Source organism: Siphateles boraxobius, unplaced genomic scaffold (genome assembly GCF_051911475.1).
Source record: "Siphateles boraxobius isolate OS27281-9 unplaced genomic scaffold, OSU_SipBor_1 285, whole genome shotgun sequence".
NCBI classification, from domain to species: Eukaryota; Metazoa; Chordata; class Actinopteri; order Cypriniformes; family Leuciscidae; genus Siphateles; species Siphateles boraxobius.
In genome coordinates this window covers 14,504-86,592 of record NW_027508903.1, presented here as the reverse complement: position 1 = coordinate 86,592, position 72,089 = coordinate 14,504, and the positions used below count along the sequence as shown (strand labels likewise).

Sequence of the window (72,089 nt, the reverse complement as noted above, 5' to 3'; positions counted from 1 at the left end):
GTATGTACTTACACCAGAACATCATCATCATCACAGTATCTACTTACACTAGAACATCAGATTCACAGTATGTACTTACACTAGAACATCGTCATCATCACAGTATGTACTTACACTAGAACATCATCACAGTATCTACTTACACTAGAACATCATCATCATCACAGTATCTACTTACACTAGAACATCGTCATCATCACAGTATCTACTTACACTAGAACATCATCATCATCACAGTATCTACTTATACTTGAACATCGTCATCATCACATTATCTACTTGCACTAGAACATCATCATCATCACAGTATCTACTTACACTAGAACATCATCATCATCACAGTATCTACTTACACTAGAACATCATCATCATCACAGTATGTACTTACACTAGAACATCATCATCATCACAGTATCTACTTACACTAGAACATCATCATCATCACAGTATCTACTTACACTAGAACATCATCATCATCACATTATCTACTTGCACTAGAACATCATCATCATCACAGTATCTACTTACACTAGAACATCATCATCATCACAGTATCTACTTACACTAGAACATCGTCATCATCACAGTATGTACTTAGACTAGAACATCGTCATCATCACAGTATCTACTTACACTAGAACATCATCATCATCATCACAGTATCTACTTACACTAGAACATCATCATCATCATCATCACAGTATCTACTTACACTAGAACATCATCACAGTATGTACTTACACTAGAACATCATCATCATCCCAGTATCTACTTACACTAGAACATCAGCATCACAGTATGTACTTACACTAGAACATCGTCATCATCACAGTATGTACTTACACTAGAACATCATCACAGTATCTACTTACACTAGAACATCATCATCATCACAGTAACTACTTACACTAGAACATCGTCATCATCACAGTATCTACTTACACTAGAACATCATCATCATCACAGTATCTACTTACACTAGAACATCGTCATCATCACAGTATCTACTTACACTAGAATATCATCATCATCACAGTATCTACTTACACTAGAACATCATCATCATCACAGTATGTACTTACACTAGAACATCATCATCATCACCACAGTATCCACTTACACTAGAATATCATCATCATCACAGTATCTACTTACACTAGAACATCATCATCATCACAGTATCCACTTACACTAGAATATCATCATCATCATCACAGTATGTACTTACACTAGAACATCATCATCATCACAGTATCCACTTACACTAGAATATCATCATCATCACAGTATCTACTTACACTAGAACATCATCATCATCACAGTATCTACTTACACTAGAACATCATCATCATCACAGTATCTACTTACACTAGAACATCATCATCATCACAGTATGACCTTACACTAGAACATCGTCATCATCACAGTATGTACTTACACTAGAACATCATCACAGTATCTACTTACACTAGAACATCGTCATCATCACAGTATGTACTTACACTAGAACATCGTCATCATCACAGTATGTACTTACACTAGAACATCATCACAGTATCTTCTTACACTAGAACATCATCATCATCACAGTATCTACTTACACTAGAACATCGTCATCATCACAGTATGTACTTACACTAGAACATCATCATCATCACAGTATCTACTTACACTAGAACATCATCATCATCACAGTATCTACTTACACCAGAACATCATCATCATCACAGTATGTACTTACACTAGAACATCATCATCATCACAGTATCTACTTACACTATAACATCATCATCATCACAGTATGTACTTACACTAGAACATCATCATCATCACAGTATCTACTTACACTAGAACGTCATCACAGTATCTACTTACACTAGAACATCGTCATCATCATAGTATGTACTTACACTAGAACATCGTCATCATGACAGTATCTACTTACAACAGAACATCATCATCATCACAGTATCTACTTACACCAGAACATCATCATCATCACAGTATCTACTTACACCATAACATCATCATCATCACAGTATGTACTTACACTAGAACATAATCATCCTCACAGTATCTACTTACACTAGAACATCATCATCATCACAGTATCTACTTACACTAGAACATCATCATCACAGTATCTACTTACACTAGAACATCATCATCATCATCACAGTATCTACTTACACTAGAACATCATCATCATCATCACAGTATCTACTTACACTAGAACATCATCACAGTATGTACTTACACTAGAACATCGTCATTGTCATCATCACAGTATGTACTTACACTAGAACATCATCATCATCCAAGTATCTACTTACACTAGAACATCATCATCACAGTATCTACTTACATTAGAACATCGTCATCGTCATCATCACAGTATGTACTTACACTAGAACATCATCATCATCATCCCAGTATCTACTTACACTAGAACATCATCATCACAGTATCTACTTACACTAGAACATCGTCATCGTCATCATCACAGTATGTACTTACACTAGAACATCGTCATCATCACAGTATCTACTTACAACAGAACATCATCATTATCACAGTATCTACTTACACCATAACATCATCATCATCACAGTATGTACTTACACTAGAACATCATCATCATCACAGTATCTACTTACACTAGAACATCATCATCACAGTATGTACTTACACTAGAACATCGTCATCATCACAGTATCTACTTACACTAGAACATCATCATCATCACAGTATCTACTTACACCATAACATCATCATCATCACAGTATGTATTTACACTAGAACATCATCATCATCACAGTATGTACTTACACTAGAACATCATCATCACATATGTATTTACACTAGAACATCATCATCATCACAGTATGTACTTACACTAGAACATCATCATCACAGTATATACTTACACTAGAACATCATCATCATCACAGTATGTACTTACACTAGAACATCATCATCACATATGTATTTACACTAGAACATCATCATCATCACAGTATGTACTTACACTAGAACATCATCATCACAGTATATACTTACACGAGAACATCGTCATCATCACAGTATGTACTTACACTAGAACATCATCATCATCACAGTATGTACTTACACTAGAACATCGTCATCATCACAGTACGTATTTACACTAGAACATCATCATCATCACAGTATGTACTTACACTAGAACATCATCATCACAGTATGTACTTACACTAGAACATCGTAATCATCACAGTATCTACTTACACTAGAACATCATCATCATCACAGTATGTACTTACACTAGAACATCATCATCACAGTATCTACTTACACTAGAACATTGTCATCATCACAGTATCTACTTACACTAGAACATCATCATCATCACAGTATCTACTTACACTAGAACATCATCATCACATATGTATTTACACTAGAACATCAGCATCATCACAGTATGTACTTACACTAGAACATCGTCATCATCACAGTATGTATTTACACTAGAACATCATCATCATCATCACAGTATGTACTTACACTAGAACATCGTCATCATCACAGTATCTACTTACACTAGAACATCATCATCATCACAGTATATATTTACACTAGAACATCATCATCACAGTATGTACTTACACTAGAACATCATCACAGTATCTACTTACACTAGAACATCATCATCACATATGTATTTACACTAGAACATCATCATCATCACAGTATGTACTTACACTAGAACATCATCATCATCACAGTATGTACTTACACTAGAACATCATCATCATCACAGTATGTATTTACACTAGAACATCATCATCATCACAGTATGTACTTACACTAGAACATCATCATCACAGTATCTACTTACACTAGAACATCGTCATCATCACAGTATGTATTTACACTAGAACATCGTCATCATCACAGTATCTACTTACACTAGAACATCATCATCACAGTATCTACTTACACTAGAACATCATTATCATCACAGTATGTACTTACACTAGAACATCGTCATCATCACAGTATCTACTTACACTAGAACATCATCATCACATATGTATTTACACTAGAACATCATCATCACATATGTATTTACACTAGAACATCATCATCATCACAGTATCTACTTACACAAGAACATCATCATCATCACAGTATGTATTTACACTAGAACATCATCATCATCACAGTATCTATTTACACTAGAACATCGTCATCATCACAGTATCTACTTACACTAGAACATCATCAATATCACAGTATGTATTTACACTAGAACATCGTCATCATCACAGTATCTACTTACACTAGAACATCATCATCATCACAGTATGTACTTACACTAGAACATCATCATCACAGTATCTACTTACACTAGAACATCATCATCATCATCATCATAGTATCTACTTACACTAGAACATCATCATCATCATCATCATCACAGTATCTACTTACACTAGAACATCATCACAGTATGTACTTACACTAGAACATCGTCATCATCACAGTATGTACTTACACTAGAACATCGTCATCATCACAGTATGTACTTACACTAGAACATCGTCATCATCACAGTATGTACTTACACTAGAACAATGTCATCATCACAGTATCTACTTACACTAGAACATCATCATCATCACAGTATCTACTTACACCATAACATCATCATCATCACAGTATCTACTTACACTAGAACATCATCACCATCACAGTATCTACTTACACTAGAACAATGTCATCATCACAGTATGTACTTACACTAGAACATCATCATCATCACAGTATGTACTTACACTAGAACATCATCACCATCACAGTATCTACTTACACTAGAACAATGTCATCATCACAGTATGTACTTACACTAGAACATCGTCATCATCACAGTATCTACTTACACTAGAACATCATCATCATCACAGTATCTACTTACACTAGAACATCATCACAGTATGTACTTACACTAGAACATCATCACAGTATGTACTTACACTAGAACATCGTCATCATCACAGTATGTACTTACACTAGAACATCGTCATCATCACAGTATGTACTTACACTAGAATATCATCATCATCACAGTATCTACTTACACTAGAACATCATCATCATCACAGTATGTACTTACACTAGAACATCTTCATCATCACAGTATCTACTTACACTAGAACATCATCACAGTATGTACTTACACTAGAACATCATCACAGTATGTACTTACACTAGAACATCGTCATCATCACAGTATGTACTTACACTAGAACATCGTCATCATCACAGTATGTACTTACACTAGAACATCATCACCATCACAGTATGTACTTACACTAGAACATCATCATCATCACAGTATCTACTTACACTAGAACATCATCATCATCACAGTATGTACTTACACTAGAACATCTTCATCATCACAGTATCTACTTACACTAGAACATCATCACAGTATGTACTTACACTAGAACATCGTCATCATCACAGTATGTACTTACACTAGAACATCGTCATCATCACAGTATGTACTTACACTAGAACATCATCATCATCACAGTATGTACTTACACTAGAACAATGTCATCATCACAGTATCTACTTACACTAGAACATCATCATCATCACAGTATCTACTTACACCATAACATCATCATCCTCACAGTATGTACTTACACTAGAACATCATCACCATCACAGTATCTACTTACACTAGAACAATGTCATCATCACAGTATGTACTTACACTAGAACATCATCATCATCACAGTATGTACTTACACTAGAACATCATCACCATCACAGTATCTACTTACACTAGAACAATGTCATCATCACAGTATGTACTTACACTAGAACATCATCATCATCACAGTATCTACTTACACTAGAACATCATCATCATCACAGTATGTACTTACACTAGAACATCTTCATCATCACAGTATCTACTTACACTAGAACATCATCACAGTATGTACTTACACTAGAACATCGTCATCATCACAGTATGTACTTACACTAGAACATCGTCATCATCACAGTATCTACTTACACTAGAACATCGTCATCATCACAGTATGTACTTACACTAGAACATCATCATCATCACAGTATGTACTTACACTAGAACATCATCACCATCACAGTATCTACTTACACTAGAACAATGTCATCATCACAGTATGTACTTACACTAGAACATCATCATCATCACAGTATGTACTTACACTAGAACATCATCACCATCACAGTATCTACTTACACTAGAACAATGTCATCATCACAGTATGTACTTACACTAGAACATCGTCATCATCACAGTATCTACTTACACTAGAACATCATCATCATCACAGTATCTACTTACACTAGAACATCATCATCATCACAGTATGTATTTACACTAGAACATCTTCATCATCACAGTATCTACTTACACTAGAACATCATCACAGTATGTACTTACACTAGAACATCGTCATCATCACAGTATGTACTTACACTAGAACATCGTCATCATCACAGTATGTACTTACACTAGAACATCGTCATCATCACAGTATGTACTTACACTAGAACATCATCATCATCAAAGTATGTACTTACACTAGAACATCATCACCATCACAGTATCTACTTACACTAGAACAATGTCATCATCACAGTATGTACTTACACTAGAACATCGTCATCATCACAGTATCTACTTACACTAGAACATCATCATCATCACAGTATGTATTTACACTAGAACATCTTCATCATCACAGTATCTACTTACACTAGAACATCATCATTATCACAGTATCTACTTACACTAGAACATCATCATTATCACAGTATCTACTTACACTAGAACATCGTCATCATCACAGTATCTACTTACACTAGAACATCGTCATCATCACAGTATCTACTTACACTAGAACATCGTCATCATCACAGTATCTACTTACACTAGAACATCATCATCACAGTATCTACTTACACTAGAACATCGTCATCATCACAGTATGTACTTACACTAGAACATCGTCATCATCACAGTATGTACTTACACTAGAACATCGTCATCATCACAGTATCTACTTACACTAGAACATCATCATCATCACAGTATCTACTTACACTAGAACATCATCATCACAGTATCTACTTACACTAGAACATCGTCATCATCACAGTATGTACTTACACTAGAACATCGTCATCATCACAGTATGTACTTACACTAGAACATCATCATCACAGTATCTACTTACACTAGAACATCATCATCATCACAGTATGTACTTACACTAGAACATCATCATCATCACAGTATGTACTTACACTAGAACATCATCATCATCACAGTATCTACTTACACTAGAACATCATCATCATCACAGTATCTACTTACACTAGAACATCATCATCATCACAGTATGTACTTACACTAGAACATCATCATCATCACAGTATCTACTTACACTAGAACATCATCATCATCACAGTATGTACTTACACTAGAACATCATCATCATCACAGTATCTACTTACACTAGAACATCATCATCATCACAGTATGTACTTACACTAGAACATCATCATCATCACAGTATCTACTTACACTAGAACATCATCATCATCACAGTATGTACTTACACTAGAACATCATCATCATCACAGTATCTACTTACACTAGAACATCATCATCATCACAGTATGTACTTACACTAGAACATCATCATCATCACAGTATCTACTTACACTAGAACATCATCATCATCACAGTATCTACTTACACTAGAACATCATCATCATCACAGTATGTACTTACACTAGAACATCATCATCACAGTATGTACTTACACTAGAACATCGTCATCATCACAGTATCTACTTACACTAGAACATCATCATCATCACAGTATCTACTTACACTAGAACATCATCATCATCACAGTATGTATTTACACTAGAACATCGTCATCATCACAGTATCTACTTACACTAGAACATCATCATCATCACAGTATCTACTTACACTAGAACATCATCATCATCACAGTATCTACTTACACTAGAACATCGTCATCATCACAGTATCTACTTACACTAGAACATCATCATCATCACAGTATCTACTTACACTAGAACATCATCATCATCACAGTATCTACTTACACTAGAACATCATCATCATCACAGTATCTACTTACACTAGAACATCATCATCACAGTATGTACTTACACTAGAACATCGTCATCATCACAGTATGTACTTACACTAGAACATCGTCATCATCACAGTATGTACTTACACTAGAACATCGTCATCATCACAGTATCTACTTACACTAGAACATCATCATCACAGTATCTACTTACACTATAAATATTAAGAGTGGGGATCATCTGGTGTTCAGCTCTTTACTGGCATCGATGCTTCCATGGAGAACCTTTAACAGGCTGTGTGCGCGTGTGTATGTGTGTTTGTGTCGCAGGTCCCTGGTCCATGGATGGAGGTGTGCCGCTTCTCTGGTCTCTCCGGCTGGACACGATGACCTCTGACACGATGACCTCTGACCGCAGGAAGAGGAACTTCTCGCTGGGACTGGCGGGAATGTGCTGTAATCAGGGCTGCACGAAAAACGACATCGGCCAACTGTGCTGAGATTCACTGACGAAGATGATGAAGGACTTGCACTGAACTCTCAGATCCACCCCAGTGCTTTCATTTGTATTTATTTCCTTTGACCACATCAATAAAAGTCCACGTCTTGATTGAAACGTTCAATGTTGACTGAGACAGTGATTCGCTCATATACAAGAATCACCAAACAAATAAAGAAAACTCCTGAGTGATTTACTCTGCTGCACCGCGGTAAAACCACCTCCGTACAGTTATGATATTAATCAGAATAAACAATTCCTCTGTTCTGAATGAAAGTGACTGTTTCATTGTGAATGTTTATCGGAACTTGTCTGATAAAAAATCTGGTTTATAAGTTAAATTGTGCTTGAATATTAAAGATATAGACATATATTAACAAGAACATGGATCTTTCAAAGATCCTAGAGATTGAATGCCAGAATTAAACAGGAATTAGTCGCGTTTGGTTGTTGGTTTTGTGTTCAGACGATCCACACACTGAAGATGCGCTGGGGGCTGTTCCATAAACCAAGATTAGAGTATAAGCCAGGCTTATTTCGGTTAGTCAGGCTTATTTTTGGTAGATTCGGTTTGATATATCAAACTTAAAAAAGTTCAAACTCAGTTACCCCGGCAACTTATGCTGGCAAATTAACCTGGTCCGGGGCAGGCCAACTGTCAGGCTAAGTCTGAGTTCAGGCTTAACGAGCATACCAGTTATACTCACCTGCTGGTATTGCGATGTCATTTTATTTTACTTAACCACTATTAATACATTTTTTTTAAAATAAATAAATATAGACGGAAATGTACTTTACTAATAAATGTAAGAAATTATGAGGTATAAATACACTAAGAAATATTCAAAACCTGTGTGTTTAATTGGTGAGTTTGGTTAATGAGTTTGGTAATTAATTAATTAAAAGTATATAAATAGGGAGCTGAACTCGTTTCCAAACGTAACCATGGCGTGTCCTTTCATAGATGAGGTGGTGGATGAGGGAGCTATAGTCTTGCGGAGGGCATTTCAAAGAGAGAGAGCTTTCAGAGACGGGTCAGACCCATTGGCTTTTAATGACAGCTACCTGTACGAGCGATACAGGGTCTCAAGAGATGGGATTGCATATATTTGTAGATTACTAAGCCCACACATTGCAAATAACCCACGCCGCAACAGAGCGCTCACAGTCCCACAGACGGTGTGCATTGCACTTCGCTTTTTTGCCAGTGGAACATTTTTGTACACAGTTGGAGATGCAGAGAATATCAGCAAAGCATCAGTTTGCCGCTCTGTACGAACTGTGTACCTTTCTTTAAAAAGACTACTCAATGTGTTCATCACATTCCCTGGCCACACAGCTATTCGTACCATTAAACATGCCTTTTATGGAATAGCTGGTAAGTTCAAATATCTATAAAACATGGAAATATTTCTTGACTGTTGATTTTACATGGGACATATTTAAAACAAACAAATAATTTTCCTAGGTTTCCCAAATGTTACCGGCGCATTGGACTGCACCCGTGTGTGTATTAAGTGTCCGTCTGGTCCACATGAAGCAGACTTTGTGAAGAGGAAATCAGTACACAGCATTAATGTACAGGTACGGTCCCACTGAGATGATATCGAAGGCTATGCTCTAGCACTGAGTGTTCTGTACTAAGCTGGGCAACAGTGTTTAGTTCATTGCAATTAAAATGTAGTGACCTACAGGTTTAATTTATTTTAGATGATTAGTGATGCAAATTGCATCATCACAAATGTAGAGGCCAAATGGCCAGGCTCTGTGCATGACTCCAGAATCTTTAGAGCCTTATCTCTCTACTAGCAACTAGCAAGAGGTATGCTAGTAATCACTTAATCGCAAAAAGTCTTAAAAAAAAAGAAGAAAAACAACTGAATTATATATCTATAAATATAAATTCTGTCTATGCAGGAGACTTCTCAGGAGTTTTGCTGGGAGACGAGTGATACCCATGCCTGCCTTACCTCTTGACTCGCTATCAGGAGCCCCAGACAGAGGCACAGCGCCGCTACAACATTGCCCATGCACACAAGAGCTCGTGTAGAGATGCCATCTGGGCTGATAAAGTCAAGGTTTCAGTGCCTGAAGCACTTCAGAGTTACTCCACCTAGGGCATGTGACATTGTAGTTGCTTGTGTAGTGCTCCATAACATTGCTTGTCTGAGGAGAGAGAGGCAACCAATGATGGTTGAAGAGGAAGACTGGGGAAATGAAGCAGTATTGGAAGAAAACGAAACAGCCAGACTTATACGAGACACATATGCAAATAATCATTTTGCTTAATATGGTCTAAACCATGTGTAGCCTTTAAAATGTTCCACTGGCCCCTCAACTTTCTCCTTAGTTGAACAAACACACAGAAGTCAAAGTATTTAATGTGATTTGTCTTTATTCAGAGTGAATCTGCCTGTTAGGGGTGAAAACACACAAATAAACGTTGTGGGAAGTGATCAAAAAGGTAATATTTTTATTTTCCTTTTTTTAAAATGGTAGTTCTACTTGCATTTTTCTGTAGCTGTTGAATTTCCAGCTCCAACTTCCTCATCTTCAGTTTTTATACTGGATGTCGATATCAATCGCTTCAAACGAGGAAGCGTTTATACACTCTGTAGTGTCTTCACTCTAAATCACTACATGATGACTCCAGCATACTACACACTCCTTTTATGTTTTCTGGGTTCTGTAGAAACATAGATTTAAGTTATTTCATTGAATACTCTTGTCACATTGTTTTCATTTCTTAATACTCACTTTGTCACATGTGGTCCCAGACTGAGAGGGCTCTAGAACAGTGTCAGCATCCTGAAAACACATTATGATCATGTTATCACACAAGTACACTTTTTAATATTCAATACAGTATAGCATGGACCCTGTGAGTACCTCAGGCCTCGTTGAACATACAGACACAGTCTCCTCATCCTCCTCAACTGATGGGCCTTCTCCCTGTGACCACTGATTAAACTCAGTTAAACTCATTAGCTTACATGACTGATTTAAAAGGTCTCATACTCACAGGCAACATGATGTCTGGTGGATCCATAAACCATACAGAATCTTGATAGAGAAAAAATATATATTTTTGTACCAAAATACACCATTACAGTAGCACAAGTACCTCTACGTGACATTACTGCTATGATGTACTTACAATGCCTAAGGAAGGAGGAAATCAGTGAGTCAGGAAGGAATAATGATAAAACACACACACACACACACACACACACACCTTTTATATACTCACTCCTTATACATGTGATATGATTTTAGGTGATGCCCCCCCCCCCCCCCCCTCTATTCCCTCAAGGACGGGCCTCCCTTTATTCATTTCCAAAGCCAGTTCCTCTGCAGGAGTGAAGCTGGCTGGCTGTCGCTCTCCCCCAGTGCCGGCAACCTCAGTCTTCTTTTTGGTCGCTGCAATTAAAAAATAAAAATAAAAAAAATCCTGAATAGTCGTAACTTCAAGCTGGTATTGATTACATATGTACATACCATTAGATTACTGCGTAAAAGCAAATAACGTTACTGTTATTCACACAAACTTTGCAATGTATTGTGACACACATTCAATGTTGATAAAGTATTTTAAGTAGTTTACACCGCTACTTTCACATTGAGACGATCAGCAATTTCCTGCCAACCTTTCTCTCTTGCTTTATTTATTGCCGCTGTATTGCCTTTTTTGGTGATGACATCTTTAAATTCTTCATATGTTTCCAATAGCAAACACTGTACCGTTGCCCTGAACATCGCTGCTCTATCTTTTCCTTTTGTTGCCATGGTAGCCCACAGTAAATCAATTGACCCATGCTCGACTTTTCAGGACTTTTAAACAATGGCGTGCACGCGCAATTATCTAGACTATTTAAACCTGACTCAAATTAGTAAGATCACATGATCCTCAACTTACTGTTATGGAACCAATTTAAGCGCGGATGTTTAGCTCGGCTCATTCAAGTCAGGTTTTGGACTTTAATCCCCGCTTTTCTAAGCGGCTTTTATGGAACAGCCCCCTGGTCTTCTCTCCTCTATTGTTCCGTATATCGAGTAAAACCCTTAAAGAACAAGAAAAAGTGGGCGGGGCTTGACTGATTGGATGGTTGTGGTTTGCAATTGGTGGATCTCATGTGATTGACAGGTTGCCCCGCCCACATCATCAGAGAAGAGATGCTGCTTGAGGAAGTTATTCTGATTTAAGATTAAGAAAACACCCATAAATACTTTAGAATAAACACTGAAATATTACATAAAAGAATAAGAATTGTCCATTTTGAGTCCACTTAAAGTAGATATTTGGTTGCAAGGAGTTTAACTGCATTGATTGTTTTAACATGCTTTTTTTTCCATATTTATTTATAAAATTATTGTAAAGGTCATTTCATCTTTATATGTTGTCGAATGTGGTTAGTGAGTGACTGAGGGGGAAGAAATATTTCAAAAGCAGATCTCGCGTGAGTGACGTGATACGCTAATTCAAATTAAAAATCAACCAACAGAGCAGATGGTGTGTGTGTGTGTGTGTGTTCGTGTGTGTGTGTGTGTGTTCGTGTGTGTGTGTGTGTGTGTGTGTGTGTGTGTGTGTGTGTGTGTGTGTGTGTGTGTCAATCAATAAATCCTGGCTGGAGCTGAATGTGAAAAAGCTTCAACTCTGATTTGATTGCTGTATCGACAGGTAAGACAAGTGTTTTACTGCCGCCGTGCAGACGAACTTTATCGACTTTTAACTCTCAGTGTGCGCGACGTCATCAATATCTAGTTCAAATCTGCTTTCGCGCGGTTTTATCAACCAGATGATATCAATTTGATGTTTCTGGCACTTAAATACACATGGAAAGAATCCAAAACGTAGTTAGTTTGTAAGAATATACACCGATGCCAATTTAATAATCGAAATAACCTTTTAAAATTGAGTGTGTGTTTTATTAACAGCAAAGACACTGTGTGTGTAAAAACGGAGGGAATTTAAAGGGATAACGTTAGTTCACCCAAAAAAGAAAATTAGCCATCCTCTGTGTATCTGACATTATTCTTTCAGACGAATACAATCTCAGTTATATTAAAAAATGTTCTGGCTCTTTCAAGCTTTTTAATGGCAGTGAATGGGTCTATATTTTTGAAGTCCATCAAAGAGCCTCTATCTATCATAAAAGTGCATCTATCCTTAATAAAAGTGCATCTATCATCCTTCCGTCATAAAAGTGCATCTGTCCATCATAAAAGTGCATCTATCCATCATAAAAGTGCATCTATCCATTATAAAAGTGAATCTATCATCCGTCCGTCATAAAAGTGCATCTATCATTCGTCCATCATAAAAGTGCATCTTCATTCGTCCGTCATAAAAGTGCATCCGTCCATCATAAAAGTGCGTCTATCATTCGTCCGTCATAAAAGTGCATCTGTCCATCATAAAAGTGCATCTCTCCATCATAAAAGTGCGTCTATCATTCGTCCGTCATAAAAGTGCATCTGTCCATCATAAAAGTGCATCTGTCCATCATAAAAGTACATCTATCATTCGTCCGTCATAAAAGTGCATCCGTCCGTCATAAAAGTGCATCTGTCCATCATAAAAGTGCATCCGTCCATCATAAAAGTGCATCTCTCCATCATAAAAGTGCATCTGTCCATCATAAAAGTGCATCTGTCCATCATAAAAGTGCATCTATCATTCGTCCGTCATAAAAGTGCATCCGTCCGTCATAAAAGTGCATCTGTCCGTCATAAAAGTGCATCCGTCCATCATAAAAGTGCATCTCTCTATCATAAAAGTGCATCTCTCCATCATAAAAGTGCGTCTATCATTCGTCCATCATAAAAGTCCATCTCTCCATCATAAAAGTGCATCTTTCCATCATAAAAGTGCATCTCTCCATCATAAAAGTGCATCTTTCCATCATAAAAGTGCATCTATCCATCATAAAAGTGCATCTCTCCATCATAAAAGTGCATCTATCATCATAAAAGTGCATCTGTCCATCATAAAAGTGCATCTCTCCATCATAAAAGTGCATCTATCCGTCATAAAAGTGCATCTCTCCATCATAAAAGTGCATCTCTCCATCATAAAAGTGCATCTATCCATCATAAAAGTGCATCTGTCCATCATAAAAGTGCATCTCTCCATCATAAAAGTGCATCTATCCATCATAAAAGTGCGTCTATCCATCATAAAAGTGCGTCTATCCATCATAAAAGTGCATCCGTCCATCATAAAAGTGCATCTCCATCATAAAAGTGCATCTCTCCATCATAAAAGTGTATCTCTCCATCATAAAAGTGCATCTATCATTCGTCCGTCATAAAAGTGCATCCCTCCGTCATAAAAGTGCATCTCGCCATCTCTCCATCATAAAAGTGCATCTCTCCATCATAAAAGTGCATCTCTCCATCATAAAAGTGCGTCTATCATTCGTCTGTCATAAAAGTGCATCCGTCCATCATAAAAGTGCATCTCTCCATCATAAAAGTGCATCTCTCCATCATAAAAGTGCATCTATCCATCATAAAAGTGCATCTCTCCATCATAAAAGTGCATCTCTCCATCATAAAAGTGCATCTATCATTCGTCCGTCATAAAAGTGCATCCCTCCGTCATAAAAGTGCATCTCCCCATCTCTCCATCATAAAAGTGCATCTCTCCATCATAAAAGTGCGTCTATCATTCGTCCGTCATAAAAGTGCATCCGTCCATCATAAAAGTGCATCTCTCCATCATAAAAGTGCATCTCTCCATCATAAAAGTGCATCTGTCCATCATAAAAGTGCGTCTATCATTCGTCGTCATAAAAGTGCATCTGTCCATCATAAAAGTGCATCTCTCCATCATAAAAGTGCATCTATCCATCATAAAAGTGCATCTATCCATCATAAAAGTGCGTCTATCATTCGTCCGTCATAAAAGTGCATCTCTCCATCATAAAAGTGCATCTCTCCATCATAAAAGTGCATCTGTCCATCATAAAAGTGCATCTCTCCATCATAAAAGTGCATCTGTCCATCATAAAAGTGCGTCTATCATTCGTCGTCATAAAAGTGCATCTGTCCATCATAAAAGTGCATCTCTCCATCATAAAAGTGCATCTATCCATCATAAAAGTGCATCTGTCCATCATAAAAGTGCATCTGTCCATCATAAATCTGCATCTCTCCATCATAAAAGTGCGTCTATCATTCGTCCGTCATAAAAGTGCATCCGTCCGTCATAAAAGTGCATCTCTCCATCATAAAAGTGCATCTGTCCATCATAAAAGTGCGTCTATCATTCGTCGTCATAAAAGTGCATCTGTCCATCATAAAAGTGCATCTCTCCATCATAAAAGTGCATCTATCCATCATAAAAGTGCATCTATCCATCATAAAAGTGCGTCTATCATTCGTCCGTCATAAAAGTGCATCTCTCCATCATAAAAGTGCATCTCTCCATCATAAAAGTGCATCTGTCCATCATAAAAGTGCATCTCTCCATCATAAAAGTGCATCTGTCCATCATAAAAGTGCGTCTATCATTCGTCGTCATAAAAGTGCATCTGTCCATCATAAAAGTGCATCTCTCCATCATAAAAGTGCATCTATCCATCATAAAAGTGCATCTGTCCATCATAAAAGTGCATCTGTCCATCATAAATCTGCATCTCTCCATCATAAAAGTGCGTCTATCATTCGTCCGTCATAAAAGTGCATCCGTCCGTCATAAAAGTGCATCTCTCCATCATAAAAGTGCATCTGTCCATCATAAAAGTGCGTCTATCATTCGTCCGTCATAAAAGTGCATCTGTCCATCATAAAAGTGCATCTATCATTCGTCGTCATAAAAGTGCATCTCTGTCCATCATAAAAGTGCATCTATCCATCATAAAAGTGCATCTCTCCATCATAAAAGTGCATCTGTCCATCATAAAAGTGCATCTATCCATCATAAAAGTGCATCTATCCATCATAAAAGTGCATCTCTCCATCATAAAAGTGCATCTGTCCATCATAAAAGTGCATCTCTCCATCATAAAAGTGCATCTCTCCATCATAAAAGTGCATCTGTCCATCATAAAAGTGCGTCTATCATTCGTCGTCATAAAAGTGCATCTGTCCATCATAAAAGTGCATCTCTCCATCATAAAAGTGCATCTATCCATCATAAAAGTGCATCTCTCCATCATAAAAGTGCATCTGTCCATCATAAAAGTGCATCTGTCCATCATAAAAGTGCGTCTATCATTCGTCCGTCATAAAAGTGCATCCGTCCGTCATAAAAGTGCATCTCTCCATCTCTCCATCATAAAAGTGCATCTCTCCATCATAAAAGTGCATCTCTCCATCATAAAAGTGCATCCGTCCGTCATAAGTGCATCTATCCTTAATAAAAGTGCATCTATCCATCATAAAAGTGCATCTATCCATCATAAAAGTGCGTCTATCATTCGTCCGTCATAAAAGTGCATCTGTCCATCATAAAAGTGCATCTGTCCATCATAAAAGTGCATCTCTCCATCATAAAAGTGCATCTGTCCATCATAAAAGTGCGTCTATCATTCGTCCGTCATAAAAGTGCATCTCTCCATCATAAAAGTGCATCTGTCCATCATAAAAGTGCATCTCTCCATCATAAAAGTGCATCTATCCATCATAAAAGTGCATCTGTCCATCATAAAAGTGCATCTGTCCATCATAAAAGTGCGTCTATCATTCGTCCGTCATAAAAGTGCATCTGTCCATCATAAAAGTGCATCTATCATTCGTCGTCATAAAAGTGCATCTCTGTCCATCATAAAAGTGCATCTATCCATCATAAAAGTGCATCTATCCATCATAAAAGTGCATCTCTCCATCATAAAAGTGCATCTCTCCATCATAAAAGTGCATCTGTCCATCATAAAAGTGCATCTATCCATCATAAAAGTGCATCTATCCATCATAAAAGTGCATCTGTCCATCATAAAAGTGCATCTCTCCATCATAAAAGTGCATCTCTCCATCATAAAAGTGCATCTGTCCATCATAAAAGTGCGTCTATCATTCGTCGTCATAAAAGTGCATCTGTCCATCATAAAAGTGCATCTATCCATCATAAAAGTGCATCTCTCCATCATAAAAGTGCATCTCTCCATCATAAAAGTGCATCTCTCCATCATAAAAGTGCATCTGTCCATCATAAAAGTGCGTCTATCATTCGTCGTCATAAAAGTGCATCTGTCCATCATAAAAGTGCATCTGTCCATCATAAAAGTGCATCTCTCCATCATAAAAGTGCATCTGTCCATCATAAAAGTGCGTCTATCATTCGTCGTCATAAAAGTGCATCTGTCCATCATAAAAGTGCATCTGTCCATCATAAAAGTGCATCTATCCATCATAAAAGTGCATCTATCCATCATAAAAGTGCATCTGTCCATCATAAAAGTGCATCTGTCCATCATAAAAGTGCGTCTATCATTCGTCCGTCATAAAAGTGCATCCGTCCGTCATAAAAGTGCATCTCTCAATCTCTCCATCATAAAAGTGCATCTCTCCATCATAAAAGTGCATCCGTCCGTCATAAGTGCATCTATCCTTAATAAAAGTGCATCCGTCCACCATAAAAGTGCATCTGTCCATCATAAAAGTGCATCTATCCTTAATAAAAGTGCATCTATCCTTAATAAAAGTGCATCCGTCCATCATAAAAGTGCAGATGCACTTTTATGATGATAGATGCACTTTTATGATGGACAGATGCACTTTTATGATGATAGATGCACTTTTATGATGGATAGATGCACTTTTATGATGGATAGATGCACTTTTATGATGATAGATGCACTTTTATGATGATAGATGCACTTTTATGATGGATAGATGCACTTTTATGATGATAGATGCACTTTTATGATAGACAGATGCACTTTTATGATGGACGGATGCACTTTTATTAAGGATTGATGCACTTTTATTAAGGATAGATGCACTTTTCTTGGATAGATGCACTTTTATGATGGGTAGATGCACTTTTATGATGGATAGATGCACTAATGATGGACAGATGCCCTTTAATGATGGATAGATGCACTTTTATGATGGACTGATGCACTTTTATTAAGGATAGATGCACTTTTATGATGGACGGATGCACTTTTATGATGGATAGATGCACTAATGATGGACAGATGCACTTTTATGATGATAGATGCACTTTTATGATGGATAGATGCACTTTTATGATGATAGATGCACTTTTATGATGGATAGATGCACTTTTATGATGGATAGATGCACTTTTATGATGATAGATGCACTTTTATGATGATAGATGCACTTTTATGATGATAGATGCACTTTTATGATGGATAGATGCACTTTTATGATGGATAGATGCACTTTTATGATGATAGATGCACTTTTATGATGATAGATGCACTTTTATGATGGATAGATGCACTTTTATGATGATAGATGCACTTTTATGATAATAGATGCACTTTTATGATGGACAGATGCACTTTTATGATGGACGGATGCACTTTTATTAAGGATTGATGCACTTTTATTAAGGATAGATGCACTTTTCTTGGATAGATGCACTTTTATGATGGACGGATGCACTTTTATTAAGGATAGATGCACTTTTATGATGGACAGATGCACTTTTATGATGGATAGATGCACTAATGATGGACAGATGCCCTTTTATGATGGATAGATGCACTTTTATGATGGATGCACTTTTATGATGGACGGATGCACTTTTATGATGGGTAGATGCACTTTTATGATGGATAGATGCACTAATGATGGACAGATGCCCTTTTATGATGGATAGATGCACTTTTATGATGGATGGATGCACTTTTATGATGGACAGATGCCCTTTTATGATGGATAGATGCACTTTTATGATGGATGGATGCACTTTTATGATGGACGGATGCACTTTTATGATGGATAGATGCATTAATGATGGACAGATGCCCTTTTATGATGGATAGATGCACTTTTATGATGGATGGATGCACTTTTATGATGGACGGATGCACTTTTATGATGGACAGATGCCCTTTTATGATGGATAGATGCACTTTTATGATGGATGGATGCACTTTTATGATGGACGGATGCACTTTTATGATAATAGATGCACTTTTATGATGGACGGATGCACTTTTATTAAGGATTGATGCACTTTTATTAAGGATAGATGCACTTTTCTTGGATAGATGCACTTTTATGATGGACGGATGCACTTTTATTAAGGATAGATGCACTTTTATGATGGACAGATGCACTTTTATGATGGATAGATGCACTAATGATGGACAGATGCCCTTTTATGATGGATGGATGCACTTTTATGATGGACGGATGCACTTTTATGATGGACAGATGCACTTTTATGATGGATAGATGCACTAATGATGGACAGATGCACTTTTATGATGGACAGATGCACTTTTATGATGGATAGATGCACTAATGATGGACAGATGCCCTTTTATGATGGATAGATGCACTTTTATGATGGATGGATGCACTTTTATGATGGACGGATGCACTTTTATGATGGACAGATGCACTTTTATGATGGATAGATGCACTAATGATGGACAGATGCCCTTTTATGATGATAGATGCACTTTTATGATGGATGGATGCACTTTTATGATGGACAGATGCCCTTTTATGATGGACAGATGCACTTTTATGATGATAGATGGACTTTTATGATGTATAGATGCACTTTTATGATGGACTGATGCACTTTTATTAAGGATAGATGAACTAATGATGGACAGATGCACTTTTATGATGGACTGATGCACTTTTATGATGGACTGATGCACTAATGATGGATAGATGCACTTTTATGATGATAGATGCACTTTTATGATGGACTGATGGACTTTTATTAAGGATAGATGCACTTTTATGATGGACAGATGCACTAATGATGGATAGATGCACTTTTATGATGGATAGATGCACTTTTATGATGGACTGATGCACTTTTATTAAGGATAGATGCACTTTTATGATGGACGGATGCACTTTTATGATGGACTGATGCATTTTTATGATGGGTAGATGCACTAATGATGGACAGATGCACTTTTATGATGATAGATGCACTTTTATGATGGATAGATGCACTTTTATGATGATAGATGCACTTTTATGATGGATAGATGCACTTTTATGATGATAGATGCACTTTTATGATGGATAGATGCACTTTTATGATGGATAGATGCACTTTTATGATGATAGATGCACTTTTATGATGATAGATGCACTTTTATGATGGATAGATGCACTTTTATGATGATAGATGCACTTTTATGATAATAGATGCACTTTTATGATGGATAGATGCACTTTTATGATGGATAGATGCACTTTTATGATGATAGATGCACTTTTATGATGGATAGATGCACTTTTATGATGATAGATGCACTTTTATGATAATAGATGCACTTTTATGATGGACAGATGCACTTTTATGATGGACGGATGCACTTTTATTAAGGATTGATGCACTTTTATTAAGGATAGATGCACTTTTCTTGGATAGATGCACTTTTATGAAGGACGGATGCACTTTTATTAAGGATAGATGCACTTTTATGATGGACAGATGCACTTTTATGATGGATAGATGCACTAATGATGGACAGATGCCCTTTTATGATGGATAGATGCACTTTTATGATGGATGCACTTTTATGATGGACGGATGCACTTTTATGATGGGTAGATGCACTTTTATGATGGATAGATGCACTAATGATGGACAGATGCCCTTTTATGATGGATAGATGCACTTTTATGATGGATGGATGCACTTTTATGATGGATGGATGCACTTTTATGATGGACGGATGCACTTTTATGATGGATAGATGCACTAATGATGGACAGATGCCCTTTTATGATGGATAGATGCACTTTTATGATGGATGGATGCACTTTTATGATGGACGGATGCACTTTTATGATGGACAGATGCCCTTTTATGATGGATAGATGCACTTTTATGATGGATGGATGCACTTTTATGATGGACGGATGCACTTTTATGATAATAGATGCACTTTTATGATGGACGGATGCACTTTTATTAAGGATTGATGCACTTTTATTAAGGATAGATGCACTTTTCTTGGATAGATGCACTTTTATGATGGACGGATGCACTTTTATTAAGGATAGATGCACTTTTATGATGGACAGATGCACTTTTATGATGGATAGATGCACTAATGATGGACAGATGCCCTTTTATGATGGATGGATGCACTTTTATGATGGACGGATGCACTTTTATGATGGGTAGATGCACTTTTATGATGGATAGATGCACTAATGATGGACAGATGCCCTTTTATGATGGATAGATGCACTTTTATGATGGATGGATGCACTTTTATGATGGACAGATGCCCTTTTATGATGGATAGATGCACTTTTATGATGGATGGATGCACTTTTATGATGGACGGATGCACTTTTATGATGGACAGATGCACTTTTATGATGGATAGATGCACTAATGATGGACAGATGCACTTTTATGATGGACAGATGCACTTTTATGATGGACAGATGTACTTTTATGATGATAGATGCACTTTTATGATGGATAGATGCACTAATGATGGACAGATGCACTTTTATGATGGACGGATGCACTTTTATGATGATAGATGCACTTTTATGATGGATAGATGCACTAATGATGGACAGATGCACTTTTATGATGGACAGATGCACTTTTATGATGGACAGATGCACTTTTATGATGATAGATGCACTTTTATGATGGACAGATGCACTTTTATGATGGACAGATGCACTTATGATGGACAGATGCACTTTTATGATGATAGATGCACTTTTATGATGGACAGATGCACTTTTATGATGGACAGATGCACTTATGATGGACAGATGCACTTTTATGATGGACAGATGCACTTTTATGATGGATGGATGCACTTTTATGATGGACAGATGCCCTTTTATGATGGATAGATGCACTTTTATGATGGGTAGATGCACTTTTATGATGGATAGATGCACTAATGATGGACAGATGCCCTTTTATGATGGATAGATGCACTTTTATGATGGATGGATGCACTTTTATGATGGACAGATGCCCTTTTATGATGGATAGATGCACTTTTATGATGGATGGATGCACTTTTATGATGGACGGATGCACTTTTATGATGGACAGATGCACTTTTATGATGGATAGATGCACTAATGATGGACAGATGCACTTTTATGATGGACAGATGCACTTTTATGATGGACAGATGTACTTTTATGATGATAGATGCACTTTTATGATGGATAGATGCACTAATGATGGACAGATGCACTTTTATGATGGACAGATGCACTTTTATGATGATAGATGCACTTTTATGATGGATAGATGCACTAATGATGGACAGATGCACTTTTATGATGGACAGATGCACTTTTATGATGGACAGATGCACTTTTATGATGGATAGATGCACTAATGATGGACAGATGCACTTTTATGATGGACAGATGCACTTTTATGATGGACGGATGCACTTTTATGATGGACAGATGCACTTTTATGATGGACAGATACACTTATGATGGACAGATGCACTTTTATGATGGACAGATGCACTTTTATGATGGACAGATGCACTTTTATGATGGATAGATGCACTAATGATGGACAGATGCACTTTTATGATGGACAGATGCACTTTTATGATGGACAGATGCACTTTTATGATGGATAGATGCACTAATGATGGACAGATGCACTTTTATGATGGATGGATACACTTTTATGATGGACGGATGCACTTTTATGATGGACAGATGCACTTATGATGGACAGATGCACTTTTATGATGATAGATGCACTTTTATGATGGACAGATGCACTTTTATGATGGACAGATGCACTTATGATGGACAGATGCACTTTTATGATGGACAGATGCACTTTTATGGAATTCCAAAGACATACGGTCATTCACTGGAATTGTAAAGCTTGGAATATCCAGGACATGTTTGATATAACTCTGATTGTATTTGTCTGAGAGAAGAATGTCAGATACACCTAGGATGAGTTGAGTGTGAGTAAATCATGGGCTAATCTTCATTTTTGGGTGAACTATCCCTTTAAGTTCACTAGCCACACACTTCTGATTTTGGGGGTTGTAGATGAATTTATGCTGTAAATCAATAGACTGTTAAAGCGTAAACCAACTTTATTTACTAAAATATTAGTGAGAATCTGAATATCTGTTATTTTACAGTTCATCTAAAATTAGAGTGCTGTATCAAGGCACCTCAGTGGGAAGTCTGTGGGAAGAAACGCTACACAACGAGAAGAGGTGACCGGACCCTGAGGAAGATTGTGGAGAAGGACCGATTCCAGACCTTGGGGGACCTGCGGAAGCAGTGGACTGAGTCTGGAGTAGAAACATCCAGAGCCACCGTGCACAGGCGTGTGCAGGAAATGGGCTACAGGTGCCGCATTCCCCAGGTCAAGCCACTTTTGAACCAGAAACAGCGGCAGAAGCGCCTGACCTGGGCTACAGAGAAGCAGCAGGACACACACACACACACACACACACACACAACAAATACAACACTGTTATTTGCAAAATGGTTTTATTCACTCAATCTTATATTTAAAAAAGTAGACATCACTTTTGATTCTTTTTTTTTTTTTTTTTTTTTTTTACTGTCAACTCCAATACATCAGTGTACCTTACAAAAATATTACAAATAAATGCAATAATAAAAACAATAATTTAGTGTTCACACTGATTCAGTAAAAGCCCATGTAGGAGAAACAAGAAAGGATTCAGCGTGAAGACTGAGATGAAATGATGAAGGTTTCCAGCAGCTAAAATCTGTAACATGCTCACAATTATGAATATGAGACTACACATATAAACTTCTTGTATTTTAAATGTGCAATAAGCAGAATAATTGAAATAAATAAAAAGTTGAGCCCATGTCAGTAAGCCTGAAGCTCACAGCGTCAGAATGCCAGTCGAGTCCGAAGGAAGACTGAAGCCAAACTTGCTAGAGCACACACACTAGAGCACACACACTAGAGCACACACACTAGAGCACACACACTAGAGCACACACACTAGAGCACACACACTAGAGCACACACACTAGAGCACACACACTAGAACACACGTCTGCGTGAGAAGAGCCTGAAATATCAGAAACCATCTTGATGAAATATGATTTGAAGTGTAATTGGATTTAGTTTGGCTTGTGTCTCATTGGATTACATGGAGAGGGAGTTTGAGCTATACTGGGACCAGCCACCAGGGGGCGATCGAGTGTGTGTGTGACACGCTAGAACAGATGTCGTTCACACACACACACTCGATCGACATTCCTAGACATTCTTAATCACGAGTATGGAAAACAAACATGATCAGCAGGTGCTGATGGGATTTGCATATTTTATTGATGAACTCACTCACTGGTCGACTCAGATTTAGACAAACGATCACAGTATTTCACTCTGAAGATCTGAACGACACACACACACACGCGGTACACGCACCAATATTTCAAATGAATACGAGGCTCATATAAACTTCCTCCATTATTATTACTGTACACAAACATGCCGTTCAAAGACATTTCAGTCTAATACTCTATTTCCGATTAACACTAGCGTGTGCGCGTCTGGATCGCCACACAAACTTCTGGAGAAAGTTCAGTTCATCCAGGGGATCAAGCTGGAATTCAGGAAATAATGGACAGAAAACAACAACAACATAAAAATACTGAATTTGAAATTAATTAAAAATGATTCTCTTGTATTCTTACATCAGGCAGAAAAAAATACAGTGTTCATGCAAATCACAGATCACATTTTGATGTTTATCACATCTGGACAATGATGTAAATAAAAAAACAAGAAGGCCATCATCAATTTTGAAAACCCCTGATAGTGAAAGAACATCCCAGAATCCCACACTGAAAGCTGACCCGGATCAGCTGTGGGATGTTCTGACCGGGATCAGCTGTGGGGTGTTCTGACCCGGATCAGCTGTGGGATGTTCTGACCGGGATCAGCTGTGGGAGGTTCTGACCCGGTGGGATGTTCTGACCGGGATCAGCTGTGGGGTGTTCTGACCCGGATCAGCTGTGGGATGTTCTGACCGGGATCAGCTGTGGGAGGTTCTGACCCGGTGGGATGTTCTGACCGGGATCAGCTGTGGGGTGTTCTGACCGGGATCAGCTGTGGGGTGTTCTGACCCGGATCAGCTGTGGGATGTTCTGACCGGGATCAGCTGTGGGAGGTTCTGACCCGGTGGGATGTTCTGACCGGGATCAGCTGTGGGGTGTTCTGACCCGGTGGGATGTTCTGACCGGGATCAGCTGTGGGGTGTTCTGACCCGGATCAGCTGTGGGATGTTCTGACCGGGATCAGCTGTGGGGTGTTCTGACCCGGTGGGATGTTCTGACCTGGTGGGATGTTCTGACCCGGATCAGCTGTGGGGTGTTCTGATCCGGTGGGATGTTCTGACCCGGTGGGATGTTCTGACCCGGATCAGCTGTGGGATGTTCTGACCCGGTGGGATGTTCTGACCGGGATCAGCTGTGGGGTGTTCTGACCCGGTGGGATGTTCTGACCCGGTGGGATGTTCTGACCCGGATCAGCTGTGGGATGTTCTGACCCGGATCAGCTGTGGGGTGTTCTGACCCGGTGGGATGTTCTGACCCGGTGGGGTGTTCTGACCTGGTGGGATGTTCTGACCCGGATATGGTGTGGGATGTTCTGACCCGGATCAGGTGTGGGATGTTCTGACCCGGATCAGGTGTGGGATGTTCTGACCCGGATCAGCTGTGGGGTGTTCTGACCCGGATCAGCTGTGGGATACCCGGTCCTGGATGGCGTGGACTCTCTGAGCGAGAGCTCTGAATGTGGGTCGATCACTTGGCTCTGCGGCCCAACACTCCTTCATCAGCGCCTGGATCTGCAGCAGAACCGCAGGAGAACCGCAGCAGAACCAAACCGCAGGAGAACCACAGCGGAGCCGCAGGAGAACCACAGGAGAGCCGCAGGAGAACCGCAGGAGAACCACAGGAGAACCACAGGAGAACATGATAATCTTGAGATCTGAGTTTGGGAGCTGTGCTTCAGTGCACTTCCTGCAGTGCTGGGCGGTATACCAGTTTATATATACCGGTGTTTATTTTAGTTCTGATATGAATGTTTAATATAGCGGTGTGTGTGCTTTAGCAGCACTGTGAGGGTGTTTCCCGGTTCACTGGTGATGCTCAGGTGTGTGTGTTACTGAGACGGATGGAGAGCTTACACTATCACTGACAGCTGATGATTATATTACAGTGTTTCCCACACACTGGTTCACGATATCTACAGATTCTCCACAAGCCTTTGGCATCGTTGAATAAACATGAGAACTGCACGTTTCAGTCGCAGCGCGGGCGTTTATGAACGTATATTGAGGGAACTGACGGTTTTTAGAAAAGTTTCGATGTTATTTTCATTTGATCTTACTTTGTTTCCTCATAAAGCAGCGTTTATGAGCCGTTACCATGGAAACCTCAGTTTCTGTCACTACAGCGCCTCCTGCTGGAGCTCTTTATAAACACTGCTAGCCTGTATTAATACTAGTGTGGGATTGCTCTACAATATTCAGTCATGACAGTAAAATAGGGCATTCTGAGTCAATCTACCGCAGTATTTCCTCTGTCAATAGAAAATGTGGTAAACACCCAGTTATGCTTAAAGAGAAAATGTATACCGTCATATACCATAATTGTGAAAAATACTGTGATATAAATGTTTGGTCATACCGCCCAGCACTGAGTGTAAGGATTGTGTGTATGAGAAAGGTCAGTGAAGGCTTTACCTCAGCGGGACACCCTTCTGGAGACGGCAGACGGTAGTTCCTCTTCAACAGGTCGATCAGGTGATAAACGATCATCTGACCTTGTTTGTCCTCGCCCATCTGCTCCATAAACACCTGCAACAGGAACAACACGCGTCACCGCTAGCCTGGGGAACCTGGCCCTCACAATACAGCGTTACGACACCACATATATCTCTTGTTTTCTCTTGATCTACTTTTAGAAAAACTGTCAAAGAACACACCACCATACGCATAAAACCTGAGCAAACACTTGATTTTATTTATTCAAAACAGTGGGATCTGCATTTGCATTTATATCACTTATCAGTGTTTTGTTAAATCTGAGTAAAGGGGAAATAGTAAAGCGTGACATCGCGTGATGTAGTTTAGCGCAGAACTCTGTTATAAATCATATCAGATCAAACGCTGACGTGGAAACCAGGAGAAACATTGTTCCTATGTTGAACAAGTTGTAAAAGGCCTTTCAGTCCACAAATGACCAACATTCACCATGGATTTACTGTAGTAACGCTCACTGTAATCATGGTATTGTGGCAGAAATAGTCAAATGTTTTTATTATCCATCTCAGGGTTAAATTCAAGGCCTTCTCAAGAGCGTCACACTTCTCCCAGCACTTCAGGGCTCTAAATAATACCCCATTTTAATGTTGTTTTTATTGTGACTTGTCACACTAAAAGTTTTAAGTTGTAGAAAAACTAACACTTTGTGGCAAACAAACTCTTTTATTAAAAAGACTACCATTATAACCAGTAGATGGCAGATGAGGATCACTTATTGACTAATTAGCCATTTACACTCCCCAACTTCTGGAAAAAAGTACAAAGTCACAAAGTCTCATGAAAAACTAAATCTTTTCCTCAAGTTGTGACTGAATTACACAAAGCGAGTAAAGAGCGGTTCTTTTATAGACACTGAAGCTGTCGGTCAGTTCAGTATGATACTATGGCAGAACAATAACGCATTTAAAGGACTAGTACATTTAAAATTTGCCTATAAAAATTAGGTTTTTGCATGTTACTGTTGTTAAGAAAAGTTATTATTATCTGTATCAATTCACGCTTCACTGTTAAATTTCCAATTAACAAATAATATAACAAACAAGTAATATTGTTTGTAATTGTAACGTCTAATGCTAATGTCAGCAATGGACGCTGCTCCGTGTCACAGTTTACCATCTGAGATAACACTGTGGTCGGGTTTAAATCGAACACAAAGCCACTGACACAAATTAATAAATATTGATAGTGTTTTTGAGAATAGATACTGTAGCGCCAAACATAATATCCCAATATTCTCATCTAGTATCTATATTTTCTTACACCCCTAGTCACTATTAGGCCGCGTGTCACTGTCCACCAAAGCGTTTTTAGCCAGTGATGAGCGCTGCGTTTTACCCATTCTTCCACACTCGGCGACCGGTATAATCACGTGTTTCGAGATGCTCACACACAGATCTGCATCAGCACTGAAGCTCAGGAACACTTACAGCCGGAGGACTGCAGCTTTTGTCACTGTATGTAAAGAGTTCATAGAGAACGACTCCGAAACTCCAGACGTCTGACGCCACGCTGAACTTGCTCTCGGTCAGAGACTCCGGGGCGTACCTTCATCAGACACATCACATCATCATCATCAGACACATCACATCATCATCATCAGACACATCACATCTTCTTCATCATCATCAGACACATCACATCTTCTTCATTATCATCATCATCAGACACATCACATCATCATCATCATCATCATCAGACACATCATCATCATCATCAGACACATCACATCTTCTTCATCATCATCAGACACATCACATCTTCTTCATCATCATCAGACACATCACATCTTCTTCATTATCATCAGACACATCACATCATCATCAGACACATCAGACACATCACATCTTCTTCATTATCATCAGACACATCACATCTTCTTCATTATCATCAGACACATCACATCTTCTTCATTATCATCAGACACATCACATCATCATCACCATCAGACACATCACATCATCATCAGACACATCACATCATCTTCATCATCATCCGACACATCACATCATCATCATCATCATCATCAGACACATCACATCATCATCTTCATCATCATCATCAGACACATCACATCATCATCAGCATCATCAGACGCATCATCATCATCTTCAGACACATCACATCATCTTCATCATCATCAGACACATCACATCATCTTCATCATCATCAGACACATCACATCATCATCAGACGCATCACATCATCATCAGGCACATCACATCATCATCTTCATCATCATCATCAGACACATCACATCATCTTCATCATCATCAGACACATCACATCATCATCATCAGACACATCACATCATCATCATCAGACAAATCACATCATCATCAGACACATCACATCATCATCATCATCAGACACATCACATCACCATCATCAGACACATCACATCATTTTCATCAGACACATCACATCATCATCAGACACATCACATCATCATCAGACACATCACATCTTCATCATCATCAGACACATCACATCATCATCAGATGCATCACATCATCATCAGACGCATCACATCATCATCATCAGACACATCACATCATCATCATCATTATCAGACACATCATCATCAGACACATCACATCATCATCAGACACATCAGACACATCACATCTTCTTCATTATCATCAGACACATCACATCATCATCAGACACATCACATCATCATCACCATCAGACACATCACATCATCATCAGACACATCACATCATCTTCATCATCATCCGACACATCACATCATCATCATCAGACACATCACATCATCATCATCAGACGCATCATCATCATCTTCAGACACATCACATCATCTTCATCATCATCAGACACATCACATCATCTTCATCATCATCAGACACATCACATCATCTTCATCATCATCAGACACATCACATCATCATCAGACGCATCACATCATCATCAGACACATCATCATCATCATCAGGCACATCACATCATCATCTTCATCATCATCAGACACATCACATCATCTTCATCATCATCAGACACATCACATCATCATCATCAGACACATCACATCATCATCAGACACATCACATCATCATCAGACACATCACATCATCATCATCAGACACATCACATCATCATCAGACACATCACATCATCATCAGACACATCACATCATCATCATCATCATCATCAGACACATCACATCACCATCATCAGACACATCACATCATTTTCATCAGACACATCACATCTTCATCATCATCAGACACATCACATCATCATCAGACACATCACATCATCATCAGACACATCACATCTTCATCATCATCAGACACATCACATCATCATCAGATGCATCACATCATCATCAGACGCATCACATCATCATCATCAGACACATCACATCATCATCATCATTATCAGACACATCATCATCAGACACATCACATCATCATCAGACGCATCACATCATCATCAGACGCATCACATCATCATCATCAGACACATCACATCATCATCATCATCAGACACATCATCATCAGACACATCACATCATCATCAGACGCATCACATCATCATCAGACACATCATCATCAGACACATCACATCATCTTCATCATCAGACACATCACATCATCTTCATCATCATCAGACACATCACATCATCTTCATCATCATCAGACACATCACATCATCTTCATCATCATCAGACACATCATCATCAGACACATCATCATCAGACGCATCACATCATCATCAGACACATCATCAGACACATCATCATCATCAGACACATCACATCATCTTCATCATCATCAGACACATCATCATCATCATCAGACACATCACATCATCTTCATCATCATCAGACACATCACATCATCTTCATCATCATCAGACACATCACATCATCTTCATCATCATCAGACACATCATCATCAGACACATCACATCATCATCAGACGCATCACATCATCATCAGACACATCATCAGACACATCATCATCATCATCATCATCATCAGACACATCATCAGACACATCACATCATCTTCATCATCATCAGACACATCACATCATCATCATCATCAGACACATCACATCATCTTCATCATCATCAGACACATCACATCATCTTCATCATCATCAGACACATCATCAGACACATCACATCATCATCATCATCAGACACATCATCAGACACATCATAATCATCAGACACATCACATCATCTTCATCATAATCAGACACATCACATCATCATCATCATCAGACACATCACATCATCTTCATCATCATCAGACACATCACATCATCTTCATCATCATCAGACACATCACATCATCTTCATCATCATCAGACACATCACATCATCTTCATCATCACCAGACACATCACTTCATCATCATCATCAGACACATCACATCATCTTCATCATCATCAGACACATCACATCATCATCATCAGACACATCACATCATCATCATCAGACACATCATCATCATCATCAGACACATCACATCATCATCATCATCATCAGACACATCACATCATCATCAGACGCATCACATCATCATCAGACGCATCACATCATCATCAGACACATCACATCATCATCAGACGCATCACATCATCATCAGACACATCACATCTTCATCATCATCAGACACATCACATCATCATCAGACGCATCACATCATCTTCATCATCATCAGATGCATCACATCATCTTCATCATCATCAAATCATCTTCATCATCATCAGACGGATCACATCATCATCATCATCAGACGCATCACATCCTCTCCATCATCATCAGACGCATCACATCATCATCAGACACATCATCATCATCATCATCAGACACATCATCATCATCAGACACATAATCTTCATCATCATCAGACACATCACATCATCTTCATCATCATCATCATCAGACACATCACATCATCTTCATCATCATCATCATCATCAGACACATCACATCATCTTCATCATCATCATCAGACACATCACATCATCTTCATCAGACACATCATCATCATCATCAGACACATCACATCATCTTCATCATCATCAGACACATCACACACATCATCAGACACATCACATCATCATCATCATCATCAGACACATCACATCATCTTCATCATCATCATCAGACACATCACATCATCATCATCATCAGACACATCACATCATCTTCATCATCATCATCAGACACATCATCTTCATCATCATCATCAGACACATCACATCATCTTCATCATCATCATCAACATCATCAGACACATCACACACATCATCAGACACATCACATCATCTTCATCAGACACATCACATCATCATCATCATCATCATCAGACACATCACATCATCATCATCAACATCATCAGACACATCACACACATCATCAGACACATTACATCATCATCATCACATAAATAATGCTGAATCACACTCATAAAGCAGGATGTGATGAGTAGTGAGCCTCTCACCAGAAGATGGGGCTTTCTCCGGGCTCTCGCACCGTGTAATACTCCTTATCCTGAGGGAGGACTTTAGTCAGGCCGAAGTCTCCGATCTTCACGTGGAACTCACTCTCCACCAGGATGTTCCTCGTGGCCAGATCTCTGTGGACGTAACGCTTCGACGCCAGGTAGTCCATCCCCTACACAGTGTGAGTGAGTGAGTAAGAAAGTGTGTGTGTGTGTGTGTGTGTGTGAGAGAGTGTGTGTGTGAGAGTGTGTGTGTGAGAGTGTGTGTGTGTGTGAGAGTGTGTGTGTGTGTGAGAGTGTGTGTGTGTGCGTCTATTGCGATTATTATATAGATTATTGTAATGCTCTACTGGGTGGTTGCCCTGCACGCTTAATAAACAAACTACAGCTAATTCAAAATGCAGCCGCTAGAGTTCTTACCAGAACCAGGAAGTACGACCATATTAGCCCGGTTCTGTCAACACTGCATTGGCTCCCTATTAAACATCGTATAAATTTTAAAATATTGCTGATTACTTACAAAGCACTAAATGGTTTAGCTCCCCAGTACTTGAGCGAGCTCTTAACGCATTATAGTCCTTCACGTCTATTGCGATCTCAAAACTCCGGCCAGTTGATAATACCTAGAATATATAAATCGACTGCTGGCGGTAGATCCTTTTCCTATTTAGCACCAAAACTTTGGAACAATTTTCCTAACATTGTCCGGGAAGCAGAAACAGACTGTCAGTTCAAAGCTAGACTAAAAACACATCTCTTTGACCTAGCATTCACATAACACTCTATAGACTTCTATAATTCAATATTAGGCTGCTTAGATTAGGTCAGCCGGAACTGGGAACACTTCCCTTAAATCCTGATGTACTCGTTACATCATAAGAAGAATGGCATCTACGCTAATTTTAGTGTCTTTGTTTATCCCGAGGTTTTCCCGCAGCCTGCCGGATCCAGGCCGGATCCAGATCTGACGAAGGACTTTCGCCTGGACCCGATGACAATGCAGTGCTGAAGTGCCAACTAGCCTCTCCCTATGGAGGATCCCTATACCACTCTACAGATAAAGCCTTGTGGAATTTTTCGGTTCGCGTACCTACCCAAAGTGATAAGATAAAATAAAATTCTGCATCAAAATTTATAGACAAGTAGTTTGTTTAGGCATGGTTTGTAAGGAATTACAAACCTGCGCACATATATTCAAACGCACATAACTATAGAATCAATTCTTAATGCGCATGTGAACGCCATCGGCGTCTATCACAGGTTCACGTTTAAAGTCTGTTTAGAGAGAACGGTGTCGTCTTAGCGGCCCCTAATTTAATAAAAAATGATCATTTAGACGGAAGTGAATCAATCAAAACTAACTTTAGCTGGAAAAAACATTTTTCAAGAACCACTATAAAACTAAACCAATCTCTGTTACCTTAAATTATATGTTTATCTCTGTAAAGCTGCTTTGAAACAATCTACATTGTTAAAAGCGCTATATAAATGAGGATGACGCGTAATGGTTTTTATACTGGACAAACTGTATATTCTATCATGATGACTTGACATGAATTGTGTGTGAGAGAGCGTGTGTGTGTGTGTGTGTGTGTGTGTGTGTGTGTGTGTGTGTGTGTGTGTGTGAGTGTGAGTGTGTGTGTGAGTGTGTGAGAGTGTGTGTGTGTGAGAGAGTGTGTGTGAGTTTGTGAGAGAGTGTGTGAGAGAGTGTGAGAGAGAGTGTGAGAGTGAGAGAGGGAGTGTGTATGTGTGTGTGTGTGTGTGTGTGTGTGTGTGTGTGTGTGTGAGAGAGTGTGAGAGAGAGTGTGTGTGAGTGTGTGTGTGTGTGAGTGAGTGTGTGTGTGTGTGTGTGTGAATGAGTGAGAGTGTGTGTGTGTGAGAGAGAGAGAGAGTGTGCGTGTGTGTGAGTGTGAGAGAGAGTGTGAGAGAGGGAGTGTGTGTGAGTGAGTGTGAGAGAGGGAATGAGTGAGAGTGTGTGAGAGAGAGAGTGTGTGAGAGAGAGAGTGTGTGAGAGAGAGAGTGTGTGAGAGAGAGTGTGAGTGGGAGTGTGTGAGTGAGTGAGAGAGAGAGTGTGTGTGTGAGTGAGTGAGAGTGTGAGTGAGTGTGACTGTGAGTGAGTGAGTGAGAGTGTGAGTGTGTGTGTGTGTGAGTGAGTGAGTGTGGAAAGTGTGAGTGTGTGTTTGTGAGTGTGTGTGAGAGTGTGTGTGAGTGTGTGAGAGTGAGTGAGAGTGTGAGTGTGTGTGTGTGTGTTTGAGAGAGTGTGAGTGTGTGTGAGTGAGTGAGAGTGTAAGTGTGTGTGTGAGAGTGTGAGAGACAGAGAGTGTGTGTGTGAGTGAGAGTGTGTGTGTGTGTGAGTGAGAGTGTGAGTGTGTGTGAGTGAGAGTGTGAGTGTGTGTGAGTGAGAGTGTGTGAGAGAGTGTGAGTGTGTGAGAGTGTGTGTGTGAGTGAGAGTGAGTGAGTGTGGAAAGTGTGAGTGTGTGTGTGTGAGAGTGTGACTGTGTGAGAGAGTGTGTGTGTGTGAGAGTGAGTGAGTGTGGAAAGTGTGTGTGTGTGTGTGTGTGTGTGTGTGTGTGTGAAACCTCACCTTACAGATCTGAGCTGCGTACAGCAGGAGCTTCATGTGGTCGAAACGCTCCTTGTTTTTCGAAAGGTAATCTCTCAAACTACCGAACGGCAGAAACTCCATGACCAGCCGCAAATTCTTACGACCTGCAGAGAGAGAGATTTTTAGAAAAAAAAACTTTATTTAACAAAAAGATGAAATGGATGTCCGATGAAAATAGAAAGAAAAGAAAATAGAAATAGATCAATAGAACAGAAAATAGATGAAAAAGAATCATACAAACAACTTCAAATTAATAACATATCAAAACTTAATTCTCCTTCAAGTACAGTACAGATGATATTATTATAACACCACTGCAATTTAAAAGAACCCTAACCCTGTCATTCATTAGTTTATAGTACTTGTATTCAACAGCAAACCTAGCTTTTCTATTTCTCCCTGTGATGTAAATTGCAAGTTTGGCTTGTCCAACAACACAATTAAATAACTGCAATTTTATTCTCTGTTTTTGACCATATCTCAATCCCAAAATAAACGCATTAAATGTGCATTTTTCCTGAAATCTTAAAAACTGATCCTTCAATAAAACAAACTACACTCTTCCACAACATTCCCAACTGCCAAACTACACTCTTCCACAACATTCCCAACCGCCAATCTACACACTTCCACAACATTCCCAACCGCCAATCTACACTCTTCCACAACATTCCCAACTGCCAAACTACACTCTTCCACAACATTCCCAACCGCCAATCTACACACTTCCACAACATTCCAAACCGCCAATCTACACTCTTCCACAACATTCCCAACCGCCAATCTACACACTTCCACAACATTCCCAACCGCCAATCTACACTCTTTCACAACATTCCCAACCACGAAACTACACTTCCACAACATTCCCAACTGCCAAACTACACTCTTCCACAACATTCCCAACTGCCAAACTACACTCTTCCACAACATTCCAAACCGCCAAACTACACACTTCCACAACATTCCCAACCGCCAATCTACACTCTTCCACAACATTCCCAACCGCCAAACTACACTCTTCCACAACATTCCAAACCGCCAAACTACACACTTCCACAACATTCCAAACCGCCAATCTACACTCTTCCACAACATTCCCAACCGCCAATCTACACACTTCCACAACATTCCCAACCGCCAAAGTACACACTTCCACAACATTCCCAACCGCCAAACTACACACTTCCACAACATTCCCAACTGCCAAACTACACACTTCCACAACATTCCCAACTGCCAAACTACACACTTCCACAACATTCCCAACTGCCAAACTACACACTTCCACAACATTCCCAACCGCCAAACTACACTTCCACAACATTCCCAACCACCAAACAACTTCAAATTAATAACATATCAAAACTTAATTCTCCTTCAAGTACAGTACAGATGATATTATTATAACACCACTGCAATTTAAAAGAACCCTAACCCTGTCATTCATTAGTTTATAGTACTTGTATTCAACAGCAAACCTAGCTTTTCTATTTCTCCCTGTGATGTAAATTGCAAGTTTGGCTTGTCCAACAACACAATTAAATAACTGCAATTTTATTCTCTGTTTTTGACCATATCTCAATCCCAAAATAAACGCATTAAATGTGCATTTTTCCTGAAATCTTAAAAACTGATCCTTCAATAAAACAAACTACACTCTTCCACAACATTCCAAACCGCCAAATTACACACTTCCACAACATTCCAAACCGCCAATCTACACTCTTCCACAACATTCCAAACCGCCAAACTACACACTTCCACAACATTCCAAACCGCCAATCTACACTCTTCCACAACATTCCCAACCGCCAATCTACACACTTCCTTAACATTCCCAACCGCCAAACTACACTCTTCCACAACATTCCCAACCGCCAAACTACACTCTTCCACAACATTCCAAACCGCCAAATTACACACTTCCACAACATTCCAAACCGCCAATCTACACTCTTCCACAACATTCCCAACCGCCAATCGACACTCTTCCACAACATTCCCAACCGCCAATCTACACACTTCCACAACATTCCCAACCGCCAAACTACACTCTTCCACAACATTCCCAACCGCCAAACTACACTCTTCCACAACATTCCCAACCACGAAACTACACTTCCACAACATTCCCAACTGCCAAACTACACTCTTCCACAACATTCCCAACCGCCAATCTACACTCTTCCACAACATTCCAAACCGCCAATCTACACACTTCCACAACATTCCCAACTGCCAAACTACACTCTTCCACAACATTCCAAACCGCCAAACTACACACTTCCACAACATTCCCAACCGCCAATCTACACTCTTCCACAACATTCCCAACCGCCAAACTACACTCTTCCACAACATTCCAAACCGCCAAACTACACACTTCCACAACATTCCAAACCGCCAATCTACACTCTTCCACAACATTCCCAACCGCCAATCTACACACTTCCACAACATTCCCAACCGCCAAACTACACTCTTCCACAACATTCCCAACCGCCAAACTACACTCTTCCACAACATTCCCAACCGCCAAAGTACACACTTCCACAACATTCCCAACCGCCAAACTACACACTTCCACAACATTCCCAACTGCCAAACTACACACTTCCACAACATTCCCAACTGCCAAACTACACACTTCCACAACATTCCCAACTGCCAAACTACACACTTCCACAACATTCCCAACCGCCAAACTACACTTCCACAACATTCCCAACCACCAAACTACACTCTTCCACAACATTCCAAACCGCCAAATTACACACTTCCACAACATTCCAAACCGCCAATCTACACTCTTCCACAACATTCCAAACCGCCAAACTACACACTTCCACAACATTCCAAACCGCCAATCTACACTCTTCCACAACATTCCCAACCGCCAATCTACACACTTCCTTAACATTCCCAACCGCCAAACTACACTCTTCCACAACATTCCCAACCGCCAAACTACACTCTTCCACAACATTCCAAACCGCCAAATTACACACTTCCACAACATTCCAAACCGCCAATCTACACTCTTCCACAACATTCCCAACCGCCAATCTACACACTTCCTTAACATTCCCAACCGCCAAACTACACTCTTCCACAACATTCCCAACCGCCAAACTACACTCTTCCACAACATTCCAAACCGCCAAACTACACTCTTCCACAACATTCCAAACCGCCAAACTACACTCTTCCACAACATTCCAAACCGCCAAACTACACTCTTCCACAACATTCCCAACCGCCAAACTACACTCTTCCACAACATTCCAAACCGCCAAACTACACACTTCCACAACATTCCCAACCGCCAAACTACACTCTTCCACAACATTCCCAACCGCCAAACCACACTCTTCCACAACATTCCAAACCGCCAAACTACACACTTCCACAACATTCCAAACCGCCAAACTACACACTTCCACAACATTCCCAACCGCCAATCTACACTCTTCCACAACATTCCCAACCGCCAAACTACACTCTTCCACAACATTCCAAACCGCCAAACTACACACTTCCACAACATTCCAAACCGCCAATCTACACTCTTCCACAACATTCCCAACCGCCAATCTACACACTTCCACAACATTCCCAACCGCCAAACTACACTCTTCCACAACATTCCCAACCGCCAAACTACACTCTTCCACAACATTCCCAACCGCCAAAGTACACACTTCCACAACATTCCCAACCGCCAAACTACACACTTCCACAACATTCCCAACTGCCAAACTACACACTTCCACAACATTCCCAACTGCCAAACTACACACTTCCACAACATTCCCAACTGCCAAACTACACACTTCCACAACATTCCCAACCGCCAAACTACACTTCCACAACATTCCCAACCACCAAACTACACACTTCCAATAACACTCCCAACCGCCAATCTACACTCTTCCACAACATTCCCAACCACCAAACTACACACTTCCACAACATTCCCAACCGCCAATCTACACACTTCCACAACATTCCCAAACGCCAATCTACACTCTTCCACAACATTCCCAACCACCAAACTACACTCTTCCACAACATTCCAAACCGCCAAACTACACTTCCACAACATTCCCAACCGCCAATCTACACACTTCCACAACATTCCCAAACGCCAATCTACACTCTTCCACAACATTCCCAACCGCCAAACTACACTTCCACAACATTCCCAACCGCCAATCTACACACTTCCACAACATTCCCAACCGCCAATCTACACTCTTCCACAACATTCCCAACCACCAAACTACACACTTCCACAACATTCCCAACCGCCAATTAGGGATGCAACGATTACAGATTTTGTAAGTACGATTATTGTCTGAGAAATAATCACGATTTAAAGATTATCACGATTATTATGCATCAATTTATTTCACAACACTACTAATGTCACATGAACACTCAACACTAGATTTTAATGTGTTATTTATTGCTGCCACAACACAGTACAAAATTATAAAATGACAAACAATAATCAATATCTTTCTTTGGAATTAAAGAGAAATGCTTTGTAAACATCCAGTATTTTCCTTTTAAAAATAACAAATTAAGTCAAAGGCTGCAGGGCTCTTTGATTGAAATAGATCAGAAAATTATTAAGCGTTTAGTTTAATCTAAATTTATTTTCAACCTGAGGTAGAAAACTTGAAAACATGAAAACAATATCTTTTTGGTATTTTACTTAAAAACATAAATAATATAAAGGGATAATAAATCCCAATGAAAATAAGAATAAACAAAGTCTTTGGATCTATTGAATTAAATATAAGCTAAATATTAACCATGTATTTATTTTAAAAGAAAACAAATGTAAAAAATTAAAACCACTTTTCCAAAAGTAAAACACAGTCTTCTTTTCAATGAATGATATATGCATTCTTTAGAACTACTTGCAAACATCATTCTTTATTCCTTCAAGCAGACATATTTATTTGTACGAATATAATTAATCCTTATTAAAGCTATTAACAAACAGTGAATGCTTTTCTCTTCTTCTTTTGTTGCTTGACACAGACCGCATTAGGTTTATTATTCACTATCACTTTAAGACGTCGGATCATGTCCAATGACATGCGGATCCAATTGCACTGAAGCACATCCGATTCACTCAAAACTGTTTAAGACATAGCCGACATAGTTTACATGAATACTCTCCAAGACGGACATTTACATAATGTTGTGTGTATTTGTCTATTCAGACACGAAAGAGGGCTCAATTCAGTACTCGGGCGCTATAGGTGTCTATTGTGCATGGCTGCACGCTTCGGGTCGGGTGTGTGCGCACAGAAACCGTACCGAATAGAGCTCTTTTTTGCATCGTAACTCTTATTCAGATCTATATGTCTGCTCTACTCATTCTCCCAGAGGTTTACATTTTTTTTACGTTTTATGGGACTGCTGGGTAGATCAGCACATTACAGTACAAATGTGCGCATTTACCACAAACGCATGCCATCAGTTCTGACTGGATCGCTTCCCAAATCGTCACTATCTAACATTTTCATCTAGTTTTTACTCATTGACGAAAATGTCAATAGGTTTTCTTCATAGTTTTTGTCATTCAAAACAAGGTTTTATTAGTTTATTAGTTTTATTATTTATTTAGTTACAAAATGTCCGTTCCCTGCAGAACACTCGGTGTAGCATAGTCTTTACGATTAATTAACCGTGAAGTTTTAAAGCGCGGTTAATTGTGAAATCCGGTAATCGCTGCATCCCTACCGCCAATCTACACACTTCCACAACATTCGCAACTGCCAAACTACACACTTCCACATTCCCAACCGCCAATCTACACTTACACAACATTCCCAACCACCTATCTACACTTTCACAACATTCCCAACCGCCAATCTACACTTACACAACATTCCCAACCACCTATCTACACTTTCACAACATTCCCAACCGCCAATCTACACGCTTCGACAACATTCCCAACCACCAAACTACCATTCCACAACATTCCCAACCGCCAAACTACACACTTCCACATTCCCAACTGCCAAACTACACACTTCCACATTCCCAACTGCCAATCTACACTTTTACTTCATTCTCAACCGCCAATCTACACACTTCCACAACATTCCCAATAGGGCTGAACGATTATGGAAAATAATCTAATTGCGATTTTTTTAACCAACATTGCGATTGCGATTTAATATGCGATTACTTCAAGTTCTTTACCTTCTGTATTAGTCGACAAAGACAAGCAATAAATCATTGTACAGTAGGGATGGGAATCTTTAGGCAGCTCATGATCCGATCTAATTTTTTTCTTATTAATTAATCTTAATAATACTTAAAATATGTATTTAATTACATGTGTAAATATACATACATTAAAAAAAAATATATATATATATATATATATATATATATAAATATATATATATATATATAGATATATTAATTAAACCAATTACATGTTAAGAATTTTAAATGGGCTATAAACTAATATAGCTTCAACATATAAAAGCTAGTAAATAAAGAGGAACACAAAAAACAAACATTACATGCAATAAACAAAGAGTGCTTCAGTATTTAAAAGTAGGCTGTCTGAACGTTTTCCATTCAAGAGCTGGAGTGATTTTCCCCCTATACGATAAGCTGCATTCACACTAATGCACATATCTCTTTTGAAATTGTAAATGTAGTTTGTCCTATTGGTTTAAGATATAACTGACCGTGTTTACATTAATTTCGCGTCAAAAGCATTTTGAGATGCAAGTACATTTACCCAATGAGTCGCTCACAGCCGCATGCACGAGCACTCTTCACAAAGCGCGCGTAAGTATTTTAAAATGAAAGCAGCTTTCTCAGTGATTTTCATAATTTTAATATATAAGCCAACTGCATTCCAAAAGACATAATGCCTTTGTGGAGCATTTGTAAGGAAAATTCCGGCGGCCAAGACCGCGCACTGCAAGAGTAACATCAAAGCGGCAAAACCTGTGCAATGAAGCCCGCGACTGTCCTTGTAATTCGCTTAAACTCCGAACTTTATGAAAGCTTATTTTTCGGAAGATTCGAGCGGTGTCGTGTGTGTGTGTGTGTGAGAGCGAGAGAGAGAGAGTAATTAGAAGCAAGCAGAATACGGTCGTTTCTAAAGCACGCGCAGCGTCATCACGCATGCGTGTTTAAAAACCAAGCTCAGATTCAATTCTGAAATTCTCTGAATAAATCCAGAATTGTTGGAGAGAGAATAAATAACACAATATCACATACATAAAAAATAAACTGTTCTTTCCTGTATGCCAGACCTATGCGTAGTGTGCCAAGTTGATGCTTGATTTGCAGAGTGCTTTTCTCTCGCGTGTCACATGACCAGTGTAATCGCAGTTTTTGCGGTTACAAAATCGCATTTCATCATATCGCGATATTATCGCAAATGCAATTAATCGTTCAGCCCTAATTCCCAACCACCAAACTACCATTCCACAACATTCCCAACCGCCAAACTACACACTTCCACAACATTCCCAACCGCCAAACTACACACTTCCAGATCATTCCCAACCGCCAATCTACACTTTTCCACAACATTCCCAACCGCCAAACTACACTCTCCATGAATGAGAAGATGAAGAGAGACGTGTGTGTGCCGCCTCAGGACCAGCATGCATCAGTCTCTCACCTGCGCTGTAACACACGCCCTTGTATCTGACGATGTTGTCGTGCTGCAGTGATCGCAGGATCTCGATCTCCCGCTCGAAGTCGCGCAGGTGTTCAGCTGAGCTGTGCTGAAGCTTCTTCACTGCCACCACCTCACCTGTGAGGAAGAGGAAGAAGAGTGAGGAGTGAAGATTGAGGAGTGAAGAGGAGTGAGGAGGAAGAGGAGGAGTGAGTAAGATGACTGAGGAGGAGTGAGGAGGAAGAGGAGTGAATAAGAGGAGTGAAGAGAGAGTGAGGAAGAGAAGTGAGGAGGAGGAAGAGGAGTGAGGAGGAAGAGCAAGAGGAGGAGTGAGTAAGAGGAGTGAGGAGGAGGAAGAGGAGTGAGGAGGAGGAAGAGGATGAGTGAGGAGGAAGAGGAGTGAAGAGGAGGAAGAGTGGAGTGAAGAGGAGGAAGAGTGGAGTGAGGAGGAGTGAGGAGGAAGAGGAGTGAGTAGGAGGAGGAGGCGAGAGGAGGAAGAGTGAGGAGGAGTGAAGAGGAGGAAGAGTGGAGTGAGGAGGAGTGAAGGAAGAAGAGTGAGGAGGAAGCAGAGTGAGTAAGAGGAGGAGTGAGGATGAGTAAGAGGAGTGAGGAGGAAGAGGATGAGTGAGGAGGAAGAGGAGTGAGTAAGAGGAGTGAGGAAGAGTGAGGAGGAGTGAGGAGGAAGAGTGAGGAGGAGGAGTGAGGAGGAAGCAGAGTGAGTAAGAGGAGGAGTGAGGATGAGTAAGAGGAGTGAGGAGGAAGAGGATGAGTGAGGAGGAAGAGGAGTGAGTAAGAGGAGTGAGGAGGAGAGAGGAGGAAGAGTGAGGAGGAGTGAAGAGGAGGAAGAGTGGAGTGAGGAGGAGTGAAGGAAGAAGAGTGAGGAGGAAGCAGAGTGAGTAAGAGGAGGAGTGAGGATGAGTAAGAGGAGTGAGGAGGAAGAGGATGAGTGAGGAGGAAGAGGAGTGAGTAAGAGGAGTGAGGAAGAGTGAGGAGGAGTGAGGAGGAAGAGTGAGGAGGAGGAGTGAGGAGGAAGCAGAGTGAGTAAGAGGAGGAGTGAGGATGAGTAAGAGGAGTGAGGAGGAAGAGGATGAGTGAGGAGGAAGAGGAGTGAGTAAGAGGAGTGAGGAGGAGAGAGGAGGAAGAGTGAGGAGGAGTGAGGAGGAAGAGTGAGGAGGAAGAAGAGTGAGGAGGAAGCGGAGTGAGTAAGAGGAGTGAGGAGGAGAGAGGAGGAAGAGTGAGGAGGAGTGAGGAGGAAGAGTGAGGAGGAAGAAGAGTGAGGAGGAAGCGGAGTGAGTAAGAGGAGTGAGGAGGAAGAGTTACGAGGAGTGAGAAGGAGGAAGAGTGAGGAGGAGTGAGAAGGAAGAAGAGTGAGGAGGAAGCGGAGTAAGAGGAGTGAGGAGGAGGAAGAGGAGGAGTGAGAATGAGTAAGAGGAGTGAGGAGGAAGAGGAGTGAAGAGAGAGTGAGGAAGAGTAGGAGTGAGTAAGAGGAGTGAGGAGGAGGAAGAGGATGAGTGATGAAGAGGAGGAGTGAGGAGTAAGAGGATGACTGAGGAGTAAGAGGATGACTGAGGAGTAAGAGGATGAGTGAGGAGGAAGAGGATGAGTGAGGAGGAAGAGAAGTGAGTAAGAGAAGTGAGTAGGAGGAGGAAGAGTGAGGAGGAGTGAAGAGGAGTGAGGAAGAGGAGGGAGAAGGAGTGAGGAGGAATGAGTAAGAGGAGGAGGAGGAGTGAAGAGGAGGAAGAGTGGAGGAGTGAGGAGGAAGAGTGGAGTGATTAAAAGGAGGAGGAGGAGTGAGGAGTGAAGAGGAGGAAGAGTGGAGGAGTGAGGAGGAAGAGTGGAGTGATTAAAAGGAGGAGGAGGAGTGAGGAGTGAAGAGGAGGTTGAGTGAGGAAGAACCCTCACCTGTGCTGTCCTGCAGCGGGTCGTAGCGGCACTTCTCCACGCTGCCGAAGTTACCCTGCACACACACACACACACACACACACGCACGGGAGTCACAGGGCTGAAGCGGGACCACTGAGAGGGGTGTAGGGTTGGGAATCGAATACTTGTTATAAAATTTCAATTTCGATTCCTCTGTGAGCATTTCAATATGAGTTTAAACCATTGAAGCGTGAGAGAGAGTTTCTGTGTTGGTGTGTATCAGTATACTGGATCTGTGCAGCTCTTAAAGTGACAGCACTAATATTCCTGCTCTGTAATAACACTAATCATACAACAGAAGTCAGAGAGAATTTACTCGTTCTTCACTGAATAACTTTATAAGTATATTTGTAATGTATATTTTATTGATAAACTGCAGTGTTATTCTACATTTGATCAGTTTCTGAACCTGAAAATCTCTAAACACATCAATCATATTTCAACTGTATCTTTCTTCAGTTGTATCCATTTGTTGCAATTGCTAATTTTTTATTTGTTCTTTCTTAATTACTGAGGGTTTACTTGTCTTTAATAATGCTTGATATGTATATTAATTATGCTAGTTGTTCTTCTATGGTGTTTTTAAACCACAGGCAAACGTTTCTTGTGTAAGTGTTCTTTAGCTGTTGATTTCTCTTCATGATATTCAGCTACAATTAAATGTTCTGCAATAAGACTAAATGTGAATATGTAAGGTTTTTTTTTTTACCTTATTGGAATCAAAATTAGGAATCGATAAGAATCGGAATCATTAAAACTCAATCGATACGCAGCCCTAGTCATGATGATGATGATGATGATCACCTTGCCCAGCAGCTGGAGGAAGATCAGGTGTCTGGCCTCAAACTGAGTGGGTTCCTGATTCTCAAAGGCTCCAGCGAAACCCAACGGCCGGTTTCTGCTGGGAAGCGTCTCGCTGTCCACCAGCAGCTCGTAGTCTGAGGAGCACAGGAACGCAGGAGTCAGCGCTGCGCTAGCTAGCGTCTGGCGCGCACTCGTGTGATTAGCTCACCTGGCGTGAAGAGGCTGTTGAGGTCTCGGATCACGGCTCTGAACGAGGGCCGGTGCAGCGGCTCGTAGTCCATGCAGCTGTTGATCACGCTAGCCAGTTCGGTCCACTTCGGCGCTGGGAGCTGGTGCTTATCCTCGTAGAACAGCAGCTTCTGTGGGGCAGAGACCGTTAGCAGGACCAAGACCGTTAGCTTCAGCCAATCACACACAGCACAGAGAGAGACCGTTAGCTGCAGACAATCATGCACAGCACAGGGAGAGATCGTTAGCTGCAGCCAATCACGCGCAGGACAGAGAGAGATCGTTAGCTGCAGCCAATCACGCGCAGCACAGAGAGAGACCGTTAACTGCAGCCAATCACGCGCAGGACAGAGAGAGACTGTTAGCTGCAGCCAATCACGCGCAGGACGGAGAGAGACCGTTAGCTGCAGCCAATCACGCGCAGCATAGAGAGAGACCGTAAGCTGCAGCCAATCACGTGCAGCACAGAGAGAGATCGTTAGCTGCAGCCAATCATGCGCAGGAGAGAGAGAGATCGTTAGCTGCAGCGAATCACGCGCAGCCCAGAGAGAGACCGTTAGCTGCAGCCAATCACGCGCAGCACAGAGAGAGACCGTTAGCTGCAGCCAATCACGCGCAGCACAGAGAGAGACCGTTAGCTGCAGCCAATCACGCGCAGGACAGAGAGAGACTGTTAGCTGCAGCCAATCACGCGCAGGACGGAGAGAGACCGTTAGCTGCAGCGAATCACGCGCAGCCCAGAGAGAGACCGTTAGCTGCAGCCAATCACGCGCAGCCCAAAGAGAGACCGTTAGCTGCAGCCAATCACGCGCAGCCCAGAGAGAGACCGTTAGCTGCAGCCAATCACGCGCAGCCCAGAGAGAGACCGTTAGCTGCAGCCAATCACGCGCAGCCCACAGAGAGACCGTTAGCTGCAGCAAATCACACGCAGGAGAGAGAGAGACCGTTAGCTGCAGCCAATCACGCGCAGGACAGGGAGAGATCGTTATCTGCAGCCAATCACGCGCAGCACAGAGAGAGACCGTTAGCTGCAGCCAATCACACGCAGGACAGAGAAAGATTGTTAGCTGCAGCCAATCATGCGCAGCCCAGAGAAAGACCGTTAGCTGCAGCCAATCACGCGCAGCCCAGAGAGAGACCGTTAGCTGCAGCCAATCACGCGCAGCACAGAGAGAGACCGTTAGCTGCAGCCAATCACGTGCAGGACAGAGAGAAACCATTAGCTGCAGCCAATCACGCGCAGCACAGAGAGAGACCGTTAGCTGCAGCCAATCACGCGCAGCACAGAGAGAGACCGTTAGCTGCAGCCAATCACGCGCAGCACAGAGAGAGACCGTTAGCTGCAGCCAAACACGCGCAGGACAGAGAGAGACAGTTAGCTGCAGCCAAACATGTGCAGGAAAGAGAGAGACCGTTAGCTGCAGCAAAACACGCGCAGGACAGAGAGAGACCGTTAGCTGCAGCCAATCACGCACAGCACAGAGAATGACCGTTAGCTGCAGCCAAACACGCGCAGGACAGAGAGAGACAGTTAGCTGCAGCCAAACATGTGCAGGAAAGAGAGAGACCGTTAGCTGCAGCCAATCACGCACAGCACGAGAATGACCGTTAGCTGCAGCAAAACACGCGCAGGACAGAGAGAGACCGTTAGCTGCAGCCAATCACGCACAGCACGAGAATGACCGTTAGCTGCAGCAAAACACGCGCAGGACAGAGAGAGACCGTTAGCTGCAGCCAAACACGCGCAGGACAGAGAGAGACCGTTAGCTGCAGCCAATCATGTGCAGGACAGAGAGAGACCGTTAGCTGCAGCCAATCATGTGCAGGACAGAGAGAGACCGTTAGCTGCAGCCAATCACGCACAGCACGAGAATGACCGTTAGCTGCAGCAAAACACGCGCAGGACAGAGAGAGACCGTTAGCTGCAGCCAAACATGTGCAGGAAAGAGAGAGACCGTTAGCTGCAGCAAAACACGTGCAGGACAGAGAGAGACCGTTAGCTGCAGCCAAACACGCGCAGGACAGAGAGAGACCGTTAGCTGCAGCCAATCACGCGCAGCACAGAGAGAGACCGTTAGCTGCAGCCAATCATGTGCAGGACAGAGAGAGACCGTTAGCTGCAGCCAATCACGCACAGCACGAGAATGACCGTTAGCTGCAGCAAAACACGCGCAGGACAGAGAGAGACCGTTAGCTGCAGCCAAACATGTGCAGGACAGAGAGAGACCGTTAGCTGCAGCCAAACACGCGCAGGACAGAGAGAGACCGTTAGCTGCAGCCAATCACGCACAGCACAGAGAGAGACCGTTAGCTGCAGCCAATCATGTGCAGGACAGAGAGAGACCGTTAGCTGCAGCCAATCACGCACAGCACGAGAATGACCGTTAGCTGCAGCAAAACACGCGCAGGACAGAGAGAGACCGTTAGCTGCAGCCAAACATGTGCAGGAAAGAGAGAGACCGTTAGCTGCAGCCAAACACGTGCAGGACAGAGAGAGACCGTTAGCTGCAGCCAAACACGCGCAGGACAGAGAGAGACCGTTAGCTGCAGCCAATCATGTGCAGGACAGAGATCGTTTGCTTTCGTCAGAATGCAGCAGATCGTGAGCGTACGGATCGGCTCCCCGCGGTTCGACACGATGTGATTCCCGGATTAACTGCTAAATTTAACCATCACAGAGTAAAAGTTTATCTATATGTTTTCTCTTGCCAATTTACACATTCAAATAATTTTAAACTAAAATCGGGACTTGCACGTTATCAGTGCGCTCAGCCACACACACCCAACGCGCAGAGAGAGAGAGAACACCGAATTGATTCCTCTTTTCTTCAAGTGAGTTTTAAATATTAAATGAAAGCAAAGTTTAACCCCCCCAATATATATAATTTTTATTTATTTTTTCTGATCCGAAAAATGATTGGATCGGTGGCTGAAGAGCCGTGAGGGTGTGTGTGAGGTGTGTGAGGTGTTGCACAGAGAGCTTGCTTCACCTTGCAGGAGTCGAGGGCAGCGAGGGGATGTTCTCCTCCACAGTAAATCTCCCACAGCGTCGTCCCGAAACTCCACTTATCCGCCGCTAGACTCAGACTCCTGCTGTCCTGCACACACTCTGGGGGAACCCACGGGATCCGCTCCAGCAGAACTACACACACACAGACACACACACACACACACACAGTTAGAGGAACCCACGGGATCCGCTCCAGCAGAACTACACACACACAGACACACACACACACACAGTTAGAGGAACCCACGGGATCCGCTCCAGCAGAACTACACACACACAGACACACACACACACAGTTAGAGGAACCCACGGGATCCGCTCCAGCAGAACTACACACACACAGACACACACAGTTAGAGGAACCACGGGATCCGCTCCAGCAGAACTACACACACACAGACACACACACACACACACAGTTAGAGGAACCACGGGATCCGCTCCAGCAGAACTACACACACACACACACACACAGTTAGAGGAACCACGGGATCCGCTCCAGCAGAACTACACACACACACACACACACTGTTAGAGGAACCCACGGGATCCGCTCCAGCAGAACTACACACACACAGACACACAGACACACACACAGTTAGAGGAACCCACGGGATCCGCTCCAGCAGAACTACACACACACAGACGCACACACACACACACAGTTAGAGGAACCCACGGGATCCGCTCCAGCAGAACTACACACACACAGACACACACACACACACAGTTAGAGGAACCACGGGATCCGCTCCAGCAGAACTACACACACACAGATGCACACACACACACACAGTTAGAGGAACCACGGGATCCGCTCCAGCAGAACTACACACACACACACAGAGAGACACACACACACACACAGACACACACACACACACACACACACACACACACACACACAGACACACACACACACAGTTAGAGGAACCACGGGATCCGCTCCAGCAGAACTACACACACACACACACACAGTTAGAGGAACCCACGGGATCCGCTCCAGCAGAACTACACACACACACATACACAGTTAGAGGAACCCACGGGATCCGCTCCAGCAGAACTACACACACACACATACACACACACACAGTTAGAGGAACCACGGGATCCGCTCCAGCAGAACTACACACACACACACAACACAGTTAGAGGAACCCACGGGATCCGCTCCAGCAGAACTACACACACACACATACACACACACACTGATAGAGGAACCCACAGGATCCGCTCCAGCAGAACTACACACACACACACACAGTTAGAGGAACCCACGGGATCCGCTCCAGCGGAACTACACACACACACATACACACACACACTGATAGAGGAACCCACAGGATCCGCTCCAGCAGAGCTACACACACAGTTAGAGGAACCCACGGGATCCGCTCCAGCAGAACTACACACACACACATACACACACAAACTGATAGAGGAACCCACAGGATCCGCTCCAGCAGAACTACACACACACACACATACACAAACACACTCACACTCTCTGGGCTGGACCGTGATGCTGATTCCCGGGTCACTGAGTTTGATGAACGGTGGCGTTCCCGTTTTCCGGTCCTCCTCGCGGGTCACCAGAACATTCCTGGCACACACGTTCCCGTGGATCAGGTTCTTCTCCTCCTGCGGATCAGGTCAGGGTTAGGTGTGTGAGAGTGAGTGTGACTGTGTGAGAGTGAGTGTGACTGTGTGAGAGTGAGTGAGTGACTCTGTGAGAGAGTGAGTGACTTTGTGAGAGAGTGAGTGACTATATGAGAGAGTGAGTGACTGTGAGAGAGAGTGGGTGTGTGAGAGAGTGTGTGAGTGTGAGAGAGTGAGTGTGTGTGTGAGAGAGTGGGTGTGTGAGTGAGTGAGTGAGTGAGAGAGGGTGTGTGTGAGAGTGAGTGGGTGAGAGAGTGAGTGAGTGGGTGAGAGAGTGAGTGAGTGTGTGAGAGTGACTGTGTGAGACCGGTAGTGAGTGTGTGTGAGTGAGTGAGTGTGTGTGAGTGAGTGTGAGAGAGTGTGTGGGTGGGTGTGAGTGTGTGAGAGAGTGACTGTGAGGGAGTGAGTGAGTGTGTGTGTGAGAGAGTGACTGTGTTCGAGAGTGACTGTGTGAGAGAGTGAGTGAGTGTGTGTGTGTGTGTGTGGGTTGGTGTGAGTGTGTGTGTGTGAGAGAGTGACTGTGTTCGAGAGTGACTGTGTGAGAGAGTGAGTGAGTGTGTGTGTGTGTGGGTTGGTGTGAGTGTGTGTGTGTGAGAGAGTGAGTGAGTGTGAGAGAGAGTGTGTGTGAAGCCTTTATACTCGCCGTTGTGCTATTCTGTGAAACGACGGGGCGACTCGGAGTAATTCTCCTCTAAACCACCAGGAATCAGCAGTGAAGAAGTAGTTTTCCGTTTATTAATTGCTGATTCATATAAAAAGAGTAATAAATGCAGTAGGTTTATTGTACTTTCACTGCATGTAAACTAGTTAAACAACTGAAGCCTTATTGAAGAGTGTTTAAACCTTAATTTCCTCAGCAGTGCTTACTTCTGCTATTGTAGGCTTATTTTGTAAATGTAGTTACTTTAGAGAAGTGCAAACTGGGTGCTTAATTTGTAAATGTGTTCCTATTCACACAATGAGAGGCTTTTATGGTTGCCCATCAATGCAAATGTCTCTGTGTGTAGAAGGATCATAAACAGGCTGGAACAGATGTACCAGTTCGGACAAAGTCGCCTCGAAGTCGTTCATCTTCGGATGAGGCGCCGTGCGCGATGTTACCAAAAGTGCCGTGCACACCGCCAGGCGGAATGGGGTCTTGCGCACCCAACGCGGTGTGTGTGTGTGTGTGTGTGAGAGGCAGAGAGTGTGTGTGAGAGTGGGAGTGTGTGTGTGTGTGTGTGTGTGTGAGAGTGAGTGAGAGCGTATGTGTGTGAGAGTGAGTGGGAGTGTGTGAGAGTGTGGGAGTGTGTGTGTGTGTGTGTGTGTGTGTGTGTGAGAGTGAGTGTGTGTGAGTGAGTGAGTGTGTGTGAGTGAGTGTGTCTGAGTGAGTGTGTGTGAGTGAGTGTGTGTGAGTGAGTGAGTGTGTGTGAGTGAGTGTGTGTGAGTGTTTGTGAGTGAGTGTGTGTGAGTGAGAGAGTGTGAGTGGGAGTGTGTGTGTGAGAGTGAGTGAGAGCGTATGTGTGTGAGAGTGAGTGGGAGTGTGTGAGAGTGTGGGAGTGTGTGTGTGAGAGTGAGTGAGAGCGTATGTGTGTGAGAGTGAGTGAGAGTGAGTGAGTGAGTGAGTGAGTGAGTGAGTGAGTGTGTGTGTGTGAGTGAGTGAGTGTGGGTGAGTGTGTGTGAGTGAATGTGTATGAGTGAGTGTGTGTGTGTGAGTGAGTGTGTGTGAGTGAGTTTGTGTGAGTGAGTGAGAGTGAGTGAGTGAGTGAGAGTGTGTGTGTGAGTGTGTGTGTGTGTGAGTGAGTTTGTGTGAGTGAGTGAGTGAGAGTGAGTGAGTGAGTGAGTGTGTGTGAGTGAGTGAGTGTGGGTGAGTGTGTGTGAGTGAGTGTGTATGAGTGAGTGTGTGTGAGTGAGTGTGTGTGAGTGAGTGAGAGTAAGTGAGTGAGTGTGTGTGAGTGAGTGAGTGTGTGTGTGTGAGTGAGTGTGTGTGAGTGAGTTTGTGTGAGTGAGTGAGAGTGAGAGTCACCAGGTGGTGTAGAGCCCAGGCCAGCTGCTTCACTGCCTCCAGCTTCCAGGTGATGTTGATGCTGCTGCGCTTCCGCTTCAGGTACGTGTCCAGAGAGCCAAAGCGCACATACTCCTGCACCATGATGTCTGCAACACAGACACATACACACACACGTTTAGAGACCTCATAACACACGTGTGTGAGAGATACGCACGTCCTCCTGCACCATGATGTCTGCAACACACACTCATAACACGTGTGTGTGTGTGAGATACTCGCACTCTTCTGCACACACAAGCATGCTTGCAGACTTCATAAAACACGTGTCTGTGTGTGTGTGTGAGAGAGAGAGAGAGTGTGTGTGTGTGTCTGTGTGTGTGTGTGTGCAATACTCACGCTCCTCTGCGCACACACACACGCCGTAGTTCAGCAGCAGGTGTTTGTGGGATAGCTGGCTCATCATGCTGGCCGACTCAAAGAATGACTGTCACAGAGAGAGAAACATCAGGTCCCGTTCGCATCACACTCGTCACAACACCCACTTTTCCCACAATACCTCAGTGTAGTTGCGGTGGCTCTTGTCCAGAACCTTCAGCACGACGTCCATCTTGTGTATCTCTCCGTAATCTCCTCGCTCGCGGCGCACGCCCCGGAAGACCTGCGTGAACGTGCCCTGCCCCAGACTCTCCCTCTGCACACACACACACACACACACGTCATCATCGCTCACAGAGAGAGAACAAGTGAGATGTCTGATCGTGCATTAGAGCTGAGCGATTCATCACATTTAGATTTTTAATTAGTATGAAAACAATAATCAATGACACACTGGTTTCTTTACAGTGGTGTGTGTTTTCACGCCTTAAAAGCTCAAACGTAACGTACAAATCAGTATAATCATTCATAACTCAATAAAATGCAGTGATATGCTTCAATTGTGATTTATAATTTTTGTGTGTATAGTGGATGTGTGTGTGTATGAGTGTGTGTTTGTTTTCATGAGTGTGTGTATAGTGTGTGTGTGTGTGTGTGTGTAAGACTGTGTGTGTGTGTGCGTGTGTGTGAGAGAGTATGAGTGAGTGAGTGAGTGAGTGTGTGTGTGTGTGTGTGTCTATGTGTGTAAGACTGTGTGTGTATGTGTGTGAGAGAGAGACTCACAGTCTCCAGATCCTCCTTGTGGATCTTGTGGAAGATCATCTGGTTTGTGAGTGTGTGTGTGTGTGTGTGTGTGTGTGTGTGTGACTCACAGTCTCCAGATCCTCCTTGTGGATCTTGTGGAAGATCATCTGGTTGGTGTGTTTGAGCTCGTTGGGCGAGAGAAGCGCGTCAGAGCTCCGGCTGCTCCTGCACACCAGCAGGTTCGATTTATCTAGAGTTGGACATACACACACACACACATCACTTCTTGCCCAGAACACACACATTACAATGTAATAATATTACTATGAATTCTAAGGGTGCTTTCTACCCTGCAGTTCGGGTCATTTGGTCCAGACTAAGGGCGAAAAATTATACTTTGTATCATGAGTTGATGAAACGAACCAAAATGCAGTCATGTGACAACATCCACATCACTCGTTGGCCAGATGTGTCTTGAACATATTTCCACAACTGCACTTAGATTGGTCAGAATTTATGTGCGGGAAAATTCCAACAGAACTCCCGGAAGTAAACCCTCCTTTACCCTTTATCCTTTATCCTTTACCCTTCACCCTTTAACCTTTATCCTTTATCCTTTACCCTTTACCCTTTATCCTTTATCCTTTACCCTTTACCCTTTACCCTTCACCCTTCATCCTTCAACCTTCACCCTTCACCCTTTACCCTTCACCCTTTATCCTTTATCCGTTACCCTTTATCCTTTACCCTTTACCCTTCACCCTTTAACCTTTATCCTTTATCCTTTACCCTTTACCCTTTATCCTTTATCCTTTACCCTTTACCCTTTACCCTTCACCCTTCATCCTTCAACCTTCACCCTTCACCCTTTACCCTTCACCCTTTATCCTTTATCCGTTACCCTTTATCCTTTACCCTTTACCCTTTATCCTTTACCCTTTACCCTTTATCCTTTACCCTTTACCCTTCACCCTTCATCCTTCCCCCTTTATCCTTTATCCTTTACCCTTTACCCTTCACCCTTCATCCTTCACCCTTCACCCTTCATCCTTTACCCTTTACCCTTCACCCTTCATCCTTCACCCTTCACCCTTCACCCTTCCCCCTTTATCCTTTACCCTTTATCCTTTACCCTTTATCCTTTAGCCTTCATCCTTCACCCTTCATCCTTTACCCTTCACCCTTCCCCCTTTATCCTTTACCCTTTATCCTTCATCCTTCACCCTTCACCCTTCCCCCTTCCCCCTTTATCCTTTACCCTTTATCCTTTACCCTTTATCCTTCATCCTTCACCCTTCACCCTTTATCCTTTACCCTTTATCCTTTACCCTTCACCCTTCATCCTTCATCCTTTACCCTTCACCCTTCATCCTTCCCCCTTTATCCTTTACCCTTTACCCTTTACCCTTCACCCTTCATCCTTCACCCTTCATCCTTCATCCTTCATCCTTTACCCTTTATCCTTTACCCTTTATCCTTTACCCTTCATCCTTCACCCTTCATCCTTCACCCTTCACCCTTCCCCCTTTATCCTTTATCCTTTACCCTTTATCCTTCACCCTTCACCCTTTATCCTTCACCCTTTATCCTTCATCCTTCACCCTTTATCCTTTACCCTTTATCCTTTACCCTTTATCCTTTACCCTTTACCCTTCACCCTTCATCCTTCACCCTTCATCCTTCATCCTTTACCCTTTATCCTTTACCCTTTATCCTTTACCCTTTATCCTTTACCCTTTATCCTTCATCCTTCACCCTTTATCCTTTACCCTTTATCCTTTACCCTTTATCCTTTACCCTTTATCCTTTACCCTTTATCCTTTACCCTTTATCCTTCATCCTTCACCCTTTATCCTTTACCCTTTACCCTTTATCCTTTACCCTTCATCCTTCACCCTTCATCCTTCACCCTTCCCCCTTTATCCTTTACCCTTTATCCTTCATCCTTCACCCTTTATCCTTTACCCTTTATCCTTCACCCTTCACCCTTCATCCTTTACCCTTCCCCCCTTATCCTTTACCCTTCACCCTTCCCCCTTTATCCTTTACCCTTTATCCTTTACCCTTCACCCTTCCCCCTTTATCCTTTATCCTTTACCCTTTATCCTTTATCCTTTACCCTTTATCCTTCACCCTTCCCCCTTTATCCTTTACCCTTTATCCTTTACCCTTCACCCTTCCCCCTTTATCCTTTATCCTTTACCCTTTATCCTTCATCCTTCATCCTTCACCCTTTATCCTTTACCCTTTATCCTTCACCCTTCCCCCTTTATCCTTTACCCTTTACCCTTTATCCTTCATCCTTCACCCTTCCCCCTTTATCCTTTATCCTTTACCCTTTATCCTTCATCCTTCACCCTTTATCCTTTACCCTTTATCCTTCACCCTTCCCCCTTTATCCTTTACCCTTTACCCTTTATCCTTTACCCTTCACCCTTCCCCCTTTATCCTTTATCCTTTACCCTTTATCCTTTACCCTTCACCCTTTATCCTTTACCCTTTACCCTCTATCCTTTACCCTTTACCCTTCATCCTTTACCCTTTACCCTTTATCCTTTACCCTTCAACCTTCACCCTTTATCCTTTACCCTTCACCCTTTATCCTTTATCCTTTACCCTTTATCCTTTAACCTTGATCCTTTACCCTTTATCCTTTACCCTTTATCCTTTACCCTTTATCCTTTACCCTTTATCCTTTACCCTTTACCCTTTATCCTTTACCCTTTACCCTTCATCCTTTACCCTTTACCCTTTATCCTTTACCCTTTTATCCTTTACCCTTTACCCTTTATCCTTTACCCTTTACCCTTTAACCTTTACCCTTTACATTATATCCTTTAACCTTTACCCTTTATCCTTTACCCTTTACCCTTTATCCTTTACCCTTTATCCTTTACCCTTTATCCTTTACCCTTTATCCTTTACCCTTTACCCTTTATCCTTTACCCTTTATCCTTTACCCTTTACCCTTTAACCTTTATCCTTTACCCTTTATCCTTTACCCTTTATCATTTACCCTTTACCCTTTACCCTTTACCCTTTACCCTTTATCCTTTACCCTTTATCCTTTACCCTTTACCCTTTATCCTTTACCCTTTAACCTTTACCCTTTACCCTTTACCCTTTAACCTTTAACCTTTACCCTTTATCCTTTACCCTTTATCCTTTACCCTTTACCCTTTAACCTTTACCCTTTATCCTTTACCCTTTAACCTTTACCCTTTATCCTTTACCCTTTACCCTTTATCCTTTACCCTTTACCCTTTATCCTTCATCCTTTACCCTTTATCCTTTACCCTTTATCCTTTACCCTTTATCCTTTTCCCTTTATCCTTTACCCTTTACCCTTTATCCTTCATCCTTTACCCTTTATCCTTTACCCTTTATCCTTTACCCTTTATCCTTTACCCTTTATCCTTTACCCTTTATCCTTTACCCTTTATCCTTTACCCTTTAACCTTTACCCTTGATCCTTTACCCTTTACCCTTTATCCTTTACCCTTTATCCTTTACCCTTTATCCTTTACCCTTTACCCTTTAACCTTTACCCTTGATCCTTTACCCTTTATCCTTTACCCTTTATCCTTTACCCTTTAACCTTTACCCTTGATCCTTTACCCTTTACCCTTTATCCTTTAACCTTTATCTTTTAACCTTTACCCTTTAACCTTTATCCTTTTCCCTTGATCCTTTACCCTTTAAGCTTTATCCTTTAACCTATATCTTTTAACCTTTACCCTTTATCCTTTACTCTTTAACCTTTATCCTTTACCCTTTATCCTTTACCCTTTAACCTTTACCCTTTATCCTTTACCCTTTATCCTTTACATTATATCCTTTACCCTCTAACCTTTACCCTTTATCCTTTACCCTTTAACCTTTACCCTTTATCCTTTACCCTTTATCCTTTAACCTATATCTTTTAACCTTTATCCTTTACCCTTTACTCTTTACCCTTTATCCTTTAACCTTTATCCTTTACCCTTTATCCTTTAACCTTTACCCTTTATCCTTTACCCTTTATCCTTTTCCCTTTATCCTTTACCCTTTATCCTTTAACCTTTAACTTTTATCTTTTAACCTTTACCCTTTACCTTTACTCTTTAACCTTTATCCTTTACCCTTTACCCTTTATCCTTTACCCTTTAACCTTTACCCTTTATCCTTTACCCTTTAACCTTTACCCTTTACATTATATCCTTTACCCTCTAACCTTTACCCTTTATCCTTTACCCTTTATCCTTTACCCTTTAACCTTTACCCTTTATCCTTTACCCTTTATCCTTTAACCTATATCTTTTAACCTTTATCCTTTACTCTTTACCCTTTATCCTTTAACCTTTATCCTTTACCCTTTATCCTTTAACCTTTACCCTTTATCCTTTACCCTTTAACCTTTATCCTTTTCCCTTTATCCTTTACCCTTTATCCTTTAACCTTTAACTTTTAACCTTTACCCTTTACCTTTACTCTTTAACCTTTATCCTTTACCCTTTATCCTTTATCCTTTCGCTAATCCCCCCATAAACAACAAAGTCTACGCGATATAAATAAGAGATTCACTGTGCAGTGCAGACAACTTCAGTTTTTATGACGAGGTTTTAGTGAGAGTGCAGAATGCGGTAAGTCAGTCATGGCTTAAAGGGAGCGCTACTGACTATCTAAATAATAGTTTTGTTTGACTACGGCGGCTGGTTTAGTCCAAAAATGCGCAGTTCTTTGGCGGTTGGTTCTGTTCGAGGTCGGATCACGTTCTCACCACAAACGACCTGCTCCAGAGTTCGCTTGAAATCCTCTTCGAGGAGGTCTCGGTACGCTTGAACAGTCGCTCGGATTGTTGAGCTGCTGGGTTCATGAATATTAGTTACGTTAGTTTCTGCTTGCTCATAAAGGCTGAATAATTCCAAATGAACTGCATTATTTTTAGACTCTCTCTCTCATTCTCTCTCTCTCTGTCTCTCCCTCTCCCTCTCTCTCTCTCTCTCTTTCTCTCTCATTCTCTGTCTCTCTCTCTCATTCTCTGTCTCTCTCTCTCATTCTCTCTCTCATTCTCTCTCTCTCTGTCTCTCTCTCTCATTCTCTCTCATTCTCTCTCTCTCATTCTCTCTCTCTCTCTGTCTCTCTCTCTCCCTCTCTCTCTCTCTCTGTCTCTCTCTCTCTGTCTCTCTCTCTCTATATATATATATAATTTTCTCTCTCATTCTCTCTCTCTCTCTGTCTCTCTCTCATTCTCTCTCTCTCTCTCTATCATTCTCTCTCTCTCATTCTCTCTCTCTCCTCTCTTTGAGTGTGTGAGAAACTAGAAACTCCAGCGCTCAGTGTTCGGCGAGAGAATATCTGTGTCAGATCCAGATTGTAGAGCGATGAATTTGTTTAGCGATTAACTCCGCCAGTTTTCTCACGCAAGCTGCGAACGAATGAGTCCCAAACAGAAATACATTTTCAACTAGGCTTTATTGTTATTATTGCGGAAAGACTTATTATTATCGTGAGAATTTTTACCAGTATATCGCAAACGATAATATATCTTTCTGTGTGAATGTGTATCTGTGTGTGAATGTGTGTGTGTGTGTGTCTGTGCGCGTGTATGTGTGTGTGTGTATGTGTGAGTATATGTGTTTGTGAATGTGTATCTGTGTGTGTATCTGTGTGTATGTGTGAGTATATGTGTGTGTGAATGTGTATCTGTGTGTGTATGTGTGAGTATATGTGTGTGTGAATGTGTATCTATGTGTGTGTGTGTGTCTGTATCTGTGGGTGTATATGTGTCTGAGTGTGTCACCTTTGCTGCGCGGCGGACAGCAGCGGCTCAGCTGGAACACGTGTGTGTCGGAGCGCAGCGCCTCCTTCTGGTAGCGTTGCAGTAACTCACTGAGACTCGCGAAACTGCTCTTGCCTCCGCTCAACATGAACTCTCCCGAAGCAGAGCGAGTCACCAGACAGTGTTTGAACTCCAGCTGACCCTCGTGCTGCACACACACACACGCAGATATGTTATCTCTTAGTTAGTTACTGCAGTGGGTTAACCATGATATGACCCACAAACACACACACACACACACACACTCTCTCCTCGAGGGTGATATAACACACACACACACACACACACTCACTCTCCTCGAGGGTGAAAAAACACACACACACACACTCTCCTCGAGGGTGATATAACACACACACACACACACACACACTCTCCTCAAGGGTGAAAAAACACACACACACACACACACACACTCTCCTCGAGGGTGATATAAGACACACACACTCACCTCGAGGGTGATATAACACACACACTCACCTCGAGGGTGATTTAAAACACAGACTCACCTCGAGGGTGATATAACACACACACACTCTCACACACACACACTCACCGCGAGGGTTGATATAACACACACACACTCTCTCACACACACACTCACCTCGAGGGTAAAGGACAGGTAGAACTGGTGGTAATGTTTCGGGCTGCTCCTCAGGATATAAAGGCCGCGCTGATTCTCACAGCGACGCAAGCGACTGATGGCGAACTCCGTCCTGCGGGAACACACACCTCATCTATACATGTGTGCATTATATTATAATTTGTGGATTATACTATAAAACGTGTGGATTATACTATAACATCTGTGGATTATACTATAACTTGTGGATTATACTATAACACGTGTGGATTATACTATACGTGTGTGGATTATACTATAACATCTGTGCATTATAATATTACGTGTGGATTATACTATTACACGTGTGGATTATACTATAACATCTGTGGATTATGCTATAACGTGTGGATTATACTATAACGTGTGGATTATACTATAACGTGTGGATTATACTATAACGTGTGGATTATACTATAACATCTGTGGATTATACTATAACTTGTGGATTATACTATAAAACATGTGGACTATACTAAAACTTGTGGATTAAACTATAACACATGTGGACTATACTATAACTTGTGGATTATACTATAACACATGTGGATTATACTATAACATCTGTGCATTATAATATAACGTGTGAATTATACTATTACACGTGTGGATTATACTATAACGTGTGGATTATACTATAACGTGTGGATTATACTATAACGTGTGGATTATACTATACGTGTGTGGATTATACTATAACGTGTGGATTATACTATAACGTGTGGATTATACTATACGTGTGTGGATTATACTATACTTGTGTGGATTATACTATAACGTGTGGATTATACTATAACGTGTGGATTATACTATACGTGTGTGGATTATACTATAACGTGTGGATTATACTATAACGTGTGGATTATACTATACGTGTGTGGATTATACTATACGTGTGTGGATTATACTATAACGTGTGGATTATACTATAACGTGTGGATTATACTATACGTGTGTGGATTATACTATAACGTGTGGATTATACTATACGTGTGTGGATTATACTATACGTGTGTGGATTATACTATACGTGTGTGGATTATACTATAACGTGTGGATTATACTATAACGTGTGGATTATACTATACGTGTGTGGATTATACTATACGTGTGTGGATTATACTATAACGTGTGGATTATACTATAACGTGTGGATTATACTATACGTGTGTGGATTATACTATAACGTGTGGATTATACTATACGTGTGTGGATTATACTATACGTGTGGATTATACTATACGTGTGTGGATTATACTATACGTGTGTGGATTATACTATACGTGTGTGGATTATACTATAACGTGTGGATTATACTATAACGTGTGGATTATACTATACGTGTGTGGATTATACTATACGTGTGTGGATTATACTATAACGTCTGGATTATACTATACGTGTGTGGATTATACTATAACGTGTGGATTATACTATTACGTGTGTGGATTATACTATACGTGTGTGGATTATACTATACGTGTGTGGATTATACTATACGTGTGTGGATTATACTATACGTGTGTGGATTATACTATACGTGTGGATTATACTATACGTGTGTGGATTATACTATACGTGTGTGGATTATACTATAACGTGTGGATTATACTATAACGTGTGGATTATACTATACGTGTGTGGATTATACTATAACGTGTGGATTATACTATAACGTGTGGATTATACTATACGTGTGTGGATTATACTATAACGTGTGGATTATACTATACGTGTGTGGATTATACTATACGTGTGGATTATACTATACGTGTGTGGATTATACTATACGTGTGTGGATTATACTATAACGTGTGGATTATACTATAACACGTGTGGATTATACTATACGTGTGTGGATTATACTATACGTGTGTGGATTATACTATAACGTCTGGATTATACTATACGTGTGTGGATTATACTATAACGTGTGGATTATACTATAACACGTGTGGATTATACTATACGTGTGTGGATTATACTATACGTGTGTGGATTATACTATAACGTCTGGATTATACTATACGTGTGTGGATTATACTATAACGTGTGGATTATACTATACGTGTGTGGATTATACTATTACGTGTGTGGATTATACTATACGTGTGTGGATTATACTATAACGTGAGTGGACTATACTATAACGTGTGTGGACTATACTATAACGTGTGGATTATACTATAACATCTGTGGATTATACTATACGTGTGTGGACTATACTACAACGTGTGGATTATACTATAACACATGTGGATTATACTATACGTGTGTGGACTATACTATAACGTGTGGATTATACTATAATATCTGTGGATTATACTATAATGTGTGTGGATTATACTATAACATCTGTGCATTATACTATAACTTGTGGATTATACTATAAAACGTGTGGATTATACTATAACATCTGTGGATTATACTATAACTTGTGGATTATACTATAAAACATGTGGACTATACTATAGTGTGGATTATACTATAACACGTGTGGATTATACTATAACACGTGTGGATTATACTATAACACGTGTGGATTATTCTATAACGTCTGTGCATTATACTATAACGTGTGGATTATACTATAACGTGTGGATTATACTATAACGTGTGGATTATACTATAACACATGTGGATTATACTATACGTGTGTGGATTATACTATTACACGTGTGGATTATACTATAAAATGTGGATTATACTATAACGTGTGGATTATACTATAACGTGTGGATTATACTATACGTGTGTGGATTATACTATAACGTGTGGATTATACTATACGTGTGTGGATTATACTATACGTGTGTGGACTATACTATAACGTGTGGATTATACTATAACACATGTGGATTATACTATACGTGTGTGGACTATACTATAACGTGTGGATTATACTATAACACATGTGGATTATACTATACGTGTGTGGACTATACTATAACGTGTGGATTATACTATAACACATGTGGATTATACTATACGTGTGTGGATTATACTATAACGTGTGGATTATACTATAACACATGTGGATTATACTATACGTGTGTGGATTATACTATACGTGTGTGGACTATACTATAACGTGTGGATTATACTATAACACACGTGGATTATACTATACCTGTGTGGACTATACTATACGTGTGGATTATACTATACGTGTGTGGATTATACTATACGTGTGTGGACTATACTATAACCTGTGGATTATACTATAACACACGTGGATTATACTATACCTGTGTGGACTATACTATAACGTGTGGATTATACTATACGTGTGTGGATTATACTATAACGTGTGGATTATACTATACGTGTGTGGATTATACTATAACGTGTGGATTATACTATACGTGTGTGGATTATACTATAACATGTGGATTATACTATACGTGTGTGGATTATACTATAACGTGTGGATTATACTATACGTGTGTGGATTATACTATAACGTGTGGATTATACTATAACACATGTGGATTATACTATACGTGTGTGGACTATACTATAACGTGTGGATTATACTATAACACATGTGGATTATACTATACGTGTGTGGACTATACTATAACGTGTGGATTATACTATAACACATGTGGATTATACTATACGTGTGTGGACTATACTATAACGTGTGGATTATACTATAACACACGTGGATTATACTATACCTGTGTGGACTATACTATAACGTGTGGATTATACTATAACGTGTGGATTATACTATAACACATGTGGATTATACTATACGTGTGTGGATTATACTATAACGTGTGGATTATACTATAACGAGTGGATTATACTGTACTTGTGTGGATTATACTATAACGTGTGGATTATACTATAACACATGTGGATTATACTATAAAACGTGTGGATTATACTATAAAATGTGGATTATACTATAACGTGTGGATTATACTATAACACGTGTGGATTATTCTATAACGTCTGTGCATTATACTATAACGTGTGGATTATACTATAACGTGTGGATTATACTATAACACATGTGTATTATACTATAACACGTGTGGATTATACTGTTACACGTGTGGATTATACTATAAAATGTGGATTATACTATAACGTGTGGATTATACTATAACGTGTGGATTATACTATACGTGTGTGGATTATACTATAACGTGTGGATTATACTATACGTGTGTGGATTATACTATACGTGTGTGGACTATACTATAACGTGTGGATTATACTATAACACATGTGGATTATACTATACGTGTGTGGACTATACTATAACGTGTGGATTATACTATAACACATGTGGATTATACTATACGTGTGTGGACTATACTATAACGTGTGGATTATACTATAACACACATGGATTATACTATTCCTGTGTGGACTATACTATAACGTGTGGATTATACTATAACGTGTGGATTATACTATAACACATGTGGATTATACTGTACGTGTGTGGATTATACTATAACACATGTGGATTATACTATACGTGTGTGGATTATACTATAACATCTGTGCATTATAATATTACGTGTGGATTATACTATTACACGTGTGGATTATACTATAACATCTGTGGATTATGCTATAACGTGTGGATTATACTATAACGTGTGGATTATACTATAACGTGTGGATTATACTATACGTGTGTGGATTATACTATAACGAGTGGATTATACTGTACGTGTGTGGATTATACTATAACACATGTGGATTATACTATACGTGTGTGGACTATACTATAACGTGTGGATTATACTATAACGTGTGGATTATACTATACGTGTGTGGATTATACTATAACGTGTGTGGATTATACTATACGTGTGTGGATTATACTATACGTGTGGATTATACTATACGTGTGTGGATTATACTATAACGTGTGGATTATACTATAACATATGTGGATTATACTATACGTGTGTGGATTATACTATAACGTGTGGATTATACTATAACACATGTGGATTATACTATACGTGTGTGGACTATACTATAACGTGTGGATTATACTATAACACACGTGGATTATACTATAACACACGTGGATTATACTATTCCTGTGTGGACTATACTATAACGTGTGGATTATACTATAACGTGTGGATTATACTATAACACATGTGGATTATACTATACGTGTGTGGATTATACTATAACGAGTGGATTATACTGTACGTGTGTGGATTATACTATAACATGTGGATTATACTATACGTGTGTGGATTATACTATACGTGTGTGGACTATACTATAACGTGTGGATTATACTATAACACATGTGGATTATACTATACGTGTGTGGACTATACTATAACGTGTGGATTATACTATACGTGTGTGGACTATACTATAACGTGTGAATTATACTATAACATCTGTGGATTATACTATAATGTGTGTGGATTATACTATAACATCTGTGCATTATACTATAACTTGTGGATTAAACTATAAAACATGTGGACTATACTATAACGTGTGGATTATACTATAACACATGTGGATTATACTATAACACATGTGGATTATACTATAACACGTGTGGATTATACTATAACGTGTGGATTATACTATAACATGTGTGGATTATACTATAACGTGTGGATTATACTATAACGTGTGGATTATACTATACGTGTTTGGATTATACTATACGTGTGTGGATTATACTATAACGTGTGGATTATACTATAACGTGTGGATTATACTATAAAACATGTGGACTATACTATAATTTGTGGATTATACTATAAAACGTGTGGATTATACTATAACATCTGTGGATTATACTATAACTTGTGGATTATACTATAACGTGTGGATTATACTATAACACGTGTGGATTATACTATAACGTGTGGATTATACTATAACGTGTGGATTATACTATACGTGTGTGGATTATACTATACGTGTGTGGATTATACTATAACGTGTGGATTATACTATAACGTGTGGATTATACTATAAAACATGTGGACTATACTATAATTTGTGGATTATACTATAAAACGTGTGGATTATATTATAACATCTGTGGATTATACTATAACTTGTGGATTATACTATAACGTGTGGATTATACTATACGTCTGTGGATTATACTATACGTGTGTGGATTATACTATAACGTCTGGATTATACTATACGTGTGTGGATTATACTATAACGTGTGGATTATACTATAACGTGTGGATTATACTATACGTGTGTGGATTATACTATTACGTGTGTGGATTATACTATACGTGTGTGGATTATACTATACGTGTGTGGATTATACTATACGTGTGTGGATTATACTATACGTGTGTGGACTATACTATAACGTGTGGATTATACTATAACATCTGTGGATTATACTATACGTGTGTGGACTATTACTATAACGTGTGGATTATACTATAACATCTGTGGATTATACTATAATGTGTGTGGATTATACTATAACATCTGTGCATTATACTATAACTTGTGGATTATACTATAAAACGTGGACTATACTATAACGTGTGGATTATACTATAAAATGTGTGGATTATACTATAACATCTGTGGATTATACTATAACTTGTGGATTATACTATAAAACATGTGGACTATACTATAACGTGTGGATTATACTATAACACGTGTGGATTATACTATAACTTGTGGATTATACTATAACGTGTGGATTATACTATACGTGTGTGGATTATACTATACGTGTGTGGATTATACTATAACGTCTGGATTATACTATACGTCTGTGGATTATACTATAACGTGTGGATTATACTATAACGTGTGGATTATACTATACGTGTGTGGATTATACTATTACGTGTGTGGATTATACTATACGTGTGTGGATTATACTATAACGTGTGGATTATACTACACGTGTGTGGATTATACTATACGTGTGTGGACTATACTATAACGTGTGGATTATACTATAACATCTGTGGATTATACTATACGTGTGTGGACTATACTATAACGTGTGGATTATACTATAACATCTGTGGATTATACTATAATGTGTGTGGATTATACTATAACATCTGTGCATTATACTATAACTTGTGGATTATACTATAAAACGTGGACTATACTATAACGTGTGGATTATACTATAAAACGTGTGGATTATACTATAACATCTGTGGATTATACTATAACTTGTGGATTATACTATAAAACATGTGGACTATACTATAACGTGTGGATTATACTATAACACGTGTGGATTATACTATAACACGTGTGGATTATTCTATAACGTCTGTGCATTATAATATAACGTGTGGATTATACTATTACACGTGTGGATTATACTATAACGTGTGGATTATACTATAACGTGTGGATTATACTATAACATCTGTGCATTATAATATAACGTGTGGATTATACTATTACACGTGTGGATTATACAATAAAATGTGGATTATACTATAACGTGTGGATTATACTATAAGATGTGGATTATACTATACGTGTGTGGATTATACTATAACGTGTGGATTATACTATACGTGTGTGGATTATACTATACGTGTGTGGACTATACTATAACGTGTGGATTATACTATAACACATGTGGATTATACTATACGTGTGTGGACTATACTATAACGTGTGGATTATACTATAACACATGTGGATTATACTATAACATCTGTGCATTATAATATAACGTGTGGATTATACTATTACACGTGTGGATTATACAATAAAATGTGGATTATACTATAACGTGTGGATTATACTATAACACATGTTGATTATACTATACGTGTGTGGACTATACTATAACGTGTGGATTATACTATAACACATGTGGATTATACTATACGTGTGTGGACTATACTATAACGTGTGGATTATACTATAACACATGTGGATTATACTATACGTGTGTGGGATTATACTATAACGTGTGGATTATACTATAACACATGTGGATTATACTATAACGTGTGGACTATACTATAACGTGTGGATTATACTATAACACATGTGGATTATACTATACCTGTGTGGACTATACTATAACGTGTGGATTATACTATAACATCTGTGGACTATACTATACGTGTGTGGGATTATACTATAACGTGTGGATTATACTATAACACATGTGGATTATACTATAACGTGTGGATTATACTATAACGTGTGTGGATTATACTATAACACATGTGGATTATACTATACGTGTGTGGATTATACTATAACACATGTGGATTATACTATACGTGTGTGGACTATACTATAACGTGTGGATTATACTATACGTGTGTTGACTATACTATAACGTGTGAATTATACTATAACATCTGTGGATTATACTATAATGTGTGTGGATTATACTATAACATCTGTGCATTATACTATAACTTGTGGATTATACTATAAAACATGTGGACTATACTATAACGTGTGGATTATACTATAACACATGTGGATTATACTATAACACATGTGGATTATACTATAACACGTGTGGATTATACTATAACGTGTGGATTATACTATAACATGTGTGGATTATACTATAACGTGTGGATTATACTATAACGTGTGGATTATACTATACGTGTTTGGATTATACTATACGTGTGTGGATTATACTATAACGTGTGGATTATACTATAACGTGTGGATTATACTATAAAACATGTGGACTATACTATAATTTGTGGATTATACTATAAAACGTGTGGATTATACTATAACATCTGTGGATTTACTATAACTTGTGGATTATACTATAACGTGTGGATTATACTATAACACGTGTGGATTATACTATAACGTGTGGATTATACTATAACGTGTGGATTATACTATAACGTGTGGATTATACAATACGTGTGTGGATTATACTATACGTGTGTGGATTATACTATAACGTGTGGATTATACTATAACGTGTGGATTATACTATAAAACATGTGGACTATACTATAATTTGTGGATTATACTATAAAACGTGTGGATTATACTATAACATCTGTGGATTATACTATAACTTGTGGATTATACTATAACGTGTGGATTATACTAGACGTGTGTGGATTATACTATACGTGTGTGGATTATACTATAACGTCTGGATTATACTATACGTGTGTGGATTATACTATAACGTGTGGATTATACTATAACGTGTGGATTATACTATACGTGTGTGGATTATACTATTACGTGTGTGGATTATACTATACGTGTGTGGATTATACTATACGTGTGTGGATTATACTATACGTGTGTGGACTATACTATAACGTGTGGATTATACTATAACATCTGTGGATTATACTATACGTGTGTGGACTATACTATAACGTGTGGATTATACTATAACATCTGTGGATTATACTATAATGTGTGTGGATTATACTATAACATCTGTGCATTATACTATAACTTGTGGATTATACTATAAAACGTGTGGATTATACTATAACATCTGTGGATTATACTATAACTTGTGGATTATACTATAAAACATGTGGACTATACTATAACGTGTGGATTATACTATAACACGTGTGGATTATACTATAACACGTGTGGATTATTCTATAACGTCTGTGCATTATAATATAACGTGTGGATTATACTATTACACGTGTGGATTATACTATAACGTGTGGATTATACTATTACACGTGTGGATTATACTATAACGTGTGGATTATACTATAACACGTGTGGATTATACTATAACACGTGTGGATTATTCTATAACGTCTGTGCATTATAATATAACGTGTGGATTATACTATTACACGTGTGGATTATACTATAACGTGTGGATTATACTATAACGTGTGGATTATACTATAACGTGTGGATTATACTATAACATCTGTGCATTATAATATAACGTGTGGATTATACTATTACACGTGTGGATTATACAATAAAATGTGGATTATACTATAACGTGTGGATTATACTATAACATGTGGATTATACTATACGTGTGTGGATTATACTATAACGTGTGGATTATACTATAACACATGTGGATTATACTATACGTGTGTGGACTATACTATAACGTGTGGATTATACTATAACACATGTGGATTATACTATACGTGTGTGGATTATACTATAACGTGTGGATTATACTATACGTGTGTGGATTATACTATACGTGTGTGGACTATACTATAACGTGTGGATTATACTATAACACATGTGGATTATACTATACGTGTGTGGACTATACTATAACGTGTGGATTATACTATAACACATGTGGATTATACTATAACATCTGTGCATTATAATATAACGTGTGGATTATACTATTAAACGTGTGGATTATACAATAAAATGTGGATTATACTATAACGTGTGGATTATACTATAACACATGTGGATTATACTATACGTGTGTGGACTATACTATAACGTGTGGATTATACTATAACACATGTGGATTATACTATACGTGTGTGGACTATACTATAACGTGTGGATTATACTATAACACATGTGGATTATACTATACGTGTGTGGGATTATACTATAACGTGTGGATTATACTATAACACATGTGGATTATACTATAACGTGTGGACTATACTATAACGTGTGGATTATACTATAACACATGTGGATTATACTATACCTGTGTGGACTATACTATAACGTGTGGATTATACTATAACATCTGTGGACTATACTATACGTGTGTGGATTATACTATAACGTGTGTGGATTATACTATAACACATGTGGATTATACTATACGTGTGTGGATTATACTATAACACATGTGGATTATACTATACGTGTGTGGATTATACTATAACGTGTGGATTATACTATACGTGTGTGGATTATACTATAACGTGTGGATTATACTATAACACATGTGGATTATACTATACGTGTGTGGACTATACTATAACGTGTGGATTATACTATAACACATGTGGATTATACTATACGTGTGTGGGACTATACTATAACGTGTGGATTATACTATAACACATGTGGATTATACTATACCTGTGTGGACTATACTATAACGTGTGGATTATACTATAACATCTGTGGACTATACTATACGTGTGTGGATTATACTATAACGTGTGTGGATTATACTATAACACATGTGGATTATACTATACGTGTGTGGATTATACTATAACACATGTGGATTATACTATACGTGTGTGGATTATACTATAACGTGTGGATTATACTATACGTGTGTGGATTATACTATAACGTGTGGATTATACTATAACACATGTGGATTATACTATACGTGTGTGGACTATACTATAACGTGTGGATTATACTATAACACATGTGGATTATACTATACGTGTGTGGATTATACTATAACGTGTGGATTATACTATAACACATGTGGATTATACTATACGTGTGTGGATTATACTATAACGTGTGGATTATACTATAACGAGTGGATTATACTGTACGTGTGTGGATTATAC

The 72,089-nt window shown here is 40.0% G+C and overlaps 2 protein-coding genes and 1 long non-coding RNA gene across 10 annotated transcripts in view; 1 reads left to right on the top strand and 2 right to left on the bottom strand.

Annotated features, from left to right (window-relative positions):
* rln1 (relaxin 1) overlaps positions 1–8,799 on the top strand; it is a 36,185-nt gene extending 27,386 nt beyond the window's left edge. Inside the window, exon 2 of the mRNA XM_077245738.1 lies at positions 8,514–8,799. Coding sequence (XP_077101853.1) covers positions 8,514–8,683 — 170 coding nt within the window. The 3' untranslated portion in view covers positions 8,684–8,799. The remainder of the gene's footprint in view (positions 1–8,513) is intronic.
* A 2,260-nt stretch (positions 8,800–11,059) lies between these two features.
* Positions 11,060–12,102, bottom strand: LOC143753429 (uncharacterized). Of its 2 annotated transcripts, none has more exons than XR_013207722.1 (6): positions 11,933–12,102; positions 11,705–11,745; positions 11,572–11,643; positions 11,440–11,490; positions 11,188–11,368; positions 11,060–11,091 (listed from the first exon to the last, which is right to left on the bottom strand). It is a non-coding gene; the product is annotated as an uncharacterized LOC143753429 (long non-coding RNA). The 2 variants fall into 2 exon arrangements; XR_013207721.1 differs by having other exon boundaries at positions 11,572–11,634.
* Positions 12,103–24,316: 12,214 nt separating this feature from the next.
* On the bottom strand, positions 24,317–60,708 carry LOC143753428 (tyrosine-protein kinase JAK2-like). 7 transcript variants are annotated; one of them, XR_013207720.1, is made up of 19 exons: positions 60,577–60,708; positions 59,937–60,123; positions 54,283–54,404; positions 53,592–53,726; positions 53,432–53,519; positions 53,054–53,181; positions 50,886–51,030; positions 49,367–49,518; positions 46,357–46,507; positions 46,149–46,282; positions 45,324–45,378; positions 43,425–43,559; positions 35,723–35,847; positions 33,139–33,311; positions 29,087–29,204; positions 27,579–27,692; positions 26,523–26,678; positions 26,354–26,382; positions 24,317–26,291 (listed from the first exon to the last, which is right to left on the bottom strand). XR_013207720.1 is itself a non-coding variant. In XM_077245732.1 (18 exons), exons 2-17 carry the CDS (start codon positions 60,061–60,063, stop codon positions 26,568–26,570), a joined length of 2,013 nt encoding a protein of 670 aa, XP_077101847.1. In that variant the 5' UTR covers positions 60,064–60,123; positions 60,577–60,708; the 3' UTR covers positions 24,317–26,382; positions 26,523–26,567. The 7 variants fall into 7 exon arrangements, 6 of the variants coding, with proteins under 6 accessions (XP_077101847.1, XP_077101846.1, XP_077101848.1 ...); XM_077245732.1 differs by having other exon boundaries at positions 24,317–26,382; XM_077245731.1 differs by having other exon boundaries at positions 24,317–26,440; positions 26,537–26,678.
* Between the last annotated feature and the right edge of the window lie 11,381 nt (positions 60,709–72,089).

Coding starts and splice junctions, on each gene's coding strand:
- LOC143753428 (XM_077245730.1), bottom strand. CDS start 60,063: ATGTTGAGCGGAGGCAAGAGCAGTTTCGCGAGTCTCAGTGAGTTACTG. Junction 53,520..53,591: donor GCCACCGCAACTACACTGAG/GTATTGTGGGAA, acceptor TCTCTGTGACAG/TCATTCTTTGAGTCGGCCAG. Junction 46,508..49,366: donor CTGCCCTCGACTCCTGCAAG/GTGAAGCAAGCT, acceptor TCTGCCCCACAG/AAGCTGCTGTTCTACGAGGA.